The following is a 60,948-nucleotide window of genomic DNA, read 5'->3' as shown; positions in this document are numbered from 1 at the left end:
TTTAGAATGGCTCTTGGGACTATGGCATGAAGAAAGGTTAATTATTATTGCAATCGCAGAATGTTAGAACTGATATAATCAATCACAGTTACAAAGTTAAGGTCTCCTGGGAGACTCTCCGGGGTGTTTATTTTATTTAGTTCAAGACAAACTCAGAGAACTGCTTTAAAGCCTCAGGGAACAAGAAAGTTGGAAAACTTAAGAAATGTTTTTTCTGAAATGTCATAATGTATTGAAATAAGCTTTAAGCAGCTTTTCAAACTGAGTTTATTTTCATAGGTATATATGTCTATGTACATATTTTAAAATCCATTTTATTGAGATATGATTTATACACAATAGACAATTTTTTTTTTGGTAGGAAGATCATCTCTGAGCTACCATCTGCCAATCCTCCTCTTTTTCCTGAGGAAGACTGGCCCTGGGCTAACATCCATGCCCCTCTTCCTCAATTTTATATGGGATGCTGCCACAGCATGGCTTGACAAGCGGTGCATCAGTGTGCCCCCGGGATCTGAACCCCAGGTTGCCACAGCAGAGTGTGCACTTAACCACTATGCCACTGGGCCGGCCCCACAATAGACAGTTTTGAGTACATATTTTGCTGAGTTTTGACCAATGTATACAGTCATGCAGCCACCACCACCGTTACAACAATGGTTTAAAATATTTGCATACCTTAAAAAGTTTCCCTGTGCCCTTTTGCAGTAAATGCTCTCCCCTCCCCACCTCAGCCCCTGACAACCACTGAGGTGTTTTTGTTCAGTGGAATTTTGAATTTTCTAGAATTTTCTATAAATGCAATCTCATAGCATGTAGTCTTTTGTGCTTGTTCTTTCACTTAATCTGATGCTTTGAGATTAATCCAAGTGTTTCAGGTATCAGTAATTTCTTCCCATGTATTACTGAGGACTATTTATCTTATGGATTGTATAGATATATCACAGCATGTTTGTCTATTCATCAGATGTTGGACACTTGAGTTGTTTTCAATTTTTGGCTCTTATGAATAAAGCTTATATGAGCATTCGAGTTCCTGTTTTTATATGAATATTTGTTTTCATTTCTCCTGGATACATTCCTATGAGTGCAATGACTATGTTTTATGGTAAGTATATGTTTAACTATATGAGAAACTGTCAAGGTGTTTTCCAAAGTCATTGTACCACTTTCATTTGTACTAGCAATGTATGAGAGTCCCATAGTTTCATATCCTTGCCAACACTTGGTGTTGGCAGTCTTTTTAAATTTTAGGCATTCTGGTGCATGTGTAGTGGAATCATCTAATTTATTTAATTTAATTTTTTTAGCTTTATTGAGGTATAATTGACAAATAAAATGTATATCATTAAAGTGCACAGAGTGAGGATTTGACACAGGTATATTTTGTGAAATGGTTATTATACTCAGGTAAATTAACACATCCTTCCCTCACATAGTTATTTATTTTTTTGCATGTGTGAGAATGTTTAAGGTCTATTCTTTTAGCAAATTTCAAGTACAAAGTACAATATTATTTACTATAGTCCCCATACTGTACATTAGATACCCAGAGCTTATTCATCTTATAACTGAGGGTTTGTACTCTTTGCCAGCATGTCCCCATCTCCCCCATTCCCTAGTCCCTGATGACTACCATTCTGTTCTCTATTTCTATACGTTTGACTTTTTTTTTTATTCCACATATAAGTGAGATCATACAGTTTTCTCTTTTTCTTTCAGGCTAATTTCACTTAGCATAATGTCTTCTAGATTCATCTATGTTTTTTAATTAGCAGGATTTCCTTATTTTTTAAGGCAGAATAATATTCCATTGTATATACTATATCTTCTTTATTCATCCATCCATCTGCGGACACAGGTTGTTTCCATATCTTGGCTATTATGAATAATGATGCAATGAACATGGGAGTGCAGAAATCTCTTCGAGATCCTGATTTTGTTTCCTTTGGATATATACCCAGAAGTGAAATTGCTGGATCTCAGACAGTTCTATTTTTATGTTTTTGAGGAATTTCCATACTGGTTTTCATAGTGCCTGAACCAGTTTACCTTCCCACTAATAATGCTCAAGTTTTCCCTTTTCTTTACATCCTCGCCAGCACTTGTTATCTATTATTTTTTTGATGAGACCCATCCTAACAGGTTTCAGGTGGTAGCTCATTGTGGTTTTGATTTGCATTTCCTTGATGATTAGTGATGTTGAGCACCTTTCATGTGCCTGTTGGCCATTTGTATGTCTTCTTTGTAGAAGTGTCTATTCAAGTACTTTGTCCATTTTTCAATTGGGTTGTATAAATGTCTTATATATTTTGGATATAACCTCTTATCAAATATATGATTTGCAAATATTTTTTCCCATTCTGTAGGTTGCCTTTTTTGCTCTCTTGATTGTTTCCTTTGCTGTGCAGAAACTTTTTAGTTTGATGTTGTCTCATTTGTTTATTTTTGCTTTTATTGCTTGTGTCTTTGGTGTCATATCCAAAAAATTATTGCCAAGACCCAAGTCAAGGAGCTTTTTCCCTATGTTTTCTTCTAGGAGTTTTATGGTTTCAGGTTTGACATTTAAGTCTTTAATACATTTTGAGTTAATTTTTGTGGTGTAACATTGGGGTCCAGTTTCATTCTTTTGCATGTGGATATCCAGTTTTCCCATTATCATTTATTGAAGAGAATATCTTTTCCCCATTGGGTGGTCTTGGCACATTTGTAAAGGATTAGTTGACTGTGTATGCATAAGTTTATATCTGGGCTTGAATTCTGATTCATTCATCTATGTGTCTGTTTTTATGCCAGTACTATACTATTTTGATTAGTCTAGCTTTAAGATAGCTTGCAATCAGGAAATGTGATGCCTCCAGCTTTGTTCTTCTTTCTCAGGATTGCTTTGGCTATTTGGGCTTTTTCATGGTTCCATATGAATTTTAGGATTGTTTTTCTATTCTTGTGAAAAACACCAATGCAAGGATTGCATTGAATCTGTAGATCTCTTTGGTTAGTATGAACATATTAACAATACTAATTCTTCTAACCCATGAACATGGGATATATTTTGTGTCTTCCTCAATGTTTAAAATCAATATCTTATAGTTTTAAGTGTATGAGTCTTTCACCTCCTCAGTTAAATTTATTCCTAAGTATTTTATTCTTTTTGGCTTTATTGTAAGTGGGATTGTTTTATAAATTTCTCTTTCCAGTAGTTCGTTGGTAGTGTTTAGAAATGCAATTGATTTTTGTATATTGGTATTTTATTCTGCAACTTTACTGAATTAGTTTATTAGTTCTCACAGTTTTTTGGTGGAGTCTTTAGGATTTTTTATATGTAAGATCATGTCATCTGCAAACAAAGACAATTTCACTTCTCCCTTTCTGATTTGGATTCCTTTTATTTCTTCTTCTTGTCTAATTGCTTTGGCTAAGACTTCCAGTATTATGTTGACTAGAAATAGCAAGAATAGGCACCCTTGTCTTATTGCTGATTGTAAAGGAAAACTTTTCAGTGTTTCACCATTGAGCATGATGTTAGCTGTGTGCTTGTCATATATAGTATTATTATGTTGAGTTACATTCCTTCTATACCTAATTTGTTAAGAGTTTTTATCATGAAAGAATATTGAATGTTTTTAATTGCTTTTTCTGCATCCACTGAGATGATCATATGATTTCGAATCTTCATCAGTTAATATGGTGTATCACATTTATTGATTTGTGTATGTTGAGCAACCCTTGCATTCCAGGATAAATCCAATTTGATCATGGTGTATGACTCTTTTAATGTGCTGTTGAATTCTATTTGCTAGTATTTTGTTGAGGATATTTGCATCTATATTCCTCAGGGACATTGGCCTATAATGTTCTTTTCTTGTAGTGTCTGACATTGGTATCAGCGTAATGCTGGCCTTGTAAAATGATTTGGAAGGGCTCTCTCCTCTTTAATTTTTTGGAAGAGTTTGAGAAGTATCAGTGTTAATAATTCTTTATATGTTTGATAGAATTCACCAGGAAAGCCATCAGATCTTGGGCTTTTCTTTGTTGGGAGGTTTTTGATTACTGATTCAATCTCCTCAGTTGTGTTTGGTTTGTTCAGATTTTCTGTTCCTTTCTGATTCAGTCTTGGCAGGCTGTATGTTTCTAGGAATTTATCTATTTTTATAGGTTGTCCAATTTTTTTGGTGTATAATTGTTTACAGTAGTGTCTTTTGGTCCTTTGTATTTCTTAGTATCTGTTGCAATGTCTCCTCTTTTATTTCTGATTTTATTTATTTGAGTTTTCTCTATTTTTTTCTTAGTGTAGATAAAGTTTGTCAATTTTGTTTATCTTTTGAAAAAACAACTCTAATTTTATTGATCTTTTCAATTGTTTTTCTAGTCTCTATATCATATATTTCTGCTCTGACTTTTGTTATCTACTTCCTTCTGCTTACTTTTGGCTTATTGTGTTCTTCTTTTTCTAGCTCCTTGAGGTGTATAGTCAGGTTATTTATTTAAGATCTTTCTTTTTACAAAGTGGAGGTATTTATTACTTTAACTTCCTTCTTAGAACTGCTTTTGCTGCTTCCCATAAGTTTGGGTGTGTTGTGTTTCCAATTTCATTTGTTATAAAGATATGTTTTGATTTTCCTTTTGATTTTATCTTTGTTTCATTGGTTGTTCAAGAGTGATTGTTTAATTTCCACACATTTGAGAATTTTTCAATTTTCCTGTTGTTACTGATTTCCAGTTTCATTACACTGTAGTTGGCCTATCATATGCTCTATCCTGGAGAATGTGCTATGTGTACTTGAGAATCATGTGTATTCTGCTGCCCTTAGATGGAGTGGCAGCGGAATACACATGATATATTACGTCCATTTGGTCAAAAGTGTGGTTCAAGTCCAGTGTTTTCTTACTGATTTTCTGTCTGAATGATCTATTCATTGTTGAAAGTGTGGTATTGAAGCTCTCTACTATTATTGTATTGTTGTCTACTTCTCCCTTCAGATCTGCTAGTATTTTCTTAATATATTTAGGTGCTCCGATATTGGGTGTGTATATATTTACATTTGTTATATCCTCTTGATGAATTGCCCTGTTTGTCATAATATGATGATCTTTGTTACTTATTATAGTTTAAAGTCTATTTTACCTAATATAATTGTAGCTATCTCTGGTGTCTTTTGGTTTGCATTTGCATGGACATTGCATGTCTTTTGCATGTCTTTTTCCACCCCTTCACTTTGAGTTACGTGCGTGATTAAACCTGAAGTGAGTCTGTTACAGTCAGCATATAGTTGGATCACTTTTTAAAATTTATTCAACCACTCTGTACTTTTTGATTGGAGAATTTAATCCATGTACATTTAAGGTAATTATTGATAAGTAAGAACTTACTGATGCCATCTTATTAACTATTTTGGCTCTTTTGTTGTTTCCTTGTTTCTTGCTTCCTCTCTTGCTGTCTTACTTTGTGAATTGATGATTCTACATAGCGGTAGCGGTATGTTTTGATTCCCTTCTCTTTACTCTTTGGATATGTACAGTAGGTTTTTGCTTTGTGGTTACCATGAGGCTTACATAAAACATCTTTTAGTTAGAACAGTGTATTTTAAGCTGATAACAATTAAATTTTAATCACATACAAAAACTCTACCCTTTTACTCCCCCTGTCACATTTTATGTTTTTGATGTCACAGTGTATATCCATTTTTATTGTGTATCCATTAACAAATTATTGTAGCTATCATTAGTTTTAATGCTTTTTTAAACCTTTATACTCAGGTTAAGCGATTAACACCATGTTTTAGTATTAAAATGTTCTGAATTTGACTATATTCTTAACTTTACTAGTATATGTTCTACTTTCATATGTTTTCATGTTACTAATTAGCATCCTTTCATTTCAGCTTGAAGAGCTCCTTTCAATATTTCTTCGTATAGTGCTGAGAACTCCCTTAGCTTTTGTTTGTCTGGGAAAGTCTTTGTGTCTCCTTCATTTCTGAAGGACAGCATTGCTGGTTAAAGTAACCTTGGTTGGCAGTTTTTTTCTTTTAGTACTTTGACTCTATCATCCCTCTCTCTACTGGCCTGCAAGGTTTCTGCTTAGAAACCTGCTGGTAATCCTATCATGTCCCTTAGATGGGGGAAATTTTTTTCTTGCTGCTTTTAAAATTCTCTCTTTGTCTTTGATTTTACACAGTTTTATTATAATGTGTCTTAGAGAAAATATTTTTGCCTTGAATCTTTTTGGAGAACTATGAGCTTCATGAACTTGGATGTCCAAATCTCTCCTCTAATTTGGGGAGTTCTCAGCCATATTTCTTGAAATAAACTCTCTGTACCTTTCTCCCACTCTTCTCCTCTGGGACTACAATAATGTGTAGATTATTTCTTTTAATGGTACCCCATAATTCACATAGGCTTTCTTCTCTCTTTTTCCTTGTTTTTTCTTTGTTCTCTTCTGACTGGATAATTTCAAATGACTTGTCTTTGACTTCACAGATTCTTTCTTCTGCTTGATGAATCTGCTGTTGATGCTCTCCATTGCATTCTTCATTTTATGCATTGTGTTCTTCAGCTCCAGAATTTCTGTTTAGTTCTTTTTAAATAATTTCTATTTATCTGTTAAACTTCTCATTTTGTGTTGTTTTCCTGATTTCTTTGAATTGTCTTTTTGTGTTTGCTTGTAGCTAACTGAGCTTCTTTAAAATGACTATTTTGAATTCTTTATCTGACAAATCACAGATCTCCCTTTCTTTGGGGACAGTTACTAGAAAATTATTGTGTTAGTTTGGTGGAGTTGTGTTTTCCTGATTTTTCGAGTTTCTTGAAGTCTTGCACTGCTGTTTTAGTATTTGAGGAAGAAATCATCTTCTCCCCTCTGTACTTACTGACTTCAGGAGAGAAATACCAACTGTCAGCTCTGCTAAGGATTCTGAGGCTTTATCAGACCATTTCTATGGATATTCCTGCTCCATACTTCTTGTTCCCTTCTTAAGACTGTATTCCTTTTTTCAATCCTATAAAGTTGGGCTGGGTGCCGATAGTCTTCTGTTTGCTTTCCCTAAGGAGGTGCTGAATGCTCAAGTTTGTGTGGTTTCTCCATGACTGCAGAGTTGGGGTGGCTTTCTGTGTACGCTTACAAGCTATTTACAAAGGCTCACACTCACTACCTTTGGAGTGCACACAGGTAGCTAGCCACAGGGTGTGGGGGTATATGGATGAGTCACCCAAAGCAATAGAGGTGCCCATGGGTCTGTTGGAGAGATCCACAAGAGAGTCATTCCCAGCACTCAATGATCAGGATTCCTGACGGAGTCCACAAGTCAGTTAGTACGATCCACGTCCCTTTGATGCCCTCCAAGAGCCCTGGCTGCTGTTCTCCCATCTCCTCCTTGCTCCTATCCTGCAGCACACCTCGGTATTCTGGATGGAGCAAGAAAGAAGTAGGCATCTTTGGCAGTGGCCTGCACAGCTGGGGAAGAGTTCACTCATATGCTCAGTTTCTTTTTTTTTTTTGTGAGGAAGATCGGCCCTGAGCTATCATCCATGCCAATCCTCCTTTTTTTACTGAGGAAGACTGGCTCTGAGCTAACATCTATTGCCAATCCTCCTCCTTTTTTTTCCCCCAAAGCCCCAGTAGATAGTTGTATGTCATAGATACACATTCCTCTAGTTGCTGTATGTGGGACACAGCCCCAGCATGGCCAGAGAAGTGGTGCATACTTGCGCGCCAGGGATCCAAACCCGGACAGCCAATAGTGGAACACACGCACTTAACTGCTAAGCCATGGGGCCAGCCTGCTCAGTTTCTTCCGTAGGAGAAATTGCCAACCAAGAAAGTCCTTCATGACACTGAACTGTGCTGCCTTAGGGGAGGGGTTATGGAGGTAATATGAAACTGTTCCTCTTATCCTCTTCAATGCATTCAACCTTGGATGTTTTTCTCCAACACTGTGCTAGAACTTCTCTGCTGGACTCCCAGACTTCTAAAAAGGCACTCTCACCCATGGGTCATACTAAAATTGGTGTTCTTTGGGGGAATATGGTAGAAAACTCCTATTATCCTATTTTTTTGACATATTACATGGAATCATATAATTTTGTTTTTATTTTGTATTTCTGTAATGATTAATGGTGTTTGGAATCTTTTTATGTATTTATTTTCTGTTTGTATATCATCTTTTTTAAGTGTCTGTTCAAATCTTCTGGCCAATTAAAAAAATCATATTGTTTGTGTTCCTATTAAGGTGTAAAAGTTTAAAAATATGTTTCAGATACAGGTCATTTGTCAGATATGTATTTTGCAAATATTTTCTCCCAATATGTGGCTTGTCTTTCATTTTCTGACTTTCTTTTATATGATTCAATTGAAAGTGTTATTATTCCATTATTTTGATAATATAGTGTAGATATCTCAATCTGAAGATTAAGCAAATTCAGAATTACAAATGCTTGTCAACTATATAATTAAGATGTGGCTGATTGACATGACTGAAGTACAGAGCCTAGCAAAAATAGTAAAAGTCTTCAGAATTGCCTGGGCTAGAGCTATTAGAGATATTCTTCAAAAATCTATTAAACAAGTAATTGTTTCTGCTAGCTCCAAAATCAAAACAAGAGACAAAAAGATTTATGGGTTGCTTGGTTTCTGGAGAAATTGTATTACATCCGAGAATTTTTTTAGTTTCTATTAACAAAGCTAGCAGGAAAAAAGCTGAATTTAAATGGGGCTGTAAATAACAACAGGTTGTCCTGTAACTTTAAAGAGCCATTTGATTCCTTTGGCACTATACAACTCCAGTGATTTGGAGCTCTTCACTGCTTTACTAATGAGAAAACTAAGGTTCAGATAAGCTAAGAGTAACCTAATAAAAAAGTAATAGAGCCAGGCTTAAAATTCAGGTTTTGTGACTTTAGTTCAGTATTTCTCATTAATCCATGATATTCTGTGTGTGAGACAGTCAAATGATAGTGTTCAGAACATGTTATTTTCTCTATGACTAAATTGCCTCCTCTGGACCTAGACTACAACACTTCTCATCTGATGTGGCATGAAGCTTTTTCATATCTTTGCGAGTATCTTTGATTTTTGGTCTTCAAGCATGACTTTCTTCACATTGAGTCCAAATTTTTGAAAATAGCCATTGTTAGCAAACAAACTTTCAAGTTCTCCTGTGCAATAAGGACATAATTTTATTGACTGCTTCTCTTAAAACTTTCTTTACCTGTTCATTCCTTAGACTATAAATGAAGGGGTTAAGAAGAGGGGTCACCATTGTGGTGAGGACAGCTGTCACTTTGTCAAAATCTAGGGAATGACTCTGACTGGGCCTCACATACATGAAGATATTACTCCCGTAGGCAATGGAGACAACAGTGATGTGAGAAGCACAGGTGGAAAAGGTCTTCTGACGTCCTTGGGCTGAGGGGATGCTCAAAATGGTAGAAATGATGTAGGTATAGGACACGGTGGTGAGCACCAGTGAGCTCAGGAGGATAAAGGAAGATAAGAGGAAGTTTATCATCTCAATGAAATGAGTGTCTATGCAGGCTACCTGTAGCAGAGGAGCGATGTCACAGAAGAAGTGACTAATTTCCTTATAACAGAAAGGCAATCTAGATACTACAATACTTGGGCAGAGCACTGACAGGAAGGCCCCCACCCAGCAGCCCAGAACCAGCAGGAGACAGACCCTGCTGTTCATGACGATGGTGTAGCGCAGGGGGTTGCAGATGGCCACGTAGCGGTCAAAGGACATCACTGCCAAGAGGATAAACTCTACTGTCCCCAGGAAAAAAAAGAAGTATGTTTGAGCGATGCAGCCAGCCAAAGATATGGTCTTCTCCTCTAGGAGACAGGCTAACAGCTTTGGGGTAACTGACGTAGTGTATAAAATGTCCAAAAGTGACAAATTACTGAGGAAGAAGTACATTGGGGTGTGGAGGCGATTATCAGCCAATATTAGGGAAATGATGACAATATTTCCCGTTAGAGTAAGCATGTAAGTAAACAAGAGGACCACAAAGAGGGAAATCTGAAGCTTCTGGAGACTGGGGAAGGCAGTCAGGGTAAATTCAGTCACTGTGGTCTGATTTTGCATATCCATTGCATACAATGCCTAGTGGACAGCACGTCTCTGAAAAAATAGAGATGAAAATCAGCTTAAGTTTTCAACTGTCAATATCAGTGATAAGAAGTAGAAAAAGCTCTGAATGAAGAGTCAAGAGTGATTTGTTTTCATCCTGCCTCTGACCCTAATAAATGTAGGATCTTGGATAAATTACATGACTTCTTCTAACCTCAGTATTCTCAGAATGCATTTAAAATTTTTGTTTGAATGAAATTATCTCCATGGTTCCATGAAACTCTAGTCTTTATGATTTTATTCTCTTTTGTCCAGTGCTCCTTCCTTTCTCTCATTCAGTCTTCTTGACCTACTGTTTTCCCAGCTAAATTCTGTGCCTAAGAAGAGAGACACAGTTGACTGAGAATCCAGTCAATCAATTTGAGAAACAGAATGATAATGAAAGTTGAGTTACTTTTCTCAAGATTATTTTAACTATTTGAGTATTGTCTAAATCAAAGAGCAAAAACTATGAAAACTGGACACTCACATGAAAAGGAACCTGTATTTGTCTGTTTTGTTATTGGTATTGTGTGTTGATTATCAATGTAATATCTAGTTGGACCCAAGTTATTTTGAGGTAATAAGGTTGCGTGACTTTTGTTTTATTTTCTATAATGATATAAATTTTTTGATTTCTGCACTATTATTAAGCAAGTATATGGTATATGGTTCATAATTTTCATAAATTATTTTATATATTTTGGGAAAAGTTTTTGGGAAAATGATTAGTGTGTTTCTTCTTTGTTCTTTGCAATGTTACATCAACGGCAACATCTTGAAAAATAACAAATCTTTCCTCTCCCATTCCCCAATGATTCTTACAGGTTCTCTGAAATAGATCTCTTACACCTTATATTCTTTCCAGCCTTTCAAAGATCATGTTAACAGTAGTGCAACAAAGTGGAAGCAGATAGACGGTGTTTGAAATGCTCAGCTTAATCTTTGAATACTGCTCAACCTTGCTGAACATCTTGTTGCATGTCTGTAAAATTCCTTTGAAACACTGTCCTTTGGTTTTTATTTTGTGGCTGATCTTTTAGTTTCAAATTAAAATGACCAATTTGTGAACTCTGAGCTAGGTTCTTTCTAGGATTGGAGCCCATCCAACTCCTCTTTAAAGAAAATAATTTTCCCCAGGCTCTCTGTCTGGGATAAGTAACTTCTAGCATCTATTTTTCCTTAAAGACATTTTTTTTTTTTTCTGAATGGATTTCCATCTGAAAAGTTGGCTGACTTTTTCTTCAGTTGTCTCTTTATTTTCATTCAACAGTCATTTATCCCACAAATCAACTTATCCTTATTATTTTAAGAACAAGAGTTTTGTCTTCACCTTATCTGTTTTATTTAAGGAAATATTGGTTTCTTAGAATTATTTGATGTTTCTAGGTTGTTGGTAAGTAAACTCCTTCACAAATACATAGTGGTTTTCACCCATCTATGAGTAATTATCAAATGTAATTGGAGCTGAATAAATTGACTCACTGTGTGATTTAGCAGAGGAGCTCTTTTTACTTTCTCTTAAATCCTTGGCCCCACTTTCCACACCTGTAAAAGAAGAGTATTGATCATCTACATCTTCCTTTCCAGCCTAAATATTTCTTTTGTTTTCCATGTAGGCAGGCACCCTATCTATTTAACCCTCCATTCTTTGGGCACCAAAGGAACTCTTTTATTTATTAAATAAATAAATCAAAATATATGGAGCTTTTCCCTTAAGTATGCGATTCCCGTTGACCAAGATTAAGCAATGGTAACCTCTGTGGTTTGCATTTTCATATATCAAATACAGATTTTTATCGTAACCCGTACATTCCTGATGTGTGTCACCTTTACTCTAATTGTTACTTTGGGGGTATGTTGTTCTGGATAACTGATTGCTGCAATATTAATTCTGGGCATGGGGAAAGGACCCAAAAACCAAAGTGTCTAATAGATCAGATCTTTCAGGATTAGAGATGGGGAGTGTCACAAGACAGGGAAAGTTTAGGATAAAAAATAGCAGTTTTTAATAGCAAGGTGCATTATTCCTTTTCTTCTAGGATTCTTTCAAAGTGTTACAAGGCAGTCTGTTTAATCTTCTTTTAAGTTATCAAAGGACTCCAAAGGGTCTCATCTATTGAAATAGGGTCTTGGTACCAGAAGGAACTCTTACCACCATAAATATTCGAATATTCACTCCTCCCATCACTGCTTCTGCACCCAAATAATAAACTTCCAAAATGATTACTACTACACAAAAGGCAGAACAGTATCTGGGTGGACAAGTATTAATATTATCAAAGTCTGATATAGAAATAGAATAGACCACACTCTGCAGAAAAGTAGAAATGCTTTAAAATTCCCTTTCATTTCCCCCTCTTCATCTTCATCACTGGCAGTACTGGAGATTGATAGGTGTCTTAAGGCAGAATAAGGATTCTCATGCAGCTGCCTATCATCTCTTCCACTGGTCCTTCCGTTTATCTAGCTAATTGTTTCACAACATCTATAACATCCTCCATTTTCCTTCTTGCACGTAGTGTTTGATGGCCCTGATAGGAGCTTGATTCCCCTCTAGTATTGTAAAAGTTAGATAGTTTGGGATCTTCAAAAGCATTATGCCATTTTTGAACAACAAAAATCTAGGATGGTTAAACACAAATAGATTGATGTTTGCCGTTGTTGTCATAAGGTTACCTAACTATAGAAGAAATGACATTGAGAACTTTCTATTCTGCTGTGTTTGGGTCAAATATGCTTCTCTGAGAAGAACTAAAGATGTAGCATTGCTCTCCTCTAGGGGATCTCTTAACTTGATGATAGTGAAAAAAATCTGGCTTTGTGTTAGCGTTTTCTAGATGATCTCTGCAGCCTAAGGAGTCCACCATGTCTAGGAGGAAAGGTTCTGGACCATGGTAATCTGTGTTTAATAATTTAACTGTAACCTTGCAAATTAAGGCTTTCATTTTTGTGGGGGTATTTTTAATCATTACCATTTCTGTGTATCCCTAAAAAATTGTATGAAATTGCATGTTTGCACATTTCAAGATTCTAGATTTAGTCAGAAAAATGTGTACTGCTGGTTTTAGAATCAGAGAACCTGTGCTGTATTTCTTGTTTTGCCACTTGTAGCTTCAAGATCTTTAATAACACTCTTAAGCATCCCGAGTCTTATCTTCTTCATCTGTAAAATGAGGATAGTCATAATGCCAGATTCAAGGTCCTATATATGCCTACCTGGTGTTCAATAAGTATTTGGTGAGAACGCAGGGTTGGAGAAGGATGAACAGAACGGACTAAGATGTGTGTGTGTCTGGGGAGTTAGTGATAATTTGAGATCTTTGCTGCTATCAGTAAAATGTGAAAAAGTTACATTGTAATTGAAGAACATTAAAAACTTTCACTTACGATAAAGCTATAACGACATCTGCTGCCACTATAAGTTTTGCAGAGCAGTAATTACATTTTAATTTATAAAATATATATGTAAACATATTTAGCAAGACATATACTGTTTAATATATAAATATGGATCACTACACTATAAAGTATACTTACATCATACTGATTGTGGAATAGTTGGTATTTTCTTCATTCAAATACGTTAAGAAACTTGAACTTCGGGTATTTTTTTCCTACTGCATTCCATCCATTATTCTTCAAATTCTTTTATTGCTTCAGTTTTGAATTCCACATAAATATCTGTCAGTCTTAGTCTGAGAGTCTTCCTCATATGATAGTTAATCCCTTTGTCAAAACCACACCAAATGGTTACTCAATTTTTGCTTAGGTACTCTGTCCTTCTTCCTCTGAATGTAAAATTGTCTTTTTGTAACTATGATTACTTTTTTTCAGTTCTTTTTCTTATTCCCACAGAAAAAGTCAAAGTCTTGAATTGCACTAAGAACAAGCCCAAGTGTTATATTATGGTTTAATCTTTTATTTTACACATCCAATGTATCTCAATCTCAGTATATTCCTCTGAGTTTTAAGTAATATGTATTCTGGATCACATTTTTGCCAAGGAGGGCAGAATGGTTAGGTCTGGTGATGAATCAGCAAGTCATTTGCAACTGAATTAAGAGCAGGTCCTCTGACTTCTATTCTAGATCTCTGGCAAAAATGACTGAAAGCTTCCCAAATCTCAGATTTTTTTTTCAGTTGTCAGAATGTATTTCCTCTCTATTCACTGAATTTCTATTTCTTCTGTGGATCCATGTAGAAACTTGGAATTATTCAAAACCATAGAATCTCAGATTAGAAGAGAACTTAAAGGGCATATGAGCCAGGCTGGTCCTAAAATATTCTGCAATGTCTCCACCAAGTTACTGTCCAGTGATGTTCAACTCATAGTTTCTTTATGCGTCTCATTCTACTCTAATAGCCTGACTATTAGAAAAATTCATGTTTGCATTCACTGAAATATCTCTCTAAACTTGCGTCATTTGGTTAAGTCACTCCTGTTCATTCATCAGGCATATTGTGACTTGATTTCAGATATATCCACCTTATTTACTTTCTACAGTAAATAATATTACCTTGCCTATATTAAAGTGATTACAACTGAATGAACTGTGATATTGAATGATTTTTTATTCACCTTTAGAGATTTGGTTTAGAATGGCTCTTGGGACTATGGCATGAAGAAAGGTTAATTATTATTGCAATCGCAGAATGTTAGAACTGATATAATCAATCACAGTTACAAAGTTAAGGTCTCCTGGGAGACTCTCCGGGGTGTTTATTTTATTTAGTTCAAGACAAACTCAGAGAACTGCTTTAAAGCCTCAGGGAACAAGAAAGTTGGAAAACTTAAGAAATGTTTTTTCTGAAATGTCATAATGTATTGAAATAAGCTTTAAGCAGCTTTTCAAACTGAGTTTATTTTCATAGGTATATATGTCTATGTACATATTTTAAAATCCATTTTATTGAGATATGATTTATACACAATAGACAATTTTTTTTTTGGTAGGAAGATCATCTCTGAGCTACCATCTGCCAATCCTCCTCTTTTTCCTGAGGAAGACTGGCCCTGGGCTAACATCCATGCCCCTCTTCCTCAATTTTATATGGGATGCTGCCACAGCATGGCTTGACAAGCGGTGCATCAGTGTGCCCCCGGGATCTGAACCCCAGGTTGCCACAGCAGAGTGTGCACTTAACCACTATGCCACTGGGCCGGCCCCACAATAGACAGTTTTGAGTACATATTTTGCTGAGTTTTGACCAATGTATACAGTCATGCAGCCACCACCACCGTTACAACAATGGTTTAAAATATTTGCATACCTTAAAAAGTTTCCCTGTGCCCTTTTGCAGTAAATGCTCTCCCCTCCCCACCTCAGCCCCTGACAACCACTGAGGTGTTTTTGTTCAGTGGAATTTTGAATTTTCTAGAATTTTCTATAAATGCAATCTCATAGCATGTAGTCTTTTGTGCTTGTTCTTTCACTTAATCTGATGCTTTGAGATTAATCCAAGTGTTTCAGGTATCAGTAATTTCTTCCCATGTATTACTGAGGACTATTTATCTTATGGATTGTATAGATATATCACAGCATGTTTGTCTATTCATCAGATGTTGGACACTTGAGTTGTTTTCAATTTTTGGCTCTTATGAATAAAGCTTATATGAGCATTCGAGTTCCTGTTTTTATATGAATATTTGTTTTCATTTCTCCTGGATACATTCCTATGAGTGCAATGACTATGTTTTATGGTAAGTATATGTTTAACTATATGAGAAACTGTCAAGGTGTTTTCCAAAGTCATTGTACCACTTTCATTTGTACTAGCAATGTATGAGAGTCCCATAGTTTCATATCCTTGCCAACACTTGGTGTTGGCAGTCTTTTTAAATTTTAGGCATTCTGGTGCATGTGTAGTGGAATCATCTAATTTATTTAATTTAATTTTTTTAGCTTTATTGAGGTATAATTGACAAATAAAATGTATATCATTAAAGTGCACAGAGTGAGGATTTGACACAGGTATATTTTGTGAAATGGTTATTATACTCAGGTAAATTAACACATCCTTCCCTCACATAGTTATTTATTTTTTTGCATGTGTGAGAATGTTTAAGGTCTATTCTTTTAGCAAATTTCAAGTACAAAGTACAATATTATTTACTATAGTCCCCATACTGTACATTAGATACCCAGAGCTTATTCATCTTATAACTGAGGGTTTGTACTCTTTGCCAGCATGTCCCCATCTCCCCCATTCCCTAGTCCCTGATGACTACCATTCTGTTCTCTATTTCTATACGTTTGACTTTTTTTTTTATTCCACATATAAGTGAGATCATACAGTTTTCTCTTTTTCTTTCAGGCTAATTTCACTTAGCATAATGTCTTCTAGATTCATCTATGTTTTTTAATTAGCAGGATTTCCTTATTTTTTAAGGCAGAATAATATTCCATTGTATATACTATATCTTCTTTATTCATCCATCCATCTGCGGACACAGGTTGTTTCCATATCTTGGCTATTATGAATAATGATGCAATGAACATGGGAGTGCAGAAATCTCTTCGAGATCCTGATTTTGTTTCCTTTGGATATATACCCAGAAGTGAAATTGCTGGATCTCAGACAGTTCTATTTTTATGTTTTTGAGGAATTTCCATACTGGTTTTCATAGTGCCTGAACCAGTTTACCTTCCCACTAATAATGCTCAAGTTTTCCCTTTTCTTTACATCCTCGCCAGCACTTGTTATCTATTATTTTTTTGATGAGACCCATCCTAACAGGTTTCAGGTGGTAGCTCATTGTGGTTTTGATTTGCATTTCCTTGATGATTAGTGATGTTGAGCACCTTTCATGTGCCTGTTGGCCATTTGTATGTCTTCTTTGTAGAAGTGTCTATTCAAGTACTTTGTCCATTTTTCAATTGGGTTGTATAAATGTCTTATATATTTTGGATATAACCTCTTATCAAATATATGATTTGCAAATATTTTTTCCCATTCTGTAGGTTGCCTTTTTTGCTCTCTTGATTGTTTCCTTTGCTGTGCAGAAACTTTTTAGTTTGATGTTGTCTCATTTGTTTATTTTTGCTTTTATTGCTTGTGTCTTTGGTGTCATATCCAAAAAATTATTGCCAAGACCCAAGTCAAGGAGCTTTTTCCCTATGTTTTCTTCTAGGAGTTTTATGGTTTCAGGTTTGACATTTAAGTCTTTAATACATTTTGAGTTAATTTTTGTGGTGTAACATTGGGGTCCAGTTTCATTCTTTTGCATGTGGATATCCAGTTTTCCCATTATCATTTATTGAAGAGAATATCTTTTCCCCATTGGGTGGTCTTGGCACATTTGTAAAGGATTAGTTGACTGTGTATGCATAAGTTTATATCTGGGCTTGAATTCTGATTCATTCATCTATGTGTCTGTTTTTATGCCAGTACTATACTATTTTGATTAGTCTAGCTTTAAGATAGCTTGCAATCAGGAAATGTGATGCCTCCAGCTTTGTTCTTCTTTCTCAGGATTGCTTTGGCTATTTGGGCTTTTTCATGGTTCCATATGAATTTTAGGATTGTTTTTCTATTCTTGTGAAAAACACCAATGCAAGGATTGCATTGAATCTGTAGATCTCTTTGGTTAGTATGAACATATTAACAATACTAATTCTTCTAACCCATGAACATGGGATATATTTTGTGTCTTCCTCAATGTTTAAAATCAATATCTTATAGTTTTAAGTGTATGAGTCTTTCACCTCCTCAGTTAAATTTATTCCTAAGTATTTTATTCTTTTTGGCTTTATTGTAAGTGGGATTGTTTTATAAATTTCTCTTTCCAGTAGTTCGTTGGTAGTGTTTAGAAATGCAATTGATTTTTGTATATTGGTATTTTATTCTGCAACTTTACTGAATTAGTTTATTAGTTCTCACAGTTTTTTGGTGGAGTCTTTAGGATTTTTTATATGTAAGATCATGTCATCTGCAAACAAAGACAATTTCACTTCTCCCTTTCTGATTTGGATTCCTTTTATTTCTTCTTCTTGTCTAATTGCTTTGGCTAAGACTTCCAGTATTATGTTGACTAGAAATAGCAAGAATAGGCACCCTTGTCTTATTGCTGATTGTAAAGGAAAACTTTTCAGTGTTTCACCATTGAGCATGATGTTAGCTGTGTGCTTGTCATATATAGTATTATTATGTTGAGTTACATTCCTTCTATACCTAATTTGTTAAGAGTTTTTATCATGAAAGAATATTGAATGTTTTTAATTGCTTTTTCTGCATCCACTGAGATGATCATATGATTTCGAATCTTCATCAGTTAATATGGTGTATCACATTTATTGATTTGTGTATGTTGAGCAACCCTTGCATTCCAGGATAAATCCAATTTGATCATGGTGTATGACTCTTTTAATGTGCTGTTGAATTCTATTTGCTAGTATTTTGTTGAGGATATTTGCATCTATATTCCTCAGGGACATTGGCCTATAATGTTCTTTTCTTGTAGTGTCTGACATTGGTATCAGCGTAATGCTGGCCTTGTAAAATGATTTGGAAGGGCTCTCTCCTCTTTAATTTTTTGGAAGAGTTTGAGAAGTATCAGTGTTAATAATTCTTTATATGTTTGATAGAATTCACCAGGAAAGCCATCAGATCTTGGGCTTTTCTTTGTTGGGAGGTTTTTGATTACTGATTCAATCTCCTCAGTTGTGTTTGGTTTGTTCAGATTTTCTGTTCCTTTCTGATTCAGTCTTGGCAGGCTGTATGTTTCTAGGAATTTATCTATTTTTATAGGTTGTCCAATTTTTTTGGTGTATAATTGTTTACAGTAGTGTCTTTTGGTCCTTTGTATTTCTTAGTATCTGTTGCAATGTCTCCTCTTTTATTTCTGATTTTATTTATTTGAGTTTTCTCTATTTTTTTCTTAGTGTAGATAAAGTTTGTCAATTTTGTTTATCTTTTGAAAAAACAACTCTAATTTTATTGATCTTTTCAATTGTTTTTCTAGTCTCTATATCATATATTTCTGCTCTGACTTTTGTTATCTACTTCCTTCTGCTTACTTTTGGCTTATTGTGTTCTTCTTTTTCTAGCTCCTTGAGGTGTATAGTCAGGTTATTTATTTAAGATCTTTCTTTTTACAAAGTGGAGGTATTTATTACTTTAACTTCCTTCTTAGAACTGCTTTTGCTGCTTCCCATAAGTTTGGGTGTGTTGTGTTTCCAATTTCATTTGTTATAAAGATATGTTTTGATTTTCCTTTTGATTTTATCTTTGTTTCATTGGTTGTTCAAGAGTGATTGTTTAATTTCCACACATTTGAGAATTTTTCAATTTTCCTGTTGTTACTGATTTCCAGTTTCATTACACTGTAGTTGGCCTATCATATGCTCTATCCTGGAGAATGTGCTATGTGTACTTGAGAATCATGTGTATTCTGCTGCCCTTAGATGGAGTGGCAGCGGAATACACATGATATATTACGTCCATTTGGTCAAAAGTGTGGTTCAAGTCCAGTGTTTTCTTACTGATTTTCTGTCTGAATGATCTATTCATTGTTGAAAGTGTGGTATTGAAGCTCTCTACTATTATTGTATTGTTGTCTACTTCTCCCTTCAGATCTGCTAGTATTTTCTTAATATATTTAGGTGCTCCGATATTGGGTGTGTATATATTTACATTTGTTATATCCTCTTGATGAATTGCCCTGTTTGTCATAATATGATGATCTTTGTTACTTATTATAGTTTAAAGTCTATTTTACCTAATATAATTGTAGCTATCTCTGGTGTCTTTTGGTTTGCATTTGCATGGACATTGCATGTCTTTTGCATGTCTTTTTCCACCCCTTCACTTTGAGTTACGTGCGTGATTAAACCTGAAGTGAGTCTGTTACAGTCAGCATATAGTTGGATCACTTTTTAAAATTTATTCAACCACTCTGTACTTTTTGATTGGAGAATTTAATCCATGTACATTTAAGGTAATTATTGATAAGTAAGAACTTACTGATGCCATCTTATTAACTATTTTGGCTCTTTTGTTGTTTCCTTGTTTCTTGCTTCCTCTCTTGCTGTCTTACTTTGTGAATTGATGATTCTACATAGCGGTAGCGGTATGTTTTGATTCCCTTCTCTTTACTCTTTGGATATGTACAGTAGGTTTTTGCTTTGTGGTTACCATGAGGCTTACATAAAACATCTTTTAGTTAGAACAGTGTATTTTAAGCTGATAACAATTAAATTTTAATCACATACAAAAACTCTACCCTTTTACTCCCCCTGTCACATTTTATGTTTTTGATGTCACAGTGTATATCCATTTTTATTGTGTATCCATTAACAAATTATTGTAGCTATCATTAGTTTTAATGCTTTTTTAAACCTTTATACTCAGGTTAAGCGATTAACACCATGTTTTAGTATTAAAATGTTCTGAATTTGACTATATTCTTAACTTTACTAGTATATGTTCTACTTTCATATGTTTTCATGTTACTAATTAGCATCCTTTCATTTCAGCTTGAAGAGCTCCTTTCAATATTTCTTCGTATAGTGCTGAGAACTCCCTTAGCTTTTGTTTGTCTGGGAAAGTCTTTGTGTCTCCTTCATTTCTGAAGGACAGCATTGCTGGTTAAAGTAACCTTGGTTGGCAGTTTTTTTCTTTTAGTACTTTGACTCTATCATCCCTCTCTCTACTGGCCTGCAAGGTTTCTGCTTAGAAACCTGCTGGTAATCCTATCATGTCCCTTAGATGGGGGAAATTTTTTTCTTGCTGCTTTTAAAATTCTCTCTTTGTCTTTGATTTTACACAGTTTTATTATAATGTGTCTTAGAGAAAATATTTTTGCCTTGAATCTTTTTGGAGAACTATGAGCTTCATGAACTTGGATGTCCAAATCTCTCCTCTAATTTGGGGAGTTCTCAGCCATATTTCTTGAAATAAACTCTCTGTACCTTTCTCCCACTCTTCTCCTCTGGGACTACAATAATGTGTAGATTATTTCTTTTAATGGTACCCCATAATTCACATAGGCTTTCTTCTCTCTTTTTCCTTGTTTTTTCTTTGTTCTCTTCTGACTGGATAATTTCAAATGACTTGTCTTTGACTTCACAGATTCTTTCTTCTGCTTGATGAATCTGCTGTTGATGCTCTCCATTGCATTCTTCATTTTATGCATTGTGTTCTTCAGCTCCAGAATTTCTGTTTAGTTCTTTTTAAATAATTTCTATTTATCTGTTAAACTTCTCATTTTGTGTTGTTTTCCTGATTTCTTTGAATTGTCTTTTTGTGTTTGCTTGTAGCTAACTGAGCTTCTTTAAAATGACTATTTTGAATTCTTTATCTGACAAATCACAGATCTCCCTTTCTTTGGGGACAGTTACTAGAAAATTATTGTGTTAGTTTGGTGGAGTTGTGTTTTCCTGATTTTTCGAGTTTCTTGAAGTCTTGCACTGCTGTTTTAGTATTTGAGGAAGAAATCATCTTCTCCCCTCTGTACTTACTGACTTCAGGAGAGAAATACCAACTGTCAGCTCTGCTAAGGATTCTGAGGCTTTATCAGACCATTTCTATGGATATTCCTGCTCCATACTTCTTGTTCCCTTCTTAAGACTGTATTCCTTTTTTCAATCCTATAAAGTTGGGCTGGGTGCCGATAGTCTTCTGTTTGCTTTCCCTAAGGAGGTGCTGAATGCTCAAGTTTGTGTGGTTTCTCCATGACTGCAGAGTTGGGGTGGCTTTCTGTGTACGCTTACAAGCTATTTACAAAGGCTCACACTCACTACCTTTGGAGTGCACACAGGTAGCTAGCCACAGGGTGTGGGGGTATATGGATGAGTCACCCAAAGCAATAGAGGTGCCCATGGGTCTGTTGGAGAGATCCACAAGAGAGTCATTCCCAGCACTCAATGATCAGGATTCCTGACGGAGTCCACAAGTCAGTTAGTACGATCCACGTCCCTTTGATGCCCTCCAAGAGCCCTGGCTGCTGTTCTCCCATCTCCTCCTTGCTCCTATCCTGCAGCACACCTCGGTATTCTGGATGGAGCAAGAAAGAAGTAGGCATCTTTGGCAGTGGCCTGCACAGCTGGGGAAGAGTTCACTCATATGCTCAGTTTCTTTTTTTTTTTTGTGAGGAAGATCGGCCCTGAGCTATCATCCATGCCAATCCTCCTTTTTTTACTGAGGAAGACTGGCTCTGAGCTAACATCTATTGCCAATCCTCCTCCTTTTTTTTCCCCCAAAGCCCCAGTAGATAGTTGTATGTCATAGATACACATTCCTCTAGTTGCTGTATGTGGGACACAGCCCCAGCATGGCCAGAGAAGTGGTGCATACTTGCGCGCCAGGGATCCAAACCCGGACAGCCAATAGTGGAACACACGCACTTAACTGCTAAGCCATGGGGCCAGCCTGCTCAGTTTCTTCCGTAGGAGAAATTGCCAACCAAGAAAGTCCTTCATGACACTGAACTGTGCTGCCTTAGGGGAGGGGTTATGGAGGTAATATGAAACTGTTCCTCTTATCCTCTTCAATGCATTCAACCTTGGATGTTTTTCTCCAACACTGTGCTAGAACTTCTCTGCTGGACTCCCAGACTTCTAAAAAGGCACTCTCACCCATGGGTCATACTAAAATTGGTGTTCTTTGGGGGAATATGGTAGAAAACTCCTATTATCCTATTTTTTTGACATATTACATGGAATCATATAATTTTGTTTTTATTTTGTATTTCTGTAATGATTAATGGTGTTTGGAATCTTTTTATGTATTTATTTTCTGTTTGTATATCATCTTTTTTAAGTGTCTGTTCAAATCTTCTGGCCAATTAAAAAAATCATATTGTTTGTGTTCCTATTAAGGTGTAAAAGTTTAAAAATATGTTTCAGATACAGGTCATTTGTCAGATATGTATTTTGCAAATATTTTCTCCCAATATGTGGCTTGTCTTTCATTTTCTGACTTTCTTTTATATGATTCAATTGAAAGTGTTATTATTCCATTATTTTGATAATATAGTGTAGATATCTCAATCTGAAGATTAAGCAAATTCAGAATTACAAATGCTTGTCAACTATATAATTAAGATGTGGCTGATTGACATGACTGAAGTACAGAGCCTAGCAAAAATAGTAAAAGTCTTCAGAATTGCCTGGGCTAGAGCTATTAGAGATATTCTTCAAAAATCTATTAAACAAGTAATTGTTTCTGCTAGCTCCAAAATCAAAACAAGAGACAAAAAGATTTATGGGTTGCTTGGTTTCTGGAGAAATTGTATTACATCCGAGAATTTTTTTAGTTTCTATTAACAAAGCTAGCAGGAAAAAAGCTGAATTTAAATGGGGCTGTAAATAACAACAGGTTGTCCTGTAACTTTAAAGAGCCATTTGATTCCTTTGGCACTATACAACTCCAGTGATTTGGAGCTCTTCACTGCTTTACTAATGAGAAAACTAAGGTTCAGATAAGCTAAGAGTAACCTAATAAAAAAGTAATAGAGCCAGGCTTAAAATTCAGGTTTTGTGACTTTAGTTCAGTATTTCTCATTAATCCATGATATTCTGTGTGTGAGACAGTCAAATGATAGTGTTCAGAACATGTTATTTTCTCTATGACTAAATTGCCTCCTCTGGACCTAGACTACAACACTTCTCATCTGATGTGGCATGAAGCTTTTTCATATCTTTGCGAGTATCTTTGATTTTTGGTCTTCAAGCATGACTTTCTTCACATTGAGTCCAAATTTTTGAAAATAGCCATTGTTAGCAAACAAACTTTCAAGTTCTCCTGTGCAATAAGGACATAATTTTATTGACTGCTTCTCTTAAAACTTTCTTTACCTGTTCATTCCTTAGACTATAAATGAAGGGGTTAAGAAGAGGGGTCACCATTGTGGTGAGGACAGCTGTCACTTTGTCAAAATCTAGGGAATGACTCTGACTGGGCCTCACATACATGAAGATATTACTCCCGTAGGCAATGGAGACAACAGTGATGTGAGAAGCACAGGTGGAAAAGGTCTTCTGACGTCCTTGGGCTGAGGGGATGCTCAAAATGGTAGAAATGATGTAGGTATAGGACACGGTGGTGAGCACCAGTGAGCTCAGGAGGATAAAGGAAGATAAGAGGAAGTTTATCATCTCAATGAAATGAGTGTCTATGCAGGCTACCTGTAGCAGAGGAGCGATGTCACAGAAGAAGTGACTAATTTCCTTATAACAGAAAGGCAATCTAGATACTACAATACTTGGGCAGAGCACTGACAGGAAGGCCCCCACCCAGCAGCCCAGAACCAGCAGGAGACAGACCCTGCTGTTCATGACGATGGTGTAGCGCAGGGGGTTGCAGATGGCCACGTAGCGGTCAAAGGACATCACTGCCAAGAGGATAAACTCTACTGTCCCCAGGAAAAAAAAGAAGTATGTTTGAGCGATGCAGCCAGCCAAAGATATGGTCTTCTCCTCTAGGAGACAGGCTAACAGCTTTGGGGTAACTGACGTAGTGTATAAAATGTCCAAAAGTGACAAATTACTGAGGAAGAAGTACATTGGGGTGTGGAGGCGATTATCAGCCAATATTAGGGAAATGATGACAATATTTCCCGTTAGAGTAAGCATGTAAGTAAACAAGAGGACCACAAAGAGGGAAATCTGAAGCTTCTGGAGACTGGGGAAGGCAGTCAGGGTAAATTCAGTCACTGTGGTCTGATTTTGCATATCCATTGCATACAATGCCTAGTGGACAGCACGTCTCTGAAAAAATAGAGATGAAAATCAGCTTAAGTTTTCAACTGTCAATATCAGTGATAAGAAGTAGAAAAAGCTCTGAATGAAGAGTCAAGAGTGATTTGTTTTCATCCTGCCTCTGACCCTAATAAATGTAGGATCTTGGATAAATTACATGACTTCTTCTAACCTCAGTATTCTCAGAATGCATTTAAAATTTTTGTTTGAATGAAATTATCTCCATGGTTCCATGAAACTCTAGTCTTTATGATTTTATTCTCTTTTGTCCAGTGCTCCTTCCTTTCTCTCATTCAGTCTTCTTGACCTACTGTTTTCCCAGCTAAATTCTGTGCCTAAGAAGAGAGACACAGTTGACTGAGAATCCAGTCAATCAATTTGAGAAACAGAATGATAATGAAAGTTGAGTTACTTTTCTCAAGATTATTTTAACTATTTGAGTATTGTCTAAATCAAAGAGCAAAAACTATGAAAACTGGACACTCACATGAAAAGGAACCTGTATTTGTCTGTTTTGTTATTGGTATTGTGTGTTGATTATCAATGTAATATCTAGTTGGACCCAAGTTATTTTGAGGTAATAAGGTTGCGTGACTTTTGTTTTATTTTCTATAATGATATAAATTTTTTGATTTCTGCACTATTATTAAGCAAGTATATGGTATATGGTTCATAATTTTCATAAATTATTTTATATATTTTGGGAAAAGTTTTTGGGAAAATGATTAGTGTGTTTCTTCTTTGTTCTTTGCAATGTTACATCAACGGCAACATCTTGAAAAATAACAAATCTTTCCTCTCCCATTCCCCAATGATTCTTACAGGTTCTCTGAAATAGATCTCTTACACCTTATATTCTTTCCAGCCTTTCAAAGATCATGTTAACAGTAGTGCAACAAAGTGGAAGCAGATAGACGGTGTTTGAAATGCTCAGCTTAATCTTTGAATACTGCTCAACCTTGCTGAACATCTTGTTGCATGTCTGTAAAATTCCTTTGAAACACTGTCCTTTGGTTTTTATTTTGTGGCTGATCTTTTAGTTTCAAATTAAAATGACCAATTTGTGAACTCTGAGCTAGGTTCTTTCTAGGATTGGAGCCCATCCAACTCCTCTTTAAAGAAAATAATTTTCCCCAGGCTCTCTGTCTGGGATAAGTAACTTCTAGCATCTATTTTTCCTTAAAGACATTTTTTTTTTTTTCTGAATGGATTTCCATCTGAAAAGTTGGCTGACTTTTTCTTCAGTTGTCTCTTTATTTTCATTCAACAGTCATTTATCCCACAAATCAACTTATCCTTATTATTTTAAGAACAAGAGTTTTGTCTTCACCTTATCTGTTTTATTTAAGGAAATATTGGTTTCTTAGAATTATTTGATGTTTCTAGGTTGTTGGTAAGTAAACTCCTTCACAAATACATAGTGGTTTTCACCCATCTATGAGTAATTATCAAATGTAATTGGAGCTGAATAAATTGACTCACTGTGTGATTTAGCAGAGGAGCTCTTTTTACTTTCTCTTAAATCCTTGGCCCCACTTTCCACACCTGTAAAAGAAGAGTATTGATCATCTACATCTTCCTTTCCAGCCTAAATATTTCTTTTGTTTTCCATGTAGGCAGGCACCCTATCTATTTAACCCTCCATTCTTTGGGCACCAAAGGAACTCTTTTATTTATTAAATAAATAAATCAAAATATATGGAGCTTTTCCCTTAAGTATGCGATTCCCGTTGACCAAGATTAAGCAATGGTAACCTCTGTGGTTTGCATTTTCATATATCAAATACAGATTTTTATCGTAACCCGTACATTCCTGATGTGTGTCACCTTTACTCTAATTGTTACTTTGGGGGTATGTTGTTCTGGATAACTGATTGCTGCAATATTAATTCTGGGCATGGGGAAAGGACCCAAAAACCAAAGTGTCTAATAGATCAGATCTTTCAGGATTAGAGATGGGGAGTGTCACAAGACAGGGAAAGTTTAGGATAAAAAATAGCAGTTTTTAATAGCAAGGTGCATTATTCCTTTTCTTCTAGGATTCTTTCAAAGTGTTACAAGGCAGTCTGTTTAATCTTCTTTTAAGTTATCAAAGGACTCCAAAGGGTCTCATCTATTGAAATAGGGTCTTGGTACCAGAAGGAACTCTTACCACCATAAATATTCGAATATTCACTCCTCCCATCACTGCTTCTGCACCCAAATAATAAACTTCCAAAATGATTACTACTACACAAAAGGCAGAACAGTATCTGGGTGGACAAGTATTAATATTATCAAAGTCTGATATAGAAATAGAATAGACCACACTCTGCAGAAAAGTAGAAATGCTTTAAAATTCCCTTTCATTTCCCCCTCTTCATCTTCATCACTGGCAGTACTGGAGATTGATAGGTGTCTTAAGGCAGAATAAGGATTCTCATGCAGCTGCCTATCATCTCTTCCACTGGTCCTTCCGTTTATCTAGCTAATTGTTTCACAACATCTATAACATCCTCCATTTTCCTTCTTGCACGTAGTGTTTGATGGCCCTGATAGGAGCTTGATTCCCCTCTAGTATTGTAAAAGTTAGATAGTTTGGGATCTTCAAAAGCATTATGCCATTTTTGAACAACAAAAATCTAGGATGGTTAAACACAAATAGATTGATGTTTGCCGTTGTTGTCATAAGGTTACCTAACTATAGAAGAAATGACATTGAGAACTTTCTATTCTGCTGTGTTTGGGTCAAATATGCTTCTCTGAGAAGAACTAAAGATGTAGCATTGCTCTCCTCTAGGGGATCTCTTAACTTGATGATAGTGAAAAAAATCTGGCTTTGTGTTAGCGTTTTCTAGATGATCTCTGCAGCCTAAGGAGTCCACCATGTCTAGGAGGAAAGGTTCTGGACCATGGTAATCTGTGTTTAATAATTTAACTGTAACCTTGCAAATTAAGGCTTTCATTTTTGTGGGGGTATTTTTAATCATTACCATTTCTGTGTATCCCTAAAAAATTGTATGAAATTGCATGTTTGCACATTTCAAGATTCTAGATTTAGTCAGAAAAATGTGTACTGCTGGTTTTAGAATCAGAGAACCTGTGCTGTATTTCTTGTTTTGCCACTTGTAGCTTCAAGATCTTTAATAACACTCTTAAGCATCCCGAGTCTTATCTTCTTCATCTGTAAAATGAGGATAGTCATAATGCCAGATTCAAGGTCCTATATATGCCTACCTGGTGTTCAATAAGTATTTGGTGAGAACGCAGGGTTGGAGAAGGATGAACAGAACGGACTAAGATGTGTGTGTGTCTGGGGAGTTAGTGATAATTTGAGATCTTTGCTGCTATCAGTAAAATGTGAAAAAGTTACATTGTAATTGAAGAACATTAAAAACTTTCACTTACGATAAAGCTATAACGACATCTGCTGCCACTATAAGTTTTGCAGAGCAGTAATTACATTTTAATTTATAAAATATATATGTAAACATATTTAGCAAGACATATACTGTTTAATATATAAATATGGATCACTACACTATAAAGTATACTTACATCATACTGATTGTGGAATAGTTGGTATTTTCTTCATTCAAATACGTTAAGAAACTTGAACTTCGGGTATTTTTTTCCTACTGCATTCCATCCATTATTCTTCAAATTCTTTTATTGCTTCAGTTTTGAATTCCACATAAATATCTGTCAGTCTTAGTCTGAGAGTCTTCCTCATATGATAGTTAATCCCTTTGTCAAAACCACACCAAATGGTTACTCAATTTTTGCTTAGGTACTCTGTCCTTCTTCCTCTGAATGTAAAATTGTCTTTTTGTAACTATGATTACTTTTTTTCAGTTCTTTTTCTTATTCCCACAGAAAAAGTCAAAGTCTTGAATTGCACTAAGAACAAGCCCAAGTGTTATATTATGGTTTAATCTTTTATTTTACACATCCAATGTATCTCAATCTCAGTATATTCCTCTGAGTTTTAAGTAATATGTATTCTGGATCACATTTTTGCCAAGGAGGGCAGAATGGTTAGGTCTGGTGATGAATCAGCAAGTCATTTGCAACTGAATTAAGAGCAGGTCCTCTGACTTCTATTCTAGATCTCTGGCAAAAATGACTGAAAGCTTCCCAAATCTCAGATTTTTTTTTCAGTTGTCAGAATGTATTTCCTCTCTATTCACTGAATTTCTATTTCTTCTGTGGATCCATGTAGAAACTTGGAATTATTCAAAACCATAGAATCTCAGATTAGAAGAGAACTTAAAGGGCATATGAGCCAGGCTGGTCCTAAAATATTCTGCAATGTCTCCACCAAGTTACTGTCCAGTGATGTTCAACTCATAGTTTCTTTACGTGTCTCATTCTACTTTAATGGCCTATTAGAAAAATTTGTGTTTGCATTCACTGAAATATTTCTCTAAACTTGCATCATTTGGTTAAGTCACTCCTGTTCATTCATCAGGCATATTGTGACTTGATTTCAGATATATCCACCTTATTTACTTTCTACAGAAAATATTACCTTGCCTATATTAAAGTGATTACAATTGAATGAACTGTGATATTGAATGATTTTTTATTCACCTTTAGAGATTTGGTTTAGAATGGCTCTTGGGACTATGGCATGAAGAAAGGTTAATTATTATTGCAATCACAGAATGTTAGAACTGATATAATCAATCACAGTTACAAAGTTAAGGTCTCCTGGGAGACTCTCCGGGGTGTTTATTTTATTTAGTTCAAGACAAACTCAGAGAACTGCTTTAAAGCCTCAGGGAACAAGAAAGTTGGAAAACTTAAGAAATGTTTTTTCTGAAATGTCATAATGTATTGAAATAAGCTTTAGATTGCTTTTCAAACTGAGATAATTTACATAGAAACATGTCTATGTACATATTTAAAATCCATTTTATTGAGGTAGGATTTATACACAATAGATAACTTTTAAGTGTATATTTTCTTGAGTTCTGACAAACATATGCAGTCACGCAGCCACCACCACCGTTACAACAATGGTTTAAAATATCTCCATTGCTTTAAAATGTTTCCTTTTGCCCTTTTGCAGTAAACGCTCTCCCCTCCCCACCTCAGCCCCTGACAACCACTGAGGTGTTTTCTTTCAGTGGAATTTTGAATTTTCTAGAATTTTCTATAAATGCAATCTCACAGCATGTAGTTTTCGTGCTTGTTCTTTCACTTAATCTGATGCTTTGAGATTAATCCAATTGTTTCAGGTATCAGTAATTTCTTCCCATGTATAACTGAGGACTATTTATCTTATGGATTGTATAGATATATCACAGCATCTTTGTCTATTCATCAGATGTTGGACACTTGAGTTGTTTTCAATTTTTGGTTCTTATGAATAAAGCTTCTATGAGCATTCGAGTTCATTTTTTTTATCTGAATATTTGTTTTCATTTCTCCTGGCTACATTCCTATGAGTGCAATGACTATGTTTTATGGTAAGTATATATTTAACTATATGAGAAACTGTCAAGGTGTTCCCCAAAGTCATTGTACCACTTTCATTCGTATTAGCAATGTATGAGTCCTATAGTTCTGCATCTCTGCCAACACTTGGTGATGGCAGTCTTTTTAAATTTTATGCATTCTAGTGCATTTATAGTGGAATCACTTAATTTATTTTATTTTATTTTTTAGCTTTATTGAGGTATACTTGACAAATTAAATTGTATATAGTTAAAATATAGAGCGATGATTTGACACACATAGAAGCCCCCTACTATTATTATATTGTTGTCTATTTCTCCCTTCACATTTGCAAGCATTTCCTTAATATTTTTAGGTGCTCTGATATTGGATGTGTATATATTTATAATGTTTGTATTCTTGATGAATTGTCCCCTTCATCATTATATAGGGACCTTCTTTGTCATTTGTTATAGTTTAGACCATAAGTCTATTTTGCCCGATGTAAGTGTAGCTGCCCTCACTGTCTTTTGGTTTGTGTTTGCATGTATATCTTTTTCCATGCTTTCCTTTTGAGTTATGTATGTCACTAAACCCGAAGTGAGTATCTTATAGTCAGCATACAGTTGGGTCTTGTTTTTTAATCCATTCAGCCACTCTATACCTTTTTATTTGAGTATTTAATTCTTTTACATTTAAGGCAATTATTGATAGGTAAGGACTTACTAATGCCTTCTTATCAGTTGTTTTTGGCTGTTTTGTAGTTCCCTTGTTCCTTGCTTCCTCTCTTGCTGTCCTACTTTGTGAACTGATGATTTTACTTAGTAGTATGCTTTGATTCCCCCTTTTTACCTTTTGGATATCTACTGTAGGTTTTTGCTTTGTGGTTATCATGAGACTAACAGAAAACATCTTTTAGTTAGAACAGAGCATTTTAAGGCAATATCAACTTAACTTTGATCACATACAAAAACTCTACCATTTTTCTCCCCTCTTCATATTTTATGTTTTTGATGTCACAATGTATACCTTTTTTATTAATGTTAATGTATATCGCTAACAAATTATTGTAGTTATAGTTATTTTAATACCTTTTTTCTTTAAGCTTTGTACTATAGTTAAGTGATTAACAAATTACCGAAATTTAGGAATTGAGTATTCTGAATCTGACTATAGTCTTACCTTTACACATATGTTTTATATTTTTGTATATTTTCATGTTACTAATTAGCATCCTTTCATTTCAGCTTTCAGAATTCTGTTCAGCATTTCTTGTGAGACAACTCTAGTGGTGAGGACTCACCCAGCTTTTGTTTGTCTGGGGAAGTCTTTATCTCTGCTTCATTTCTGAAGGACAGCTTTGCAGGATAAAATAATTTTGGTTGGCAGTTTTTTTCCTTTAGTACTTTGAATATATGATCTCACTCTCTACTGGCCTGCAAGGTTTCCCCTGAGAAATCTGCTGATAGTCCTATGGTGTCCCTTGTATGTGAGAAATTTTTTTCCTTTGCGGCTCTTAAAATTCTCCCTTTGTCTTTGATTTTGCACAGTTTTACAATCATGCTCCACACAATGATATTTTCGTCAATAACAGACCGCATATGGGACTGTGGTCCCCTAAGATTAGTACCATATAGCCTAGGTGTGTGGTGGACTATACCATCTAGGTTTGTGTAAGTACACTCTATGATGTTCTCACAATGATGAAATCACCTAACAATGCATTTCTCAGAATGCATCTTCTTCATTAAGTGATATATGACTGTATTATAATGTGTCTTAGAGAAAATATTTTTGAGTTGAATCTTTTTGGGAAACTGTGAGCTTTGTGAACTTGGATGTCCAAATCTCTCCTGTGATTTGGGGAGTTCTCAGCCATATTTCTTGAAATAAGCTCTCTGTACCTTTCTCCCACTCTTCTCTTCTAGGACTCCAATAATGTGTAGATTATTTCTTTTAATGGTATCTCATAATTTGCATAGGCTTTCTTCACTCTTTTTCATTGTTTTTCCTTTTTCTCCTCTGACTGGATACTTTCAAATGATCTGTCTTTGACTTCACAGATTCTTTCTTCTGCTTGATCAAGTCTCTTGCTGATGGTCTCCATGCATTTTTCATTTCATTCATTGTGTTGTTCAGCTCCAGAATTTCTGTTTAGTTCTTTTCTTTATAATTTCTATTTCTCTGTTAAAGTTCTCATTTTGTTTGTGTTGTTTTCCTGATTTCCTTGAGTTGTCTTTTTGTGTTTACTTGTAGCTCACCGAGCTTCCTTAAAATGACTATTTTGAATTCTTTATCTGGCAAATCGCAGATCTCCCTTTCTTTGGGGACAGTTACTAGAAAATTATTGTGTTAGTTTGGTGGTGTCATGTCTTCTTGATTTTTCAAGTTTTTTGAAGTCTTGCACTGCTGTTTTAGTATTTGAGGAAGCAATCACCTTCTCCCCTCTGTACTTACTGACTTCAGGAGAGAAATACCAACTGTCAGCTCTGCTAAGGATTCTGAGGCTTTATCAGATCATTTCTATGGATATTCTTGCTCCATACTTTTTGTTCCCTTCTTAAGATTGTATTCCTTGGGCCGGCCCCGTGGCTTAGCGGTTAAGTGCACGTGCTCCGCTACTGGCGGCCCGGGTTCGGATCCCAGGCGCGCACCAATGCACTGCTCGTCTGGCCATGCTGAGGCAGTGTCCCACATACAGCAGCTAGAAGGATATGCAACTATGACATACGACTATCTACTGGGGCTTTGGGGAAAACAAAGGAGGAGGATTGGCGATAGATGTTAGCTCAGAGCTGGTCTTCCTCAGCAAAAAGAGGAGGATTACCATGGATGTTAGCTCAAGGCTGATCTTCCTTACAAAAAAAAAAAAAGATTGTATTCCTTTTCTCAATCATGTAAAGTCAGGCTGGGTGCTGATAGTCTCTTGTTTGCTTTCCTCAAGGAGGTGCTGAATGCTCAAGTTTGTGTTGTTTCTCCATGACTGCAGAGTTGGGGTGGCTTTCTGTGTATGCTTACAGGCCATTTGCAAAGGCTCACACTCACTACCTTTGGGGTGCACACAGGAAGATAGCCACAAGGTGTGGGGTATATGGGTGAGTCACCCAAAACAATAGAGGTGTCCATGGATCAGTTGGGGAGATCCACAAGGGAGTCATTCCCAGCACTCAATGATCAGGATTCCTGGCAGAGTCTACAAGTCAGTTAGTAGGACTCATGTCCTTTGATGCCCTCCAAGAGTCCTGGCTGCTGTTTGCTCATCCACTCCCTGCTCCTGTCCCTCAGAACACCTCAGTATTCTGGATGGGGCAAGGAAGCAGTGGGCCTCTTTGCCAGTTTCTTGCTTAGCTGGGGAAGAGCTCACTCACGTGTTCTCAGTTTCTTCCATGGGAGAAATTGCCAAGCAAGAAGGTCTCTCTTGGCACTGAGCTGTACAGCCTTGGGGGAGGGGTTATGAGGATAAAGTGAAACTGTCCCTCTTATCCTCTTCAGTGCATCCAATCTTGGATTTTTTCTCTAAAACTGTGCTGGAACTTCTCTGCTGGACTCCTGGACTTCTGAAAGGGCACTTTCATCCATGGATCATTGTCAAAATTGGTGTTCTTTGGGGAAATATGGTAGAAAACTTGTATTCTGCTGACATCATTGCCCAGAATCATCTAATTTTATTTTTAGCTTGCATTTCTCTAATAATTAATGGTGTTGAGAATTTTTCATGTTTTTATATCTTCATTGTTAAAGTATTCATTCAAATCTTTTGGCCAATTAAAAAGAAATCGGGTTGTTTGTATTCCTATTAAGTCATAAAAGTTTACAAATATATTTCAGATACAGGTTGAGTATTTTTCTCATTTTTATATCATCATTGTTAAGGTATCCATTCAAATCTTCTGGCCAATTAGAAAGAAATCAGGTTGTTTGTATTCCTATTAAGTTATAAAAGTTTACAAATATATCTCAGATATAGGTTGAGAATTTTTCATGTTTTTATATCATCACTGTTAAAGTATCCATTCAAATCTTTTGGCCAATTAAAAAGAAATCAGATTGTTTGTATTCCTATTAAGTTATAAAAGTTTAAAAATATATTTCAGATAGAGGTCACATATCAAATACATATTTTGCAAATATTTTCTCCCAATATGTGGTTTATCTTTTCATCTGACAATCTCTTAAATATGATTCAACTGAAGAGTATTATTATTTCATTATATTGGTAATATAATTTTGCTATCTCAATCTGAAGATCATGCCATATCTGAATTACAATTGCTGGTTAATTATATGACTAAGGGGTGGCTGATTAACGTGACTAAGTACAGAGCCTAGAAAAATTAGTAAAATTCTTAGGAATTGCTTGGGCTGAAGCCACTAGAACATCTATTCTTCAACCAAGTATTAAATAAGTAATTTTTCTTCTAGCTCCAAAATCAAAACAAGAGGCAAAAAAATTGATGGACTTTTTGGTTTTTGGAGAAATCATAGTATATGTGAGAATTTTTTACATTTCTATTAACAAAGTTAGCAGGAAAAAAGCTGAATTTAAATGGAGCTGTATGTAACAAGAGGTTGGATTGTAGCTTTAAAGAGCCATTTGATTCCTTTGGCACTGTACAACCCTGATATTCAAATGATATTAGAAACATCAACCATGCCCACTAAGGCAAATCGAAGCTTTACAAATGTCCATGACTGTCACCTAGAAACAGTGGCTTCTGTACTAAAAAATCATCTGAGTCTGTCTTTAGGTGTACTCTCTTTTATAGGCAAGTTTTGGTCTTTGGTTGAAATAGCTCATTGGCTTTAACTGAAACTTCTATTACAAAGATCCATAAAATTATTTGATACCTGTAATACTTATACTATCATGGGTTTTGTCAGAACAACTTTCCAATAGAGAGATAAATGCACAGAGAGGTTCCTCAAACAAATGGAAATGACAGATTCAAAAATATGCAGTGTGGAGAGCCACTGTAGGTACTCACTGAATATGTGAACAGGTGGTTGCTATCCCTTTTGGCCCCACATTGGATATCCACAATGAGTTACCTAACTCCATAGTTCAATAGGGCACTCCCTATGATCAGTTATCAGAGAATGCCAAACAAGCAGCATGATTTATAGGTGGCAACTCAAGAGTGGAAGATTAAAATTCCATTTGGAAGACAGTTACATTGAAACTGGTGGATGGCTACACTTTGAAAAACAAAACAATAAATATGCTTAAGGGGAAAAGTTAAGAGCGATATTCTCCTTGGTAACAGAGGAATTAAAAAATAAAAATTATGATATAGTATGTATTTATAGCAATTCTTGGAAAGTAAGCAACAGATTGCTAATATGATCCAGAAAACATAGATAACAGGAACATAAAAGGAATCACAGTGTGAAGCACCAAGTTATGGAAAACTTTATGGGCATGGAGGGACAAAAATCAAAGTGGGATATTTTGATGCTCATCAGAGAAAAAAAACTTCTGAATTTAATTGGAACCCATATGGGGATATTGTTGTTTCTTATTCTTTGTACTTGGAGGTATACAAGTGGCCTGGTGGGTACCTGAGATAAGCAATTATGGAGATATTCAAGTACTGCAATGATGGATGAAAAAATGGTATTCCATCATACCTCTCATAAGGTTGAAAAGTAACTAAAAATTTCTCTGTTTGTCAACAGGAATATTGGAGACTAAAAGCAGCTATGGGCCAATTTCCAAGAGAATCTGGGCTCTAGATGACATTTGTAGGTTACCCACGGCTCTGGGTGGGTATAAGAGAGATGCTCATCTTGAATTTGGGTCTGGATACATGATAACTGAAGGAAATATCTCTAATGTTATTAGAGGTCTAGAACAAAAAATATTATTTCAATTTAAAACTCTTGCTCATATATCATCTGATTAAGGAACTCATTTCACTGTATGTGTAACAATGAGCTATATGCGAGCTGTATGTGCAAGAAAAAGCACCAAATCTAATGATCTTGTATTTTACCATCCACAAAGTAATGGACTGATTGAAAATTGGGATAAACATTTGAAACATCTTCTCACTAGGTTGGGGGGTGATAAGTCCTGAAGGAACAACTTGCATGATTGAGTAAATATGGTTACTACAAGGGGGTCACTCTTATATAGGTCATGGATACATTGTGAAGAAGAGGGGGGAAAGGGAGTAGGAAGTAACATAATAACTTACACAAACTTTTTTCTTAATTCTAAAAGTTTTTCTTTTTCTCTGCCTTATCTTGTAGTAGAGGCACCTGGATTCCATTTATAAGTTCCACAGGAAGTATCAATGGCTTAACGTGACACCCTGACGATACTTGTAAATATTACTGTCCAAATTCCTAACAGAATTATGGGATGGTTTGGTCCTTCTACTCACCTCTCTAGGCTGAGATTAAAGGTTTCTATCTCTTTTCTACCTAGTGGATAAGATATTCCTATGAGCTTGTACTTATCCAACCCCGCTTCTAGAACTGAGACTGGATGAAGGAGGAAACATTTGCTAGAATCACACTATTCCTAGCTCTATTGGTCAGAGCACCTGCTGAACTTGACTGTCAGATTGTAGAGGGAAGGGTGTGAGTGAAAATTAATAACAAATAACAAAGGAGAGGAAGGATAAATGAATGCTGATGGAAAGGAACTCTATAAATGGATAGACAAAAAGGAAAGGCCTATATTACCTTGTTCCCTCATGAAAGACTGAGAACAAGAGAATGGTTCTCTTTGTTGTATTTATAGATGTGTATAAAGGCAATGCTATTTGTCTTGAGAAAACTCCTTTGTTTGAAGCAAGGTCTAGGATGCATTCAGGCTGATTTAAGAAGCATTGAGACTGATGTCATGTATGCATACATTTTGATGATACTAATTATACCTAGTATATAAATATTTGGAATAATTCCAATGCTGTTTTGTCTGTTAGGAGGTAATATGTGCATTATTGCTTCCTGTGTGTGCAAATAGGGCATTGCTCAAGACAAACCCACTGTGCAACTATTAACCTAAGTCATGACGTGTTGAGAAAGGGGCCTCGATAAAATGAACACAAAAATGTCTGCTGGAGAAGTCAAGATGGCGGCGTAGGCAGACTCTGAACTCACCTCCTCCCACAGACACAGCCAATTTACAACTATTCGTGGAAAAATTACCCCTGAGACAGAACTGAAAACTGGATAAGAGGAACTCCTGCAACAAAGGACAATCCTAATTGAGGTGGAAGAGGAAGAAACTCCCCTCTGGAGAGAAAAAACGCCACCTTCACAAGCCGCCAGCTTCACGGCCACCCGGGAGCAGCCCACAGGTACGCAGCCCTCCCTGGAGGAGCGGGACCCTGAGTCCGGGAGCGCCCCTGCTGTGGGCATTTTGTGGACCCAGCACAATCGAGATGAGTGCCATAATATCTGACTTTGATGCTACTAAAACATTAGGGAGTACCCCCAGAAAAGCTGGTTCACAAGGACATTAAAACCGGCTCTTAAAGGGCCCATGCGCAAACTCACCGGTCTCAGAAAGCAACCTAAAATCACCAGAAAGAAAGATGCACAGTGCTTTGGTGAAAAGAGACTAACCTAATAGGCCCTGTGTGCATCTCGGTGAGAGGTGAGACCTCTCCAGGGACTGGGACATTGGCGGCGCCCATTGTTGTGGCCTGGTGTGGGCCTGCTGACACAGATGCCATTGGAGTTCTCCCTGGGGCCTGCTAGCCCAGGGTCTGCCCCACCCACTAGAGCACTGATTTAATCCAGCTCAGCCAGGGCAGCCAGCCCACCCTAGAGACTTGCCCCACCCAACAACATGCCCTCAGGTAACTTGTGGGCCTGCATAGATTGGTGACTGGATTCTCTGCAGCCTGGCAAGTGAACTGACTTCAGTGGGGCAGGGCGTGCACAAGGAGCCGGTGGAGAGTGTGGGGCGGTGGTGGAGTGTGTGGGGCTGCCGCCGTGGAGAGACTGGGTCGGCTTCGGGAGGTCAGGGTGTGCACACGGGGCAGGACTGTGTTGACTGTGTGTGTGGACCTGTGGGCGGCAGGGCTTGTCAGCTACAGAAGACTTGTGCTTCTCAAAGACACACATAGGGGGTTTGCCCCACATTCCAAAGCCTGAAACAACTGGGTGCTCCCATGTCTGAGGCCAGCCCCACCCAGCTGCAATCCTCAGAGAGCCGACAAGAGACCTAAAGGCTGGAGGCTTATAGCAATTGTGAGGTCCTGAGCCTAACAACTTGCCACGCTGGGGGCCTACTCACTTAAAAGAAATACTGCAACACAAATGTGGTATTAGAACTTGCAGCCAACTGTGCTGGGGCTCCCCACAGCTGATAAAGAGACTGAAGGGCCCACAGCAACTACAAGCAGCTGAACATTACAACAGCTGGCCAGGAGCATAACTTGGCCTTCCTGGGCACATACAGGGAGAGCAAACAGGCCACAACAGAAGGACGCATGTAGCCCACATAGGGGTCATCCCTGGAACATTGAGAACTGAGGTAAGCACATGGCATGCCTCATAAGCCATCACTTACATAAGGTCACCTATCCAAGAGCAGGAGACGTAGCTGACCTACCTAACACACAGACACAAGCACAGGGAAAGAGGCAAAATGAGGAGAAAAAGAATACATTCCAACTAAGGGAACAGGACAAAACCCCAGAAAAGGAACTAAGTGAAATAGAGATGAGCAACCTACCTGACAGAGAGTTCAAACAAAGAGTGTTAAGGATGCTCACTGATCTGGGGAGAAGACTAGATGAACTCAGTGAGAATGTCAGCAAAGAAATGGAAGATATAAAAAAGAACCAATCAGAAATGAAGAATACAATACCGGAAATAAAAAATTCACTAGAGGGACTCAAAAGCAGAGTAGAGGATACAGAAGAACGGATCTGCGAGCTGGATGAAAGACTAGAAGAAATTACCCAAGCTGAACAGGTAAAAGAGAAAAAACTTAAAAAGGGTGAGGACAGTCCAAGGGACCTCTGGGACAACATCAAGCACACTAACATCCGTATTATAGGTGTCCCGGAAGGAGAAGAGCAAGACAAAGGTGCAGAGAATCTATTTCAAGAAATAATAGGTGAAAACTTCCCTAACCTAAGGAAGGAAACAGACATCCAGGTACAGGAAGCACAGAGAGCCCTAAACAAGATAAACCCAAAGAGTCCCACACCAAGACTCATCATAATCAAAATGTCCAGAATTAAAGATAAAGAGAGAATCCTAAAAGCCGCAAGAGAAAGTCAAGTTACATACAAAGGAAACCCCATACGGCTATCAGCTGACTTCTCAGCAGAAACCTTACAGGCTAGAAGAGAGTGGCACGATATATTTAAAGTGCTAAAAGGAAAAAACCTACAGCCAAGAATACTCTACCCAGCAAGGTTATCACTCAAAATGGAAGGAGAGATCAAAAATTTCCCAGACAAGCAAAAATTAAAGGAGTTTGTCACCAAGAAACCAATGCTACAAGAAATGTTAAAGGGACTGATTTAAGGGGAAAAGAGAAGACCACAAATAGGAAAAATTATCTATTTCCATGATAAGAGGGTAATGGATGCAAATGCACAAAAAAGACGTTAGATATGATATCAAAAACATAAAAGGAGGGAGGAGGGAACTTAAAGAGTAGAGCTTTCAGACAGAGGTCAGACTAAAGAGACCATCAATTCTGTATAGAAGGAGAAAGGTACAGAGAAGGACTACTAAAACACTGAGAAAAAAAAAGTTAAAAAATGGCAGTAAGTACATACTTATCAGTAGCTACTTTAAACATCAATGGACTAAATGCCCCAATTAAAAAGCATAGGGTGGCTGATTGGATAAAAAAACAAGACCCATATATATGCTGCATACAAGAGACACACTTCAGACCTAAAGACACTCACAAACTGAAAGTGAAGGGATGGAGAAACATACTCCATGCAAATGGCAACAAAAAGAAAGCTGGGGTAGCAGTACAAATATCAGACAAAATAGACTTTAAAACAAAAACTGTAAAAAGAAACAAAGAAGGGCATTACATAATGATCAAGGGAACAATCCAACAAGAGGATATAACACTTGTAAATATCTACGCATGCAATGTAGGTGCACCTAAATATATAAAGCAATTATTAACAGACATAAAAACAGAAATAGACAGTAACACAATAACAATAGGTGACTTTAACACTCCGCTTACACTAGCGGATAGATCTTCCAAACAGAAGATCAATAAGGAAACATTGGCCTTAAATGACACACTAGAACAAATGGACCTAGTTGATATATACAGAGCATTCCATCCAAAAACCGAAGAATACAAGTTCTTTTCAAATGCACATGGAACATTCTGCAGGATTGATCACGTTAGGCCACAAAACAAGTCTCCATAAATTTAAGAAGATTGAAATAATACCAAGCATCTTTTTTGACCACAACGGTATGAAACTAGAAATCAACTATAGGGAGAAAATCAGAAAAGCCACCAATACATGGAGATTAAACAAAATGCTACTGAACAACGACTGGGTCAATGAAGAAATCAAAGAAGAAACCAAAAAATACCTGGAGACAAATGAAAATGAAAATAAGACATGCCAGAATTTATGGGATACAGCAAAAGCAGTTCTAAGAGGGCAGTTCATAGCAATACAGGCCTATGTCAACAAACAAGAAAAATCTCAAATAAACAATCTAACAATGCACCTAAAGGAACTGGAAAAAGAAGAACAAACAAAGCCCAAAATCAGTAGAAGAAGGGAAATAATAAAAATCAGAGCAGAAATAAATGAAATAGAGACTAAAAAAAACAATAGAAAAAATTAAAAATACCAACTGCTGGTTCTTTGAAAAGATAAACAAAATTGACAAACATTTAGCTAGACTCACCAAGAGAAAAAGAGAGAAGGCACAAATAAGTAAAATCAGAAATGAAAGAGGAGAAATTACAACAGACACCTCAGAAATACAAAAGATTATAAGAGAATACTATGAAAAGCTATATGCCAACCAATTGGACAACCTGGAAGAAACAGATAAATTCTTTGAATCATACAACCTTCCAAAACTGGATCAAGAAGAAGTAGAGAATTTGAATAGACCAATCACCAGTAAGGAGATCCAAACAGTAATCAAAAACCTCCCCAAAAATAAAAGTCCAGGACCAGACAGCTTCCCTGGTGAATTCTACCAAACATTCAAAGAAGACTTAATACCTATCCTTCTCAAACTCTTCCAAAAAATTGAGGAGGGGGGGATGCTCCCTAACTCATTCTACGAAGCCAACATTACCCTGATACCAAAACCAGACAAGGACAGCACAAAAAAAGAAAATTACAGGCCAATATCACTGATGAACATCGATGCAAAAATCCTCAACAAAATACTAGCAAATCGCATACAACAATACGTTAAAAAGATTATACACCATGATCAAGTGGGATTTATTCCAGGTATGCACAGATGGTTCAACATTCCCAAATCAATCAACATAATACACCACATTAATAAAATGAAGAATAAAAATCACATGATCATCTCAATAGATGCAGAGAAAGCATTTGACGATACAGCATCCATTTATGATAAAAACTCTGAATAAAATGGGTATAGAAGGAAAGTACCTCAACATAATAAAGGCCATATATGAGAAACCCACAGCTAATATCATCCTCAATGGTGAAAAACTGAAAGCTATCCCTCTAAGAACAGGAACCAGACAAGGATGCCCACTGTCACCACTCCTATTTAACATAGTACTGGAAATCCTAGCCAGAGCAATCAGGCTAGAGAAAGAAATAAAAGGGATCCAAATTGGAAAGGAAGAAGTGAAACTGTCACTATTTGCAGATGACATGATTTTATATATAGAAAACCCTAAAGAATCCACCAGAAAACTTTTAGAAGTAATAAACGAATACGGTAAAGTTGCAGGATACAAAATCAACATACAAAAATCAGTTGCATCTCTATACACTAACAACGAAGTAGCAGAAAGAGAAATTAAGAATACAATCCCATTTACAATTGCAACAAAGAGAACAAAATACCTAGGAATAAACTTAACCAAAGAGGTGAAAGATCTGTACACGAAAACTATAAAACATTGCTGAAAGAAATTGAAGAAGACACAAAGAAATGGAAAGATATTCCGTGCTCTTGGATTGGAAAAATTAACATAGTTAAGATGTCCATACTTCCTAAAGCAATCTATAGATTCAGTACAATCCCTATCAAAGTTCCAACAACATTTTTCACAGAAATAGAACAAAGAATCCTAAAATTTATGTGGAACAACAAAAGACACCGAATAGCTAAAGGAATCCTGAGAAAAACCAACAAAGCTGGAGGTATCACACTCCCTGATTTCAAAATATACTACAAAGCTATAGGAACCAAAACAACATGGTACTGGCACAAAAATGGCCACACAGATCAATGGAATAGAATCGAAAGCCCAGAAATAAACCCACACATCTATGGACAGCTAATCTTTGACAAAGGAGCCCAGAACATACAATGGGGAAAAGAAAGTCTCTTCAACAAATAGTGTTGGGAAAACTGGATAGCCATATGCAAAAAAATGAAAGTAGACCCTTACCTTACACCATACACAAAAATTGACTCCAAATGGTTTAAAGACTTGATTGTAAGACCTCAAACTATGAAACTTCTAGAAGAAAACATAGATAGTACGCTCTTCGACATCGGGCTTAGCAACATATGTTCAAACACCATGTCTGACCGGGCAAGAGAAACAACAGAAAAGTAAACAAATGGGACTACATCAAACTAAAAAGCTTCTGCACAGCAAAGGAAACCATCAACAAAACGAAAAGACAACCTAACAATTGGGAGAAGATATTTGCAAACCATACATCTGATAAGGGCTTAATCTCCAAAATATACAAAGAACTGATGCATCTCAACAACAAAAAAACTAATAACCCAATCAAAAACTGGGCAAAAGACCTGAACAGACATTTCTCCAAAGACGATATACAGATGGCCAACAGACACATGAAAAGATGTTCAAAATCACTAACTATCAGGGAAACGCAAATCAAAACTACAATGAAATACCATCTCACGCCCGTCAGAATGGCTATGATTAACAAGACAGGAAACAACATGTGTTGGAGAGGATGTGGAGAGAAGGGAACTCTCATATACTGCTGGTGGGAGTGCACACTGGTGCAGCCACTATGGAAAACAGTATGGAGATTCCTCAAAAAATCAAGGATAGAACTACCATATGATCCAGCTCTTCCACTGCTGGGTATTTATCCAAAGAACTTGAAAACATCAATGCATAAGATACATGCACCCCTGTGTTCACTGCAGCGTTATTCACAATAGCCAAGACTTGGAAGCAACCTAAGTGCCCATCAAGGGAGGAATGGATAAAGAAGATGTGGTATATATACACAATGGAATACTACTCAGCCATAAGAAATGATGAAATCCAGCCATTTGTGACAACATGGATGGACATTGAGGGTATTATGCAAAGTGAAATAAGTCAGAGGGAGAAGGTCAAATACCGCATGATTTCCTTCATTAGGTGGTAGATAATAACAATAATAAACAAACACATAGAGACAGAGACTGGACTGGTGGTTACCAGAGGGGAAGGGGGGAGGCAAGAGGGCGAAAGGGATAATTTGGCACATGTGTGTGGTGATGGGTTGTAATTAGTATTTGGCTGGTGAACATGATGTAATCTATGCAGAAATAGAAGTATAATGATGTACACCTGAAATTTATACAATATTATAAACCAATGTTACTGCAATAAGCAAAAAATTAAAAAAAAAAAACAAAAAAGAAGGATGAGGAGAAGAAAACTGACTTGAAAGACAGGAAGCAGAAGAAAGTGTCTGACCAATCATCTTGGGCACTGAGGAAGGAGTCTATGATTTATACCAGTTTCTGACATGCATGACCATGGGTAAATATTTACCCTTGTAAAGCTTTCAGTGGCTTTTAAAATTATTTAGAAATTCTTGGTTAAAGGGACAGCGTATAATGTAGCTTCAGATTCTCTCTTGAAGTGCTACTTTGTACATGGCACTAAAATATATCAGGTTGTGCATCATAAATAATCACAAATAATATATACTTTCAAAAATGTACAGAATTCTCACTTGAGGTGGCACCCTGAATGTCATGTTAATTATCCTTTGATGGTGGATTAGTTTATGACTTTTATATTAATTTCAATTCTACTCCAAAGCTATGATTTATTTGTATTGGCTATGGGATCTAGAGTCCCAGATTAATTATTTTATCCTTTAGTTACTACGACCACTTAGGAACTTCATAACTAACTTGCTGCAGGTGGAGATATTCCGAAAATAGGAAATGTTGCAATCAGTTCACTTTAGCTCAATACATTTCCCTCAGGATTAATTTTCAAACTTTGAACTTAAACTGAATTCCTTAGGGCATTTAACCATAATAATAAAGCAAAAATTTGTTGGGTTTTTTAAAAAATGGAAGTTTTATATATCTATTCTTACTCTTAAAATGGACATCAAATATAAGGCTTAAACTATGTGAGTTTAAAACAGATTGAATAAAATACTTTCATGTTTATATACCAAATAAGAGATTCACTTCTTAGTTAGGTACCTATGCCTCAGTATAGAAATAAATTTAACCTCTTTAAAATATTCCTATTATGTTTTTTTTAAGATTAAAATTTATTCATTTTGGCACAGGAAATGTAGGAAGTGAAGAGCAGTAGGGTGTTAAAGAAAATGTCCCCTAAGCCATCACGCAAATTAATTAGTATTTACTATTTGGAGTATTTTCTTTCAGGCTTTGAAAAATTTTCAAGTGAGAGGTAAGTATGAATGAATTAAGAAGTTTTGAAAATCTCTTTTCTAAATATTTAGTTTCCTATTTACCTTTGTAGGCTTTCTTTTGTATACAAGTGAAGGAACCTTCCACTTCTCATTTGAACATGACTTTCCCTTTCTTCCAGGCCGCCACTGTATAAGCTGAATGGGATGGAGGTCTTCTCAAAATAAATATGACCATCCTGAACATTTTAGAATGCTTGGCTGAACTCAGGTACTGCTGCTTGAATCCAATCTTTACCAGGATCTCAAAACCATGTACATGAGTAGAAAAAAAAGTATTAACATAAACAATTTCAACTTAGCCTTTTAGTGTATAGGATAGAAGCTTATGTTTAAAGAACTGTTTTGCAAGAGATTTTGGGTCATAGTCTGACAGTCAGCTCTCTCAGACCTATAGTGAGAAGGGTGAAAACTGGGGGGAAATCATAGAGGGAAAAAACATTCAAGAAGTCAGACATTGATTTGATAACTGGCAAGGACTTAGATAACTTAATATTTTCCAACTATCACAAAATTGCGTAAGAACATCTAGTAAATGAGAGCAGTTTTGTAAACCGGATTCATCAATGAATTCAAACAGATCTCTTCGGGTGTAGGGTCTGGACCTGCAAGCAAAAGACAATAGGATTTAAAAAATGGGCAGTTCCAAGGGAAAAATAAAAATCAAAATAGAATTTGAGGAAGAAGTAATCAAAATAGGGCTTTTCTGATTACAAAATATTGCACAGACAGATTTATCTGCAATTCCTTATTGGGCCATTCTCTTTTCTTTTCATACCAGCTGGGTTACAAGTGTTTCCATAACCGCTGCCCTCACGGGCCTTTGACACCAAACTCATCAACAAATATTGGCCATGCCCACTATGTTTAGATGTTTTGCATGAACAACACCTGAATGGAGTTCTTTAACCCAAGGATTTAATAACATAGGTATTATTGATAACTGAGATAACAAAACCAATTTTATGGGTAAACAAAACACAGCTTTTTATCCTTTTTATTTAGGAATGCAAAGACATAATTAATATAATCTGTATTTTATGAGTGGTCTTATTTATTCATCAATTCCTTCTCATTAGGGATTGTTAGACTCATCAGGTGATGAAGAGCCCAAGGCAGATTCTTGGTCATTTTTATGGTTCTTTTTTACATCATTCTGTGTTTTTGTCTACTTTTCCTTATTTTTGGGTTTCTCAGATATCCTGTGAACTGGATTCAGGGGCTTTAAGGCTTGTTCTGCCTTTCATCAGGGCCTTACGTCCTGCTATGGGTCATTGCCTTTATGCCAAAAGCTACCTGGAACATATCTATAGTTGGAAAAGTTGGGTTTTTATTCATTGTAGTGAGGGAGAACCCACACTATGGAGAATATGGAATGTCTCAGAAAGACAGTGTACCTATCATAGGATTTAGGCTTTGGTTGGGTGTTTTTGGGGAGGATCTAAAGAAGCGAGGGCTTGTGCTGGTTCGGGTGCTATCAGAAAGATGTGGCAATTCTATGATTGGGTATCTCAGTACATCTTGTCTGTGGTGAGGGTAGACGGAGTGAAATAAAGCTGTAATTGGTAAAGAGGTAGCAGCCATTCAATTCTGCAAGAAAGGAGGATGTTTGGTATTCTGCGTTGCACAGTGACTTTGTCTGAAATGGATATTCTGTGAAATTGTTTACGGCCAACAGGGAAAAGCATGACTTATCTGTGAGCATCATATCAGTTTATGACAACATTGAGACCTATCTGTGAACATCAGATCAGTTCTGCATGTCAGGAGTTGCTTTATTTCTTATATGTTATTGCACTTCTCCTTACAGTGGCAATGTGATGCTTCCCTTCTTTGGGCTGAATCCTGCTTCAGTTCTTAAGATTGTATTTAGTTGTTGAAAAGCTCAGGCTTTCTTATCCTCTAAGGTACTCAGCAACAGGGTCAGACCTTCCATGGTTACATCTCTTCTTATAATCTTACTTCCTAACAGTCTTCGCCTTCCTCTCCCTTCCTGGCTACACTGGGCACACTGCCCAGTTTCTCTTCCTGACCAATAAAGACTCAGCAGAACAGAAAAGTTTGAAGAAAAGAGCTATGCATGTAGTTACAGGAAATGATAATATCTTTAAAAGGTGATCCTGCTTTCTAGATATATTCTTTATAGGGTCATATTACATTAATAAATTCATCACATTTCTATTTGTTATCACATTGAATCAGATATCAGATTCACATTAATCAAAATATAATAGTAATTAATTTACAGTACCAAAGACAGTACTAGATGGCTAAACAACCTTTGCTTTGGCCAGAATACCTTCTCCAAATTGGCAAGCCAGATGGGAAGGCAAAAGTAGGTATAAAAGTGCTTGGTGAACTTAGAGTCAGAACAAGGAAAGTTATTAACTCAAATAAAATATTTAATTGAACCAGGTAAAGAAAAAGATAACCTAAGGCTCTGAGTGCTGCAGCAGGCATATACCTGACTTGAGTCAGGATGGACCTTTTTCCTAGAAGCAGCATTTGATAGTCTTCCCATTCATTAGTCTCTTAAACTTGTTTCTTTGCCATATTGGTTAGCGGGATTAAAAATCTTGCCTCTTAATATAGTCAAGATCATCAAAGGGGAAGCTTCTCAGGGCTGATGAAAGCTTCCTACTTTCTACTCTAACAGTCCCCCCAAGTGATAACAATGTTACTTTTATACAAATGATCTCATTTTATGGCCACAAGTGCCCTGTAAGATAAACAGAGTAGAAATTCCTACCACCATTTTATAGATGAGCAAGTGGAAGCTTAGAGAATTAACATAACTAATCTAAGTCCCTTGAAGTCAGTGCATGAACAAATATTAGACATTAGCTCTTATGACTCAGGGTCTGGAGTGTTTGCACCATCCTATATACTATATGCAAATATTTCAAAGGCTGAGAGGCTGTAGAATGCTTATTATCTTCTGGTTTTTCATCAAAAGGTTATAATATTTAACTATTGATGGTGTGTGATGCTTATTCATCCTGCCTACATATTGTTAGACTTCAGTCACAGTTCTGTGTTACTTACACACAGAGCGAGGTGTCACATAGAGGAAGCATAGCTTACATGTCCTGAAATTACTTAGCGTCATGTTCCTTTGGAATGTGGTGGAACTATCTTGTTAATTGAATCTCTCAGGACTTCCTTTACCTTTTCATTCCTCAAGCTGTAAATGAAGGGGTTAAGAAGAGGGGTCACTACTGTAGTGAGGACAGCTGTCACTTTGTCAAAGTCCAGTGAATAGCTCTGGTTGGGCCTCACGTACGTGAAGATGGAGCTGCCATAGGCAATGGAGATGACAGTGATGTGACTTGCACAGGTGGAAAAGGCTTTCTGACGTCCTTGGGCTGAGGGGATGCGCAGGATGGTAGAAATGAGGTAGGTATAGGAGACGATGGTGAGCACCAGCGAAGTCAGGACCACAAGGGAAGATAAGAAGAAGTTTATCATCTCAATGAGATGAGTATCAACACAGGCCACCTGAAGTAAAGGAGCAATGTCACAGAAGAAATGACTAATTTCTTCAGTGCAGTATGGCAATCTGGACACCACAATAATTGGGCAGAGCACTGACAGGAAGGCCCCCACCCAACAGCCCAGAACCAGCAGGAAACATACTCTGCTCTTCATGACGATGGTGTAGCGCAGGGGGTAACAGATGGCCACGTAGCGGTCAAAGGACATCACTGCCAGGAGGATAAACTCCATTGTCCCAAGAAAGAAGTAGAAATATATTTGGATGATGCAACCAGCAAAAGATATGGTTTTCTTCTCTCCTAACAGGCAAGCTAGCAACTTTGGGGCAATAGTAGTTGTGAACAAAATATCCAAAAATGACAGATTACTGAGGAAGAAGTACATCGGTGTTTGGAGACGATTATCGGTCCATATTAAGGAAATAATGACAAAGTTTCCTGTTATGGTGAGCATATAAACCAGCAGAAGAATGACAAACAGCAGGATCTGAAGCTCCTGAATAACGGGAAAGGAGATCAAGGTGAATTCAATCACAGTGGTCTGATTTCTCAGGGCCATTTCTACTTGAGGGGTAAAGAAATAAACAAAGAAAATTAGAACAATTTAAGATATCTTTCAAATTTTCTATGATCTTGCTAAATATAGAATAGAGAGAACAGTCAAGAGGGAGGGGTTCTAGTCCTGTCTGTGACTCTGGTATGTGGCCTTGGGCAAATCAAATTAGCTCACTAGGCCTCAGCTGTCATCTGTATAATTGATAGGCAGGAAAAAAAAATCTCTGTGGTCCCTTTAAACTCTAACTTTTTGATTTCTATTAGATTTATATATTTCTTTTCTCTTTATTTCCTTCCTTGAATCCAAATACATTTAAACTAACTGAAGTATATAATTAACTGAAAATTATTCAAGTTATTTTATCCAATATTTTAAGCGTTAATGACATGGATATCCTAGCTGATAACCTCACGTCATACTTTATTGAAGGAAGAGAAGCCATTAGACAGAAATTCTATTTTCATTCCTGTATCAAGATTGACTAGCAATCATATCTGAACGTTCTCAGTAACCTACAACAAGAACTGGATAGTTCACACTCTTTGAGACATTGCTGGTTGCAACAAAATTTAGGAGAGGTGTCTGGATCCGCTTCCTAAACAACACACAAAGAAATCAACATGAGCTGAGCTCAGAGTACTCGGGGCTGAGCCCAAGGCAATCAGGTGTCAGACCTTCAGTGACTGGTGTTGAAGCACAAACATCTAGTAGCCAAGGCCAGGATGGCTGGGACTGAATCAGCTGAGACAGAGAATTGGTGAGAGAATGACAGAATTGAAGGAGGAGAGAACCAAAGCAGAAGATTTTGCATATACTAACAGGCGTCTGTGAGGAACAGGTTACCCTGTGATCATATTGCTACAGGGATATTGCTATGGGACAGCCATCACTGGAACATCAGCAAAGCTGGAAAGTGAATCCTGAGACTTTCTCTCTGAACCAAAAATCTTTGAGAGGGTGAAGTGTCCCTGGGTGAGGCATGCCCCTTGGCAAGCAGCAGGAGGAGAAGCAAATCCCTTCCAGAGGAAAAGTTTCCTGTTAGACCCCAAGAACTAGTAGATATTAAGAAGCAAATGCCTTTCAGACAAAGATTTCCAAACACAGCAGCAAGTATATCACTATAAATGAGAGTTGGCAGAAAAAAGAACTAATAGAACAGGAGATTTAGCACAAGGACAACAGACTTTGGAATTGTCAGATTTAGCATATAGTGTACTCAGGTATGAAGCATTTAAAGAAATAAAGGATGCAATTCTAAAAGTGAGAATGCCGCAACAAAAATCAGGACTTTTAAAAACCAGCAAATTGACTTTTAAAAAGACTCAATGGAACTTACAGAATTAAAAAAAAAGATTATTGAAGTAACAACTCAGTTATTTAAGTGAGTTGAGTTGGAATAAACAATGGATTAGATATTTAAAACAGAATTAGTAAATAGGAAGATCTATCAAAAGAATTTATCTTTAATGAAGCAGAGAGAGAGAGATATTGAAAATATGAAAGAATGTTCAAAGAAATGGAAAAGAGAATGGGAACGTTTATGTATGTAGCTTGTGTCCTGAAGGATAGAATAGAGGAAGTGAGGGTGGGACAGTATTTAAAGAGAAATAGATTCAGAACACCAAAGAGAGGATATGAAAAATAGCCGGAGAGAAAGGGTAGATCACTTATAAGGGAAGAGTAGTTCAAACGACTATTGGCTTCTCAACAGCAGCAAAGGAAGCCAAAAATTAGTTAAATAATATCTTTAAAGTGTGCTGAGAAAATAACTGCCAATTCATCTGATAAGAGTATCTTCCATTGTAAAATAAATATACTACAGATAAAAACTTCAAGAATTTACTACCAAGGGACAAATTGTAAAGCAGTTTCTAAATAATATAATTCAAAAATAAAGAAAATAATCTTGAGATAGTTTAAAATGTAAAAAGGAATAATAAATAAATAAAATGGTAAACATACATAAATCTAAATAAAAATTCTTTGTCAAAAGAAATAACAGTGTTGACTTTGTGAAGTTAAGCTAGAATTGGCATATGGATGACAATAGGATGTAAATGTGGAGAGGGAAAATTAGAGCTAAAATCTTCTTGTACCATTTGCAAGGGGATGAAATATTTTTTCATTTTAGATTTTGAGTTAAATAAACCTGATAAAATTTTCTAGGGTACTCAGTAAAGGAATAGAAGTATAGTATAATTTCCAACCTTTAGAAAGGAAAAGGTGATATAAGAAAAACAAAACTCAACTATAACAGAAATGTAAATAAACACCACAGTCAAAATAGTCAGTTACAAAAAAAAGAAAAAAATATGGAAAAAGAAACAGAAAATGTGGACAAATGAAAATTAAAAATAAGATGTAGAAACCAGTTTGAATATATCAATTTTTTTTTTTTTTTTTGTGAGGAGATCAGCCCTGAGCTAACATCCGCCAATCCTCCTCTTTTTTTGCTGAGGAAGACGGCCCTGGGCTAACATCTGTGCCTATCTTCCTCCACTTTATATGGGACGCCGCCACAGAACGGCTTACCAAGCAGTGCGTCGGTGCGCGCCCGGGATCCGAACCAGCGAACCCCGGGCCGCCGCAGCGGAGCGCGCGCACTTAACCGCTTGCGCCACCGGGCCGGCCCCTGAATATATCAATTTTAATAAAGAAAAATGGACTAAATTCCTTAGTTAAAAGACAGATGTTGTAATATTATACTAAAAAATATTCCATGGGGCCGGCTGGTGGCGCAAGTGGTTAAGTGCGCGTGCTCCGCTGCAGCGGCCCAGGGTTCACTGGTTGGGATCCTGGGCACACACTGACGCACCGCTTGTCAAGCTATGCTGTGGCGCTGTCCCATATAAAGTGGAGGAAGATGGGCATGGATGTTAGCCCAGGGCCAGTCTTCTTCAGCAAAAAAAGAGGAGGATTGGCAGATGTTAGCTCAGGGCTGATCTTCCTCACACACACACAAAAATATTCCAGCTGTATTCTATTTACAAGAGACACACATAAAATCTGAGAACGTGAAAAAATTGAAAATAAAAGGATAAAAAACAGATATTTCAGACATATACTAACTCTAAAGAAAGTTAATGAGGCTATATTAATAATTGGCAAAATAGACATTAAGACAAAAAGCATCATTAGGGCTTGAGAGGGCCACTTTATGATAAAATATTTTTTAATTCCTCATGAACTTATTACAATTGTAAACACATATACAGTCATGTGCCACATAACAACGTTTCAGTCAATGAAGGACAGCATATGCAACATGATCCTATAAGATTAGTACCGTATAGCCTAGGTGTATAGTAGGCTATACCATCTAGGTTTGTGTAAGTGCGTGCTATGATGTTCGTACAAGGACAAAATTGCCTAACGACGCATTTCTCAGAAGGTATCCCTGTTGTTAAGTGAGGCGTGACTGTATATCTAATAAACAGCTTCATATAAAGAAAAAAATTATAGAACTATAAGATGAAAGTATCATCATAGCGGAAGATTTCAATAAAACTCTCAAAAAGTCAGGAAACATACAGATAATATGAACAGCACAGTAAAAAACTTGATATAATGGGCTTTTATGAAATTCTGTATTCAAATAGTAGAGAATATACATCCTTGTCAAACACCCATGAAAGACTTAAAAACATTAACACATACTATGTCATAAAGTATGCCTCAAAGATTTTCAAGAACTAGGTATCAGAGAACACGTTCTCAGAACCCAACACAATTAATTAATTAATAAAAAAATGATATATTAAAAATATCCAGGGGCCGGCCCAGTGGCGCAAGCGGTTAAGTGTGTGCGCTCTGCTGCGGCCGCCCGGGGTTCACCACCTCGGATCCAGGGCGCAGCACCGACGCACCATTTGGCAAGCCATGCTGTGGCGGCGTCCCATATAAAGTGGAAGAAGATGGGCACGGATGTTAGCCCAGGGCCAGTCTTCCTCAGCAAAAAGAGGAGGATTGGCAGATGTTAGCACAGGGCTGATCTTCCTCACACACAGACAAAAAAATCCATGTGTTTGGAAATTAAAGAATTCCCTCCCAGCTAATTGATGGATCAAAAAAGAAATCACAATGCGAATGAAAAACAGAACTGAATGGTACATATCAAAGTTTGGGGGTTATAACAAAGCAATGCTGAGTGACTTTTATTGACTTAAAAGTTCATTTCTGAAAGAAGAAAGATTAAAAAGGTTTAGTAAAAATTTAAAGGAATAAACCAAGAATGTAGACAAAAGCAGACATAGAGATTAGGGCAGAAATCAATAAAATGGAAAACAAAGATAAAAAAGAGACAATTAATAAAGCCAAAATTGTTTTTCTGAAAAGACTAGTTTCTAGTGGGTTTCATCAAGGGCCAAAAAAAGAAGAGAAAGGAGGAAAAATTATAATATATTAAGAATGAATAAAAGAATAAGGCAAACATTAAATCATGAGCCTATATCACCATCTATATGCCATCTCATTTGAAAATTGAGAAAAAATGGACAAATTACATTTTTATCACAGTAGACTGAAGGCAATAAAAAGATCTGAATAGTCTTCAAACTATTAAAGGAATTGAAGAGGTAAATACAATTTTCTCATAAAGACAACACAAGGGCCACATGATTTCACAGGGGAGTCTATTGAACTTTTATGGAACAAATCGTTGCAACACATACAAACTCTGAGAAAATTGAAAAAAGAGGAGATACTCTCCAACTCATTCAATGAAGTCAGTAATAATATTAACACTAAAATTAGTCAAATACAGGAAAAAAAGGGAAATTACGGGCCCACTTTATTCACAAATATATGAAATATCCTTCATAAAGAATTAGTGAACCTTTGGGTCACCTGGTGGTTTACCGGTTAAGTTTGCGTGCTTTGCTTCACCGCCCGGGGTTCGCAGGCTCGGATCTGGGGTGCGGATCCACGCACTGCTTGTCATGCCGTGCTGTAGTGGCGTCCCACATAAAGTAGTGGAAGATGGGCACAGATGTTAGCCCAGGACCAATCTTTCTCAACAAAAAGAAGAGGATTGGCAACAGATGTTAGCTCAGGGCTAATCTTCCTCACACACACACAAAAATAATAAAAATAAAAACAAATGAATAAATAAAAATAAGAATTAGCAAACTCAAATCACAGTGTGTATGTGTTTATCCCAGGGATGCAAGGATGCTTTAACATCAAAATTTCTATAAATACTTTGTCACATTGATAGATTCAAGGATAAAGCACATTAGCATCTCAATTAGATAAAGTATTTAATAACTTTTGACACATATTCATGATAATAACAGGTAGAAAGATAGAAATAGAAATGAACTTATTTAATATGCTATAAATTATTTATCAAAAAATTCTATTCTAAATGAGGAAACAATTGAAGTATTGAAAATCAGGAATAAGGTAAGGATGTTCACTATCACCACTTTAATTAACAGTGTATTTGAGACAGGATTTACACTATCACATATCAATAATAAAGGGGTTGTAATTAAGAATGTGTTATTTGTGCAGGGATAGACAAATTGACCAAAAGAACAGAAAGCTCATAAAACAGATCCATGGAAAGTAGAGGACTTTGATGAATGATTGATATGCATAGAAAATCAGTGAATATAGAAGTATTGAAAAAAGGGAAGGTAAAAAATGGATATATATATATACACATATGGATATATATATATATACGTAACAAGTATGTATATATATACATAATAAATTTGGGTTACTACCTACACAAATATCAACTCCAGCTGAACTGTAGATTTATATATAAAAGCAAAACTTAAACATTTAGAAAGACATATAAATAAATATATTTCTGAAATTCTGTAGGGATGGTTTCTTATTAATATGAAAGAAGTCTTAACCATAAGAGCTAATATTAATAAATTCAGATATTTTAAAATTAAGAATTTCTACTATCAAAGGCACCTGATTGAAAACAAAAAGGACAAGCCCCTAACTGGGTAAGATAGTCACAATATCTTGTATAAAATAGAGAGTAAACTCCAGACATGTAAGGCATCCTTTAGATCAATAACAGAAATGCAAATGACTGAATGGAAAAATCAGGAAACTCACAGAAACACATATAAAGGTAATATATGAAGAGATGTTCAATCTTATTAGTTAACAGGGAACCACATATCAAAACAACTATGATATGTCAATTCATATCCACTCAATTGTGTAAAAACAGGAATTTTTTTTTTTTCAGGCAGATTAGCCCTGAGCTAACATCTGTTGCCAATCCTCCTATTTTTTGCTAAGGAAGATTGGCCCTGGGCTAACATCCATGCCCATCTTCCTCTACTTTTTATATGGGAAGCTGCCTTAGCATGGCTTGATAAGTGGTACATAGGTCCACACCTGGGATCTGAACCTGCGAATCCCCAACTGCTGAGGCAGAGCGAACGAACTTAACCACTATGCCACTGGGCCAGCCCCAAAACAGGAATTTTGAAAACACCAAGTGGCAGAGAATATGTGTTTCAACAGAATCTTAGATATTTCTGGCTAATGTGTAAAATGAAACAACCACTTTGGAAAACAATTCGCCATTATTTTGTAAACTTGAACAACTGCCTACTCTACAACCCCAACTACATCCAAGAGAAATTTGTACATCTACACTAGGAAACATATGGAGAATTATTCAGAACATCAGTGATTGTGAGAGCAAAAAAGTGAAAGCAATTTAAATGCTCTTTGACAGAGAAAGGTTGAACAGGAATATATTCACAATGAAATGAATCAGTGAAAAAATGAATTAGCTACAGCTACAAGTGAAAGAACGGATGACTTCCAGTAACCTAAGTTTGAATAAGAAAAGCAAGTCCCTGTTCTCCACATCCTCGCCAACACTAGTTATCTTTTGACTTTTTGAAGGGAACCCTTATACAGTGTTGGTGGGAATGTAAATTGGTAGAGCCATTATGGAAAATAGCGTGGAGGTTCCTCAGAAAATTAAAACTATCATGTGATCCAGCAATCCCACTTCTGGGTATTTACCCAAAGGAAATGAAATCACTATCTAGAAGATACCTGTACTCCCATGTTCATTGCAGCATTATTCACAGTAGCAAGATATGGAAACAACTTGTGCCCATAAACAGATGAATAGATAAAAAATGGATAAATAATTATATTTATATTACATATACACGCACAGGCTTTATACAGCCTTACAAAAGAAGGAAATCCTGCCATTTATGACAACATGAATGAACAGGAGGACATTATGCTAAGCAAAACAGGCCACACAGAAAGACAAATATTGCACAATCTCATTTATATGTAGAAACTAAAAAAAAAAATTCAAACTCACAGTAACAGAAAGTAGAAAAGTGATTACCAGAAGCCGAGAGTTGGCGGAAAGGAGAGATATTGATCAAAGAGTACAAACTTTTGGTTATGAGATGAGTAAGTTCTGGAGACCTAATGTAACAGTATGATGACTATAGTTAATAATAATGTATTATATTCTTGAAATTTCCTAACAGAGTAGGTCTCCAGTATTCTCATCTCACACACACACACACACACACACACACACACACACACACACACCACGCACGTAACTATATAAGGTGATGGATATGTTAATTAACTTGATTCTGGTAATCATTTCACAGTGTACACGTGTATCAAAAAATCACATTGTACACCTTAAATATGTACAATTTTTGTCAATCATACCTCAGTAATGCTGGGGGGAAAAAGCAAGTTCCAGAAGGCAATACATTACAACTAAAACTAAACAATACATTGTTTAGAATATGTGTATTTATGATAAAACGATATATAAACTGGATTATAACGCAAAATTTATTGTGGTTATGTGGAGGAGCAGAGGGATGGGATGGAGCGAGAGCACACAGGTAGCTATAGTTTATTGATAAAGTTCTAGTTCTTGGGTAGGAGGTGGAATAATAGACGTTTATTTCATTATTAAAAACAAACGAACAGTAAAATAAAAGGGTCATGGATGGACCAAAGGTGAAAATGCATTATGAATGAAAGGTTAGAACCATTCCAATCCTGTGCGTGAGAGGTTATAAAAACAAAACATAGCAACAGCAGCAGCAAAGTCAATAGTGATAATTTAGTGATAGTTTAAAAATTGTATTGGAATATTGGACTAAATGGCCTTTAAGCTTCTGAGACTTTGCGATTCTATGAAAACTATTCAGGGTGTTCTTCAAAATTTTCACATTGTACCACATACAGAAATAGGAGATTTCCCCTCATTAGACTTTCCCTTGGGATTTTAGACCATCAGCCCATCACCCCAAGTAAATCATTTAGAGTAAAAAACTGGCTTACTATTTTGTGAGAAAATCTTGGAGCACAAATGATATAAGAATGGATAATTAGAAATGTGTAGTTTATTAATTGTATTCAACATTACCTAATTAAATGTAGAAAATTGCTATATCAGGTCATTCAGTTTATTCATTACCCAATGTTCAAAATCATTGTTTCTTTCTTTATGACTTCAATTATCCGGTTTTAGTTTGGTACTAGCATTTTCTGCATCCTGACTTAAGTTCAAGTGCTTCCTGGAATCCACTAAACATCTTTATTTATTTTGTGTCTTTTACTGTGCCTATTTATTATGTATCTTTTCTTGAGAATACTTCCATTGCTTTCTTCTTGTTCTTCTGCCAATGCATGCCTGTGTCCTCAAATGAGATTAAATTTTCATTTTTTCTTTATTTTCTGAGCAGGGTTTATTTTTTATTTTGTTTGTTTTAACTGTCTCTAGCCTCCAGCTAGCAATGATTTAAAAGCAAAGAAATAACTCATTTTACAATATTTTAAATTCTAAAACATTGTGTGTGTGTGTGTGTGTGTGTGTAACGTTTGAACAATTCATTAAAGACATAAATAGCTTAATTTTATATGATTTTTCGTAGTAGTTACTAAGGTATATCTCTTTCAAAGCATTTCCAGAGTTCCTGTTCATATCATCAGTATTCTTTGTAGCCAAATAAACTTCTTCCCTGCTGACTGTAGATGGAACAGGCAACTGAGCTTAAACTGAGTAAATCAGAATATAATTAAATATTTTCTCTCTTAACAGTTTCTTTTAAATTCCAAGTCTCAGTATCCTTTCTGAATTGTAGCACATGAGGTTTATATTTCCCTCCAGTTCCAAGGGTCAATTTATATAAACACAAATTACTCTGAACTCTTCTCACATAACGTTACCTCAAATAACTGAAATTGTGGACAAGTCTTTAAAAAGCCAAATAATATCTCACTTCAAATTTTATGTATAAATCTGAGCAATATAGTGAAGTGGTAAGTGTGTTTGAAGTTGGAAGGTTGAGTTATATAGCTGTGATTTCTAGATGTGACTTTAATTTTCTCACTTGTAAATGGAAATGCCATAAATATCTTCTGCTTTCGATGACAGTGAGGGTTGAAATGAGATCAAGTTGTTACCAGCAAAAAACTAACATAGTACCTGGCACAAAGTAGCTTTTCAATAAATGTTTTGCTAAAGAAAACCCAGACAAACAAAGTAAATAGGACTGGGAGCAGGGTGGATGGAAGTGAAGGAGGTACCTTTAGGGATAAAACATGGAGAAAACAACATAGTGTCAGCTCCATCTCCATGAATAATAAAATGAAAATACTGATACGCGGTGGAGAAGTAATAACACAGATCTCTATTGAAACTGCTTGACTTCTGTTCACAATAAACCCTTGGATAGTGTAAAGATCCTGAAACTATTTGACCATGTAAGCCACACTGCTTTCTGCATATGCATATATTGTTAGCCTATGTTTCTACTTTACAATAAAATGGAAGATATTCTTATATCCTGCAGACAATTCAAATCTGACCCCCCCATACTAAGCATGTATTTTGTATATTTAAACATAAAAAGAATCTTAATTTTTCAGAACTGTCTTTGATTCCTTCTAAATGCTGTATGATTAATTATTTTTTTGTTCTGACTAGGATTTCTTGGAAAACATCACGATATTGGGAGTCTAGGGTCATCTGTCCAAACCTATCGTATCTTCCTCACTAAAAAGTCAAACTATCTTTGCTCAGAATCTTTCACTTGTGGAAACTCATTGCTTATTCGTGCATCTTATTTCATATTTGATCATCTCCGACCCTTAGAAAATTCTTTATTAACTTGAGATAAAACCTTTTATCCCCAGTAACTTCCCCCAACTGGTCCCAGTAATGGCCTAAAGCTTGTACAAAGTCACTATTCCCATCTTCTCAATACGCCTTGATTCCTATTTTTAGGTTTCAAGTAATAGCTGTGATACTACCTAACGTACATTGAGTGCTTGGTTATTATGTGCCAGGCGCTTCATCAAGTGCTTTAAAAATTTGAATGGCATTAGAAAACTGTGTGTATCACCTATTGCTTAGATGAAAATGTTCTTGCTAATTTTTAGATTTGCAGCTTTTGTTTCCACACTACCTTTTGGTTTTGAGCTGTCAGTTTCTGATAGATGTATATTAAACCATCCCTATGATTGATTTTGAATTTGTCATCTTCTCCTTGTAGTTTTATCAGTAGTTGTTTTAACTTGTTTCAAGGCTCTGCTATTTCATACATATAAGTTCAACAAACTTTTAAAGTAGGAAGTAGGTATTGTTGTGATCTACATTTTGCACATGAAAAAGCTGAAATTTACAGAGGTTAAACAACTTACCTAAAATCACATAGCTAATGCGTGGCAAAGACAGATTCAATTCCAGTTCTGTCTGGCTCCAAAGACTTGCGTTCTTTAGAGATGGGTAAAATATGGACTCTTATCTCCACTTTTGTAGAGAGGCAAAACAAGGTCAGAGAGGCTCTGGTTTCGGTCTAAAGGAGTGAAAAGTCACATAAAGTTGAATCAGGACTCAGCTCTCTAGTTTAGTCAAAGGAGAGATGTTACTATCACCTTCACATTCCACATTTGGAAATGCTGTTCTTACTACTTTGAGTAATTGAGTACATTTTAGGTTCAGAAAAATCTCAGGATTGGAAGGGATATTTAGGATAATGTAGTTCTCTCAAGGACAAAATATCAGCACTCTTCCCAAGTATTTTTATAGTCTGAGAGACTTACTGTGAATGGCCCATTACGTCTTTTTACAGCTCTGTCCCAAAGTCCATCATTACATTGACTAGGAATCTGCTTACCAGTTGTTTTCACGAATTTATTCTGAAAATTCCAATTCTTTATAAGATACATGGAACTTCGAAATTCTATCGCTTTTTCTGTATCTAGGATGTGATGTGTCCTTTCCTCTATGGAAAATTGGCCATGATTAAAGAGTAGTATTTGAAGCTTTTGCTTGCTCTTAAGGATTTAATTGAGAATGGCTTTGGGAGTGGGGTAAAAGAGGTTAATTACTATTATTGTAATCAAAGAATTAATCTTGAAGAAGCAATCACAATTACAAAGTTTAGTAGGAGATACCAAATAGACATGTTCAGGACTCTAGGGGAATTATCCCAGGTGTTTTGTTTTATTCAATTAATAAAAGCTTGGCGGCCTGCTTTGGAGTTTTAGGGAAACTGAAACGTAGAAAACTTTTGATATCCCCAAATAATTGACAAAATTATGTCAGATTTTCCTTTCCCAGCAATACTGGCAAAAATGATCTTTCTAATGCTCTGAAAATGATGAACTTTTTTTCTTTCTCTATTAAAATGGAGAAAAATTCTTCCATTCTTGCCAAAACCTATAAATGGTGACTTTCTCTTCATTATTATATTAGTCTGTACTTAATTCTTATATTAGCCTAAAAATTCTTAGGAATTGCAGTGATGGTTAGGTGCCGATAAGTGA

General features: G+C 36.2%; 3 protein-coding genes across 3 annotated transcripts; all 3 read right to left on the bottom strand.

Moving 5' to 3' along the window:
* Positions 1-9,140: 9,140 nt before the first annotated feature.
* LOC131407883 (olfactory receptor 6M1-like) lies at positions 9,141-10,085 on the bottom strand. Its single transcript, XM_058544483.1, has one exon. The coding sequence runs from the start codon at positions 10,083-10,085 to the stop codon at positions 9,141-9,143; it is 945 nt and encodes a 314-aa protein (XP_058400466.1).
* A 13,754-nt stretch (positions 10,086-23,839) lies between these two features.
* LOC131407882 (olfactory receptor 6M1-like) lies at positions 23,840-24,784 on the bottom strand. The gene has a single exon (XM_058544482.1). The coding sequence runs from the start codon at positions 24,782-24,784 to the stop codon at positions 23,840-23,842; it is 945 nt and encodes a 314-aa protein (XP_058400465.1).
* A 23,399-nt stretch (positions 24,785-48,183) lies between these two features.
* LOC131407881 (olfactory receptor 6M1-like) lies at positions 48,184-49,131 on the bottom strand. The gene has a single exon (XM_058544481.1). The coding sequence runs from the start codon at positions 49,129-49,131 to the stop codon at positions 48,184-48,186; it is 948 nt and encodes a 315-aa protein (XP_058400464.1).
* Positions 49,132-60,948: the final 11,817 nt, after the last annotated feature.

This window comes from Diceros bicornis, chromosome 7, assembly GCF_020826845.1.
Source record: "Diceros bicornis minor isolate mBicDic1 chromosome 7, mDicBic1.mat.cur, whole genome shotgun sequence".
NCBI lineage: Eukaryota > Metazoa > Chordata > Mammalia > Perissodactyla > Rhinocerotidae > Diceros > Diceros bicornis.
Note: the sequence above shows the minus strand (reverse complement) of the source record. Positions and strands in the feature narration are given on the sequence as shown.

Coding starts and splice junctions, on each gene's coding strand:
- LOC131407883 (XM_058544483.1), bottom strand. CDS start 10,085: ATGGATATGCAAAATCAGACCACAGTGACTGAATTTACCCTGACTGCC.
- LOC131407882 (XM_058544482.1), bottom strand. CDS start 24,784: ATGGATATGCAAAATCAGACCACAGTGACTGAATTTACCCTGACTGCC.
- LOC131407881 (XM_058544481.1), bottom strand. CDS start 49,131: ATGGCCCTGAGAAATCAGACCACTGTGATTGAATTCACCTTGATCTCC.